Source organism: Primulina eburnea, chromosome 10 (genome assembly GCF_022965805.1).
Source record: "Primulina eburnea isolate SZY01 chromosome 10, ASM2296580v1, whole genome shotgun sequence".
NCBI lineage: Eukaryota > Viridiplantae > Streptophyta > Magnoliopsida > Lamiales > Gesneriaceae > Primulina > Primulina eburnea.
The window spans coordinates 4,656,998-4,717,945 of NC_133110.1; the positions used below are offsets into that span (position 1 = coordinate 4,656,998).

A 60,948-nucleotide genomic window follows, 5' to 3' on the forward strand; every position below is an offset into this window, starting at 1 on the left:
AGTATTATTTTTTATTGTGAATATGGGTAGGGTTGATCCGTCTCACGGATTAAGATCCGTGAGACGGTCTCACATGAGACCTACTCTTAAAAAAATTAGCTTACATTACAATTATATATATAATATAACTAATAATAATAACAAAAATGATTGCATTTCATATATAACTTAGTTTTATATTTAGTAGTATTTTTTTATATTTTACTAATATATGTATAGTCATTGTTTGAATAAATTAAATAAAAATAAAATAATAAATTTGTTTGTAATTTTTTAAAATAATATTTTTAATTTGTGTAAAAAAACAAACATATATATTTGAGACATTAATAATATTATACTTCATTAGATGTGCTTCGTTAAAGTCAATATCAAGGAAAATTAAGATTTTTATCTCGTAAGTTGATATGATTGTTATTTTAGTACAACAACTCGTTGTCAATGTTTGATTTCCATTCAATTACTTGAAATTTTTTTGTTATCTGAAATCACTAAATCCAACTACTATTATTGATTTTTTTTTTCCCCTTCAAACTCGAATATTATTTAATGGGGAATCCGAACCCGAAAATCCAAAAGAGACGGGTGTGAGATCTACTAGGGAATATGTGGTGTCTTAGAATACGATGAATTCTGCGTACTCGAATTTACAATTGTTTGAAACAAACAAAAAAAATTTCAATCTGATCACTCTCACGCGCTAGCTCTTGGGGGCGATTTGCAATTTCTTCATGCTTTGCTTACACATTAAGTTTGGAGCGAAGAAAAACTTATTTATAAAGCAGAGAATTCACATGTGGTTTTCAAGTCAAGTAAATACGTTGACATATCAAAGTCACGTGTCTATGTCAAGTTCATCATAGAAATTTTCAGTGCAATAGAAATTGAGTCGGTTTTCGCTTAATGGGCCAGATTGGATTCGACTCTGATTTAGTATTCAAAACTTGGTTGACAGATATTCTAAACTTTTCTTGCTTTTGGAATATTTTGATTAATTAAGAAATTATCTCTTACCGTAAATTAAAGAAAGATGGTAGCTTTTTAGTATTTTCGTTGCAGAAAATTAAACTAAAGGCAGATATTCATACCAAGAACCAACAACGAGAAAGGTGAAAAGATTCTTATTGCACAAGGCACCCATTTCGTGAAGAACTTTAATTTCTGGTCCAGCCGTTAGTTTTCATGTTATTTACAAATTAATTTTCACATTTTTTCAATGACACAAAATCGAAATATCCGATCCGAGTAAATCGCTAGGAAGGAGACCGGAAAGGGTCCTTTCCTGTCTCCCATTTTCTTGATTTTTTTTTTCCGAACAAGCCCATCTGCACATTCGCTCAGGTCCACATGATTGCGAAAGATTTCGCAATTTTCATTTATGTTACATTTCATGAATTCTTGGATCAGGATTTCAGCTGGTTTATATTGAATAGATGTATTCAAGATTAGATTTTGGTCTGAAACTGACCTTGTTTGGTTTTCTTGCTTTGGGCTGATTAAACTCATGTTTTGATCTAATGTATTATATTCTTGAATTACTTGCCTGTTCCTGAGTTATTCTGATTCGATTCAACTGTAAAATAGGAAAAATCACCTATTTTCTTGACAATTTTATTTTTGTGAGCCTCATGTTTCTTTTCCACGATTCCATAAATTTCCTGGATTTCTGACCTCAACCTCGTTTCTTATGATAAAAAAAGATTACTTTTTCTGGTTTATCGCATTGACTGACATTGATCTCTTCTTAATTCTTAATTTCATTGCGGTATATCTTCAGGGTTGTGTCTCCCCTTACATTAATTAAACAAGGCCTATAAAGGGCCTTGAAGATCAAAGAAAAAAGAAGAGCCAGATGGAGTTTGTGAACAGTAGTTTGACAAGAGATGGGGTGAATTACTACCCACATCTATTTGGTGGTATAATGCTTACTTGTGCATTGCTAAGTTTTTCGACAAGCTACTTCGGTGCGATTAGTGTTCCGACCGTGCCTTTCCTTATTCCTCAATTGAGGTTTTTTCATAAGAAAAAGAGCACCAAGAAACATGTTCGCGTCTATATGGATGGATGCTTCGATCTGATGCACTATGGCCATGCAAATGCTTTGAGACAAGCAAAGGAGTTGGGGGATGAATTGGTTGTGGGAGTTGTGAGTGATGAAGAGATCATTGCGAATAAAGGGCCTCCTGTTTTATCCATGCAAGAAAGGTATAAATGCGGTGCAAACGAATTGTGTATGTTTTGAAATGTCTCTTTTATTTTTTAACCGGAATGAGTGTTTCTCCAACAATATATAGCTGATTGGCTCGCTGAAGTTAGAAAAATGAGTGCTTGCTATTTAAGAGCATGGTAAGCTTCATTAATTGGAATAATTGTGTCATAGATTTTATGTGATCTTGGTGAATTGAATTTCATCGTTCTGTTCAATTTTGCGTAGTTCCAGAGCCTCAGTCAAGATTCATTCAGAGTCTATCCGGGATTTTGTCTTTCGTCGCTCTCTTCTTATCTTGCGAGATTTTCCTTCATTGGAATGAACAATGAACTGGTGACTGAAATAAAAAAAGATACTGGTGCATCAGCTATCGTGGGTGGTAAAATGTATCTCGGGTGCTTCTAATTTTTTCGCAATGCAGCATTTGGGATTTATGATTACTTCGTGTTTTCCGGGTTTTGTCATCCATATTATGATAACATTTTATGCAATGATAAATATTTTGAAAATCTTTCATCCTGAAAGCATGGCCGACATTGGAAAATATTTTTTTGTCCTTTTTGAAAACTTTTTAGATTGTTTACCACTCCTTTGCTTTATATTTGTATTTGTACTTATTTCAAATTCAGCATGCACACTCAATGCTGTAATGAGACAAATTCTTGGCTACTACCTGTTTCATTTCTTTGGACAGATCAATTTTACCCCCGAGTATGATTACAGATGATTTTTGTACTTGAGATCTAATTTGAAGTTTTTTTTTCAGGCTCGCCCTTGTTAGTGGGTTGAAGTGGGTGGGTGAAGTAATTGCTGATGCCCCATATGCAATTACTGAAGAGTTTATGAACCGCCTTTTCAACGAGCATAGGATTGACTATATCATACACGGTGATGATCCCTGCACTCTACCAGATGGAACTGATGCATATGCTCTGGCAAAGAAAGCTGGTCGGTACAAGCAAATTAAACGCACTGAAGGCGTCTCAAGCACCGATATAGTTGGTAGTAATCACAGCTGTTCTTTTTCATTGAAATCCGCTTTGAGAGATTTTAACTTTGAATGTTAGTTTCTTGTTGGATAAACTCCAATAGAGTAGTTTCTCCAACAAGGGTGCGCTCTGAGTCTTCTGACCATAAAAAATGTCTCAATATGAAGATCCTGGTTGTCACTCAAGTGTCTCCGTGGAATTGTTTGCAATCTCATTGTTTCAATTGTCATTATCATCATTTGTGCAGGTAGAATACTTTCTTATATGAAAGATGTTGATGCCAAGAAAGCAGGCTTGGAATCAGGTCACTCGGGTGAATTCGAAAACTTAAGTAGCCCGGGAAGTGAGGAGTCTCGGGTTAATGGAGGACACATCTCTCATTTCCTGCCAACGTCAAGACGAATAGTGCAATTTTCAAATGGCACGGTATATTAAAATTTTTTAAGCAATTTCATTGAGTCGTCGCACTGCAAACTGAGGAAATCCTTATGATGAAACCAGTCTTCTGCCCAAAAAGTGTAGATAACTTTTAATTTGCTATTCTGTAAGCAGTGATTTTGCAAAGTGTATGTGTTCGAGAAATAGCTGCATCATCTAACCAATTTGGCTGGAGAAGAATTACAAAGTAGTGACCTTTATATTCTCTCAATTTGTTTCTTAAAACAGGGAAAAATATAATGGCTTCTAATCAAGATTACAAGCTTCAAAACCATTGATTAATTTAATGTTAAATGTTTCAAAGTCATGCTTGGTTTGTATTTTCATGGGGTCTTCTACTATATTGTTCGTCTGTATGTAAATTTCATGCATTCTATTTAATCTTCACTGAGAACATCTTTATTCCTCGCTTTTTAGATTTATTTTGATGAAAGTTGTAAATTATCTTACAATTTTTAGGGACCTGGACCAAATTATCGTGTCGTGTACATTGATGGGGCATTTGATCTTTTTCATGCTGGGCATGTGGAGGTATCTTTCTGAACTTCATGAAGCTTTCAGTGGTTTGGTCAATATTTTTGTTAAATGTTTTCATCAAGAGAGCTGCTTTTATTTTAACTAGATATAGCTTCACTAAACCTTTTTTCTCTTTGATTAATAAATCAATATTCTCATTCAAGATATAGATATCTCGATTGCATCATGAATTTTTTCAATGATAATCATAATCAAAATCCAGCCTATGCAGTTACAAACCAGTCAAATTAGAGCTTTATAACGATGCTAAAAAGAAACTCGATTAATTAACCTAAATAAAAAGATTATCATCTCAAGCCTATTTAAATGAAATTTTAAATTGACCCTTATATTTGTTCCCAACAAATTTGCTCTTTATGATTTACAGATTCTAAAAAAAGCCAGACAGCTTGGAGATTTTCTTCTTGTTGGTATTTATACAGACCAAACTGTGAGGTATAATCTGATCTGTTGCTTCGTATTAAGCACTTGCTATTCCAGTATTCCTTTGTATGAATCAATAGTTGCAGTCTCATGGCTTTTGTATCAACAAATAACCTTCGTACAATATTAAAATTGAAGATGAAACGAAAGTATCAGCATCATCAACCACACCATTTTGACTATATTTTTTGTGTTACGGTGATTTTTGTTTTATAGTGAGCTCCGTGGAACTCATTTCCCGTTGATGAATCTACATGAGCGTAGTCTTAGCGTTTTGGCATGCCGCTACGTTGATGAGGTCATCATTGGCGCACCTTTGGAAGTTACTAAAGATATGGTGAGTTATCTTTTGAAGTAATGTTCTGCTTCTAAGGGTATTCGATTGATAGACGGATAAAGTAAATTAAAAACTCAGGTTAAGGGGGTTGTGTTGGTGAAAAAGGGTAAATAAATTTCGTTGTGCTGATTCCCTTATACCATCTTGCACCTTTGTGTCAAAAGCATCTTCAAAATTTGGACTTCAAAAATTTAAGCACTGACTTTAAATGTCAACCTCATCTATTTCCCACGAGATTGTGAATTATTTTCAAAATTTCTCCTAAATACTCATTGTTGCACTAACTTTCCCTGAGATATCCAAATTCGTGCTTTAAGTGAGTGTTATCAATAAGTAGAAAATTCCCACGTTAAAAACGTGAACGAGGTTTTGAATTGGGCATTCAAACTTATATTAACGTGTGAGTTATATATATTTTGACTTGCTGTGATTAACAAATTTATTGTTCTTGATTTGTTTTTTATGTTTGGCATGTAATAGATTACAACGTTCAACATATCTTTGGTTGTGCATGGGACGGTCACGGATGGTAACTGTTTCTCGAACGTAAGTGAATCTAACTTCTACATGGGATTTAACTATATTGTGGAAAGGGTGATATCTTAGAAAAAAATTGTTTTGCTTAATGCAGGGCAAATCGAATCCTTACGCCGTTCCCAAAAGCATGGAAATTTTCAAAATCCTCGAGAGCCCTAAAGATATTACAACCACCTCTATAGCCCAGAGAATCATTGCTAACCATGAAATTTATTTGGTATTTTTCTTGGTATCAACTTCAAGTTTATATCGATCTTTTGAATGTATAATCTATCAAATTTATCTGGAGTAATGTGGTTTACTTGTCCCATCCTGCTTGTCGGGACGGTATCAAAATCCTTAAGATAGTCGAGATTTAGTTTTGTCTTGCTTGTCCACTTCTTGCCATATGAATACAAGTATCCAAGTTATTGAATTGAACCTTTCCTACTTTGACAGAAACGAAATGCCAAGAAAGAAGCAAGCGAAAAGAAATATTACGAAGGGAAGAAATATGTTTCGGGAGACTAAGAAGCGTAGGAAACGACATCTCTGTTAGGAAATTTTTCTGATGCTTCTTTTCTTGATTTTTCCGACACGATTCAAGTGAAGATGGAGGGAGCCATGTAAATTTGTACTTGGAGAATATGTGAAGAAAAGAATCAAGGCGATGGATGCAGTTTTTGCTTCGGGGCCGATCTCTTGTATCGGAGCCAATTTTTGAATTTCTTTATTTAGGCAGTAAACCTGATTTAGCAATTTTACTTCATGTATACTATCAGCATAGAATGCGGATCTTAAATTTACATAGTTGACTTTGTAGGAGTATTATCGTTGCCTTTTAAATTTGTGACAAAAATTTTTAGTACTGCATATGTTATTTCATGTCGTAGTTGGTCGAGACCCGACTATTTCGTGTGTGAATTCGACTCGAATATATCTGATAACTTACTGAGATAATAGATGTGAATATGAGCTATTCGGAGTTTGTCTCTATAAAAAGTTCATTTGATATCGTTCGTTCAGCTTATCGAGCCGAGCTCATTCTTGATTTCGAGCTTTACAATTATATGGTACCAAATCAAGATCACACAATATTATATGCATTATTTAATCTATAACTGAAACCAATATTATAAATTCACAAAATATTTATAAAACTAAATAAATAAAATATTATGATTTTACTAATACAAGCATGACACTTTTAAATATGAGTGAGTCTCATGTGAGACCGTCTCACGGATCATAATTTGTGAGACGGGTCAACCCTACCCATATTCACACTAAAAAGTAATACTCTTAGCATAAAAAGTGATACTTTTTCATGGGTGACCCAAATAAGAGATCCGTCTCACAAATAATACTCGTGAGACCGTCTCACACAAGTTTTTGCCATTAAATATACTACATTATTATTGTCAAGAAATTATATTTTTAGAAAGATGATAAAACAAACCTAGTTATATAAACTGATGTAATTAAAAATTTAAATCTTTAAAATTTGTACTATGCTATCCATTTAGATTTTAATATTTCTTGATTTCTTCAATTATATAAAGTCTTAAAAATTCTTCATTTAAGATAATATGATGATAAATTATATTTGAAGATGCTTTATAATATAAAAATTTCCTTTTTAATTTTGAAGATTAGTTTTATAATTGTATCTAAAAATAATCGATTTCTCTTTTATTCATTTATTAATTTTTTGGAGAACTCTCTCACTATATATATATATATATATATATATATATATATATATATATATATATATATATATATTGCTGATAAACATTGAATATAATATTAAATTCCCAACAAATGTTAATAAATAAATCGTGTGTGAGGCCCAGCCTATTTTTTAATCTGAATTGGAATAATGACCCATCACATAATAAAGAATGAATAAGTCTCTTTGTGAGATGATCTCACGAATATTTATCAATAAGACAGGTCAATATTCACAATAAAAAATATACTATTAGCATAAAAAGTAATATTTTTTTATGGATAACCCAAATAAAAGATCCGTATTACAAAATACGATATTTGATACGGTCGTTTCACACAAATTTTTATCATAAAAAAACAAAGCTGGTATTTTGACATGCATCTCTTTATTCAGAATTCAAGTTTTTTTATAATAATAATAACAATTTACGCAAGTTACGAGTGGCATTAATTTCATGGACGGGGACTGGTCGGCAATAACGTTGTACGATGAATGTATCTGCCCCAGTCAAACGACCCAATCTTTCCGCTAGTAATTTTTTATATTAAATTTCTTTTTAATACTTTTTTGCTTTAGTTTATATGAATATAACCATTTATTATTTTAATTCGATAATAGATATGAGAACTAATTACCCTTAGAATAACTCATCCTTTATAATTTTCAAAAATTAGACTAAAACTTGTGTGAGACGGTCTCACAGGTCGTATTTTGTGAGACATATCTCTAATTTGAATCATCCATAAAAAAATATTACTTTTTATACTAAAAGTATTACTTTTTATTGTGATATCGGTAGGATTGACTCGTCTTACGAGATCATCTCACAAGATACTTACTCCAAAAATTATCAATTATACATCATAAATTTGGAAAAAATATTAATAAGATGAAAAGGTACTATAATTCACAATGAATGGTAAAAACATATAATTAATTTGTGGTAGAACTGATAGAAAAAATATATCACTCAATAAAATCAACACATTAATTATTCCATCATAATTCATATCTCTTTTTTTTAAAAAAAAAAACCAGACATTGAAAATGGGTTCAAATTTATATTTAAAAAAAAAGTGATGAATGTATATTTATTTACTTAATTGAATAATGATCCCAAAAAAAATGGTCATATTACATATCGAGATTTGGTATTTGAAAATTTACATATATGGACGGACTTCCATATCTCCCTCTCCTTGGTTTTCATGAAAGGACGTGTTGAAAGTACCAAACACGTCCTTTCGATTTCTGACTTTTCCCTGCAAAAGCCTCCTGCCTACCCCCACCCCATCCCCCACCCCACCCCCTCCACATGTGCTTCCAAATCTAATTTACCGTTTTTAGCAAGCCTTTGTTTGGTTCAAATCTACTACTAAACAATATTGACCGAGTCAAGTTAGATGTAAATTTAAAGTTAGAGAACAAAAAAAATAAAAGAGAAGTAATTTGATTTAATGATATTTTTGTAATTCAGAACGTAAAATGTAAGTTCGAGTGTAATCTAAAGTGTTTATTCGTATTTTTTCATTAATTTCACTCCTTGCGTACGGAAACATAGGAAGGAATTATGCCAAATTTAACATGTGGTATAGGGCTGCAAACGAACCGAACATGTTCGCGAGTTTTTCAAGCCGGCTCGATAAATATTCGATTCGTATTCGAACTTATCGAATTTGAGCCGAACTCGAACACGTTCGAACTTTTTTTCGAGCCGAACTCGAGCCCAAATTATTTTGTTCGATAGCTCGCGAATAGTTCGCGAGCCTTAATATTTTATTAATATAATATAATTATATATATATATATATATATATATATATATATATATATATATATATATACACACACATTTCGAATATTTCGAGCATTTCGAGCTTTCAAACCTTAATATCCGAGCAATAATTCGAATAGTTCACGAATATATTCGAATATTTCGAGCCGAACTCGAACTCGAACTTCATTTCGAGCCGAGCTCGAGCCCAAATATTTGAAATTATCGAACTTCGAATCGAGCTCGAACTCGAATATACCTATTTCGAGCCGAATTCGAGCCTGACTTTTTTACTATTATTCGGCTCGATTCGGTTCGTTTGCACCCCTAATGTGGTATAATATTAATCATGAATAATTCATCTACCTTATTTAAAACTAGAGTGAATCTTATGTGAGACCGTCTCACGAATCTTAATCTGTGAGACGGGTCAATCCTACTCATATTCACAATAAAAAGTAATACTCTTAGCATAAAAAATAATATTTTTTCTTGGATGATCCAAATAAGAGATCCGTCTCACAAATACGACCCGTGAAACCGTCTCACACAAGTTTTTGTCTTAAAACTGATAACCAAATAAGGCATGCGTGATTCATGCCTTGAATTTTGTTTGTTCAAATGTAATGTGCATGAAAATTGTTGTTCCAGACCTAACCTGACGTGTAATTCAATTTGTGCTGTTAAATAACGAAGCAAACAATATTAAAGGCGACAGTCACGCCTCTTCATGTTATATATATATATATATATACATATGTTTTAATATCATGGTTTTAAAATTGCTGGTGTTATAATATAACAAAAAATGTTGTTTTCCTGAACGACAAAGATATAAAGACGTGTTTAAAAAGGATATCATCAAAATATTATTTGATGGATATGTGACTATAATTTCTCATATATGATATGACATATATGCAAAGAAAAGTGTTTCTTTCATTCTCATCTTATGCTTACGAAGTATAGGACTTTTGTGAGACGGTCTCACGATTCTATTTTCCTGAGACGAATCAATCATGTTCATAATTAAAATGAAAATTAATACTTTTGGAATAATTCAATACATTTTCATTATCGAGTTGGACTTAAAATCCATCGCACAAAATTTTGTGAATCTATATTTAAAGGAATATTTTATTCATATTTAATATGTACTCTATCTAAAAAGAAATATAAGAATTTTGCATTTCTAGACTAGGTTTAAATTGGTTAGATGATAATATTTATTCCTAGATAAAGTTTATTCTTGGATTTATTCCACATGTTTTAATTTAGGAACTTATCTATAAGATATAACATCTTAGTTTATAATATGAGTGGATCTCATGTGAGACTGTCTCATCATAATCTGTGACACGGGTCAACCCTACCTATATTCACAATAAAAAGTAATACTCTTAGCATAAAAAATAATATTTTTTCATTGATGACCCAAATAAGATATTCGTCTCACAAATACGACCCGTGAGACCGTCTCACACAAGTTTTTGTCTTATAATATAGTTTTATTCCTAATAAACTCTTGTTTTTCCTTAATTGTAGGATTTGAGTATCTATGGAAATATATTGAGAAAAGAGGAAAAGATCTGTATAGAGGAAACTTTGAGAGAAAAGATAATTGACCAATTTTTCCAAGAAACAAATCGATGTTGCTATGAGGATTTTCCGAACTTGGAGAAGTTCAGTCCTGAAGATTTCCGTGTGAGGGCTTTGTGTGATTGATTCATATACTTTCCGTGTTGCTGATTGGTGTCGCAAACACTTGAAGAACAACACTGATGCAGAGTGTTGATCGAAGAGTGGTTTCAGTTGTTTTAAGCAATACATATTTGTTTTATGCATCTAGATTTGATTTGTGTTGGTGATGCATATGTTAATTATTGGAGTGTCAAGGAATTTAGTTTTGTTACTCCCACTAATATTGTTTTGGTGTAAACAATTTACATATTTTTCTAGTAACTTTTTGTTGCTATAAGACATTGTGCGTTGGTATTGACAACACCCGAACACAACACCAAATTCTAATATACTCCATATAATTATTTTTTGTACGTTTACGAGCAACAATCCTTTCATATATTAAAACAAAACCCTATGCCGTATGAAAAGTGTCTCGATCATTTGAGAATTCGTAATCACCAAGATTGAAGATCTTCAAAGAATAAAGTGAAATTAGTGGAATCCCCCGCTAGAATACCATCACATAGAGGGGTACCTTTTTTGTACGTACATTCCTTTTTCTGATCTGGCCAACATCACGCCAAAAAAGAATAGCATCAACCGCCCCATCGACCTGTTTAAAAAAAAAAAAAAAAACATAAATAACACTTATGTATTGATTGATCTAACATCATATTTATAGATCTTTCAAATCAACATAAAATTAATCATCTTATTATATAACTTTAACAATATTCGACTTATCGTAGTTGAGTTTCTACACATAAAGTAGATCATATCAATTTATTTAATATTTTAAAAACTCATAATTAATTAGATCATTTTATTGAGTTTTTTTTACTAGATGACTTGTTCATATACAATTAAGCAAATTACGTAAGCCCACAAAAATAGTTCAACAAATTACAACTTAAAATTACGAAACAATTACACAATTTGCAAGGGTTGTGTATCTTTCTCTCAAACTCATTCACTCATGTTAAGAGAAGTGGATTCCAATTTCCAACTCCACTTTCCATGTGTTTTTGTCCCGTTTAACTCGTACAATCCTCCCTCACCAAAAACAGACTGATTTTTGTTTACTTAAATTAAAAAAAAAAAAAACACTGATTTGCAGTAGTGGAAAAGGGGTTTCTTCCATTTCTATAAATGGTGAACCCCACCCTCGAGGGTCCCACATAGAGTCGCCTCAAGTCCCGGTATGAAGGGAGACAAATCATAATTATGTACCGGCAACAGGTACCCAGAGAAGAAGTTGGCTGAAGCAATTCACCATATAAAAGAGAAACCGAGACTCGAACCCTTGTCAACAGAGATTAACAATCCTTCACTCCAGGTCCTTACCATACAGCCTATGCCCCTACGGGCGGCGTTCCATTCCTATGCCTATACGACCATGTGCATGATGGAGAGAAAAAGGTGCAGCACAAAGTCTCACTATTTTTCATAAGTTCTGAAAAGAACCCAAAAAAAAAAGATGAGAAATAAAATGAGTATTCTCTTTCACTGCCTCGCTGTGCCATTCTAAAGGAATCCTCTTATATCATGTGCATGCCCATTTTCTTTTTAAGTAACATATCGAGGTGAGACAGTTTAGCGAGTAATTTTGTGATATAAATTTTCAATCTGGTCTGATAAGTATTACTTTCACTTTTATTTTGAATTTAGTTGATCAGTCTCAAAAAAATTTAGAGACATACTCTATTTTAAAACGATATTCAAATGGATCCAACAAGATAAAAGATAAATATGATCTACCTTTCATTAATTATTACATTGCTACCCGATTTTCCATTTTTAGCAATCCAACAAGTGAACGAGATGAAAGTAAAGATGATTTACCTTTTATATGTGAACGATTATTTTAATCGGAGAAAAAGTCTATATTGCTATTTACCGATCATTTACTCACTCGCACACACACAAAAATTTTTATTTTTATTTTAATTTTTTTATTATATATTTTTTGAATATAGTTGCTCCAATGAAATTTCTGCATTATATAATTAATTTACAAATTAAACAAAGCATTTTATTCAATTTATCATATAAATGCGAAACGTATTTCGACTAACTTATTAAAAAGAAAATGCGTTAATAATACTAATAATAAAGATAATTATTAAGAAGCCAAACAAAAGATATTCAAAATATAAAAAATTATCAATCAATCCAACAAAAATTCAGTCAATTGTTTTCTTAAAAAGAAAACAAAAATCAATCAATCGACATTCCCCTCGAATCAAAAATAAAAATAAAAGGGTCTAAATTCTCGAAAATGGATTTTTTTCATAAAAAATAATATCATCTCGTTGAGCAACCAGCAGACCTCCATTAAAACTAAAACTGTGGCGTCAAGGATGGTCAGAAAACCTAAAAACTAGCGAAGGGGTAATGGATTACATTGTTCGCTGCAAATCAAACCCTTGCAAAGGGGATAACTGGGTTCACTGATAAACCCTAGTTTTGTGCAGCAATGGCGTGAAGGAGGCATGGCCAGATTCCGACGCCGAAGATTCTTTACACGACGACTGCTCTAAACTATCCAAACCCATTTCGGAGACCATACTCGAGAACTCGTCCAGCCCCAGCCCACGAAATCTTTCCTCGTCTTCCTCGAGAAACACCAAGATCTTCGTGAAGAAACCTGGGTCGCATGGGAGAGCCAGGCCGCCGGTGGTCTGGAACCCGAACTCCTCCTCCGCCATCTGGAGAAGGGACACGAAAACCGGGAGGTTCAGGAACCGCGTCGGAATCACGAACCGGCGGCGCAGAGGCCCAACGTATACGGCGAGGGAGCCGGGCGGCGTGGGCCTCTTTGAGGAAGCAGAATCGTCGGAACGGCGCGTAAGGCTCTTGGTTTTCCAGCGTCTGACGACTTGCCTGAGGCGTACTATTTGGGTTATCATGTTGACTTTCTTGATCGCGGAGGCCATTGATCGAAGAAGAAATGTAGAAATTTGCAGAGGTATTTGAAGAGGTAGCAGAAGAAAGTGTTTCAGTGTGGGAAGAAAGACCGATGAAATTTAATTGTGTCGGAGGTTTTGTATGGCTACTAAAATCATCATCGACAGCTCATTTACTATAATAGCCCTAGGTCTTTTCTTCCTTTATTATTCTGGCAACACGAATTTAATTGTGTTTAATTATTTTAAAAAATTGAAAATAAATAAATTTATTTTTAGAGTAGGTCTCTTGTAAGACGGTCTCACGAATCTTTATCTGTGAGACGGATCAACCCTACCGACATTCGTAACAAAAAATAATATTTTTAACATAAAAAATAATATTTTTTCATGGATGACTCAAATAAGAGATCTGTCTCACAAAATATGATCCGTGAGACCGTCTCACACAAGTTTTTGCATTCATTTTAATTGCATGACATTAGATTAGGGTAAAAACTTGTGTGAGACGGTCTCACGGTCGAATTTGTGAGACGAATCTCTTATTTGGGTCATTCATGAAAAAGTATAATTTTTTATGCTTAGAGTATTACTTTTTATTGTGAATATGGGTAGGGTTGATCCGTCTCACATATTAGTATCCGTGAGACGGTCTCACATGAAACTAACTCTTAGATTAGAGGCATTTTAAATATAACACATAAATTTACTAAGATATATATATAACTATAGAGTAGGTCTCATGTGAGACCGTCTCACGGATCTCAATCTGTGAGACGGGTCAACCCTACCCATATTCACCATAAAAAGTAGTACTCTTAGCATAAAAAGCAATACTATTTCATGGATTACCCAAATAAAGATCCGTCTCACAAAATTTGACCCGTGAGACCGTCTCACACAAGTTTTTGCCATAACTATAATAAGATTATCATGTTGATTCAAACCGTCCATTTAAATATAAATTATTTATGAAATCATAGGTAATTGTCTTTTATTTATTATACAAAATTTAAAAACCTAATATTTGAAATTTAATCTATGTAAATTTATTTATATTAAAGTCAATAATAATTTTTCGTTTGTAATATATAATAGCTGAATATTATTGTTAAAATTATTTGGAAAAATCAATATAATTTCGTTTGGCATTGATTAATAATATATTAGCAATCCTATGTTTAATTTATTTTTTAATGATAGATTATAATATTGTACAAATAAGGAGGCAGGTTCGACGTATGGCGTGGTTCAAAGGATAAAAGGGAATTGACAATTGACAAAATTTCAATCTGTTTGGAAATAATATTATTTGAATTGAGGTCTTTAAGAGTAGTTTGGATTTATAAATAATTTTTTTTCAAAAAAGTTATTTCTTAATCAAGTATTATTTTTAAAACATTTTAACATTTCAATAGAATAAAATATAATAGAATATTGGTAAATAAATTTGTTAATTTTTTTGAAAGAAAAGCAGAACAAAAGTTACATTCTTTTAGCTTTTTGCTTTTTTTTTTTTTTTTTTTTTACCTTTAAAATTGTAACTTTTATTGTTATCACTTAATGTCTTTCATTATAAGATTAGTAAGTCAAGAAGAAAAATTCTAAGTTACCCAATAAAATAGATCAGGAGAATAATGCACAAATTTGGCTAAAAAATAAGCAACTCGATTGGTCGTCCGATAAAGTGGTTATTGCTAAATTTGATACCAAGTCTTGAATATTTGAAACGCATGAACCAACGTAGCTTAGATCGGTTAAGTCGATGCTATCTAATGGAGCAGTGCCTCCACATGATTTAGATAGACAAGATTCACACACATATGTGATTTTAAAAAAATTAGTGGACCCCGTGTATGTGTGACTAAATTTGGACCCTTGATTCTATCATGTGAGTAGCGTCCCTACATGTAGGATGAAATCAACCGCTTAGATCACCCTTTAACTTCGTGATTGCTTGTATTGCGATGTTTTCTACGTGGGTTCATTTGTTGTAGATAAAAATACCCTTTTTAAATTAAAAAAAACATTTTAAAAGCACACACCACTCTGCATAATGCTTCTCTACATCACATAATAGTCGTAAACAAAGCCAAGAACATGTAGTCTATTAGTCATCAAGTTTGAAACGAGAACTCGTATAAATTCAATTACGACAAACATATCAAGCAGTTAAAAAAAACAATCGTGACAAAGAAAAATATAACTCTATTTCAAAAGTTGTTGCGAAAAAAGCAGATCTCCGTACATAAAGGTCGCGACATAATTTTAGCAAAATTTTCAAACCAAGAAAACTTTCATGCAATAATTATTACTACACGAACATGAAAAACAAATCATTCGAGGAAACAAATAATTAATGTACCGCACCTTTCAGCAGGATAGAGACCTCAATCGTGATTGTTAAGGCCTTTTAGATTGGGCTTCAAGTCATAATATTCTTACGCCCTTCCCAAATAAAGCCCAATAAAAATATAACATCGTAAATTAAGCCATGCACTATTGTACAGTACTCAAAACGAGCTAGCCACCAAATTGTTTGGGGCAGATATCCGTTACTTTTCACTCTAGATATTGATCGGATCGATAAATATATGAGCGAACTTTCCCCAAAACCATACTCAAACGAGCTTTTCTATTTTTACTTGCTTTCAACCTAAGTAAACAAGAAAGGTTGGGTCAAACCGACAAACCACACCTAAATTGATGTCTCTCTACGAGCCTATCAATTTGTCTCCAAGGTAATAAAACTGTGACCAAAATTGTCAGACACCGAAAACAAAATCATGTTTCAAAGCCAGTTGCCACACGGGGGAGAGACTTTACCACGATGTAATATAAAACCAAATGTGCATGTGACACCAAAATTTTAAGAGACTTTATTTACTCCTTTTAAACTCTTATCTTCAGTCCTATATGTATATATTAAATTCATTTATCATCCCTGTGTATAATGTGTATGCACAAAATATTATTTACCTATCAAATTTTTTAAGGTTTTATTTGCATGGATGAATCCGAAGCTATGAACTCCAAACTCATAGTAATAAATCAATTGGTTTGTTTGGCAAAATCTATTAATTGTCGATAAGTTTCAAATATCAATTAGTTTTTTTTTGAGTAATTTGGTATATTTCAAATTCAATATAAAGTCATTTTAAATTTTTCATTCAAATACGCATCAAATCGAAAGCATTCTATGCAAACTTAACCTAATTGAATGTAGATTTTCAGTTGCAACTTTGGTATATATGTTTATTCTCCTTTTTTACTTTGTTTTTAAATTCTAGGTGTGTGTTCTTCTCGTAATGAACAGAAATTGTGGCATCGGCGCCTTGGGATGATTAGAGCTCAGACGTAAATGCACAAAGTGATAAAACAAGATGGATATAGGGTGGCGCGTTGCTTAGAGAGAGATGCTCTCCCTTCTCACTACAATGACAAGGAGTGACACGCTTTTGCTACTGTGCTTGCGATAGTTTCTTGGCCTTTGCTACTGATTCTATTACTACTGCTGGTTCAGTCTAAGTTACTGATATCATCATCTTAATTTAGCTGCTACATTTCTCCACGCTGTCTCTCGTTTTGCGTTCCCTGGCTTATGGTTCGTTGTGTGAACGATATTCTTACTTGCTGAATTTCTGAGCTATTTGTGGTGTTATTTCTGTGGGCTTTGCACCTTACTCAATTCTTTTACTGGGTTCTGTGATTACTGAAGTCTTCAAATCGACTATTGTATTGGTTTAACAAATCTCACTCATCTCTGCCGGCCAAGTGTTTGACATATTGCCACAATGAGTACTTCAAGCACCAACACAGATGGTAGAGATGTGCTGCATAACACCAATGCAATGCCTACTGGTAAAGATAATGAACAGATGATGAATGAACAGTCTAAGCCTGGACAGAATGATGATAGCATTGACAATATGGATCAACAAACAGCAAATAATGGGAATCAACCACTCCCTAATCCGCAAAGAGGTAATGCTGGTATGGATACCAGAAAAACGCGTGCTTCCTATGCTAGCTTATTCAGGAATAATAGGATGGCAAATGTTAATTATAAGTTGGATTTTATGGCAACAGATGACTCCACGCTCACATTTGAAATGGATGATATTGACTCTATTGAAAAAACTTATGGCATTTGCTTATTGGGCTTTGTTCTTAGTGGAAAACCTCCAACTGCTGCATTATTTGATTTGGTTAGGAGGTGGGGCAAAGATATACATTTCCAAACACATGATAGTGGATGGATTGTATTTACTTTCCCTAATGTGGAAGCTAAAGATCGAGTTTTGAATGGTGGTTCCTACATGGTTTTCGGGTATCACCTTTTCCTGAAAGAAATGCCGAGATGCTTCAGGTTTAGGGAGGATGATATGAATTCGTTTCCTGCGTGGGTTCAAATACATGGGCTGCCACCGGACTGTTGGAATTATAAAATTTTGAGCAAGTTGGCTTCTAAGATTGGTAATCCAATTCATATGGATATGCTTACGCATGATAGAAAGCGAGTTAAATATGCTAGAGTGTTGGTTGAGATTGATACATCAAAGCCAAAAATAGCAGAGTTAAATGTCCGGTTGCCAATTGGAATAATTGCTATCAAGCTTGAATATGAACATGATATCCCAATTTGTGACAACTGCCATCGTGCTGGTCATGCTACTAGCAACTGCAGTACGATTGTGCACTCAAAAGTCCAGAATGAAACAGTTATTGAGGAAAACAGTGGTAAGAACAACAAACGTAGTAGATCAGCTAGCACAACAGGGAGGTCGACCACTTCTAGGGGGCGTTCTCATATGGGCCGTAATCATAATCATGCTCCCCTACGTTATGCATCTAAAAATCAGAAATCTGTAGAGAATCAGAAGGTGCCTTTGGATATTAATGAGGGCCAACAGAGTGGTCAGGAAGGAATTAAAGTTGATGGTTCTTCTCGTAGTGCAGAACCTAAAGCCCATCAATCTCCACTTAAGGATGCATCTACGGCAGCAGACAAGGGCAAATCACCTATGCTAGAAACTATTGATACGGCTCATGGTAAGTACTCAGAGCCACCAGTCATCGACGAGGGATATAAAGTAGTGACGAATAAAAAGAAGAACAAAAAGACCAATAAGAAAGAGAGTCAAACCAGTGCAGCACAACAAGCAGCGATGCAGCAAAGAGCAGCGTTCTTCAATGACATGGAAGATACAGGTACTTGTGATACAGAGTATGTTGACAATGAGAATAAAAATATGAGATATTTTGGGAACCAAGAGAAGGGGCGGCAACCCAAAATTGCCTCTAATTCTCAATGAAGCTAGCATTTTGGAATATTAGAGGTTTGCACAAACCTCTAAAACAAAGGAGTGTCCAATCTCAGCCCGGGAAGGGAAGATCAGCCCGGGAAGGGAAGAGCAGCCCGGGAATAGTATTTGGTTGACACGCCTGCCGGGCAGGTGTCAAGTGCATGGTAATTGTTGGACACGTTCATGCATGTAAGGTGAGGTGTCTTTGTGCATGCTGCCTAGCGACAGATGTCCGGATGCATGGGATTTGGTTGACACGTTCATGCATGTAAGGTGAGGTGTCTTTGTGCATGCTGCCTAGCGACAGATGTCCGGATGCATGGGATTTGGTTGACACGTTCATGCAGACTGAGGTCTATAAATAGGCCATGGGATTTCTCATTGTGGAGGGGGTACTGTGTGTTTAAATGCAAGTTTTAGCTCTCTAGAGCAGCCCAGAAAGGGAAGAGCAGCCCGGGAAGGGAAGATCAGCCCGGGAAGGGAAGAGCAGCCAGAAAGGGAAGAGCAGCCCGGGAAGGGAAGATCAGCCCGGGAAGGGAAGAGCAGCCCGGGACAGAGCAGCCGGGCATAGCCGACGGTCCGAGAAGGTAAGTCAGGGAGCTCAATATTGTCAGGGCTGACGACGGACTAGACCCGATTGATAGGATTTCCTGTGGACTAGGATTGCTTTACTAGAGGTACGAAAGTACTATCCGAGATATACTGGTCGAGTATACATTCTTATATGTGTTGCATGATTATTTGCTGCATTGATGTCATATGATGCATACTATTATGTCACGCTTATTGCTGCATGTTACATTTCATCTTGAGCCGTATCTCCTTCGAGATAGCCTTTATTGTTGAGCTGTATCTCTTTCGAGATAAGCTATATCTTGTGGGGCCGCTCAGCCCTGTCTTGTGGACGCATGGACACCGAGAGTACACAGTGGCTGACGGGTCCGGAGGGCTTCGGTGATCCGGGACATTTTAGGTCCACGTCTGATCTTGTAGTGGATGCAGTGACCCAGAGGAGTACCGCGCGGCACTATCCACTTGACGCCTCTAGACTGAGCATATTGAGATCTTTTGTGACTCCCGTTTCTTGACTACCCTGGTATCATATCATAGCATGTGCATTTCATATAGGCTTGTATACTCATGCTTTTGTACTGGGCGTTCTTATCGCTCACGTCCTCGGTTTTGTTTATCTTGGACACCCCATTCCCACGGGGCAGGCCTCAGGTTGGATGGCTCAGGAGGAGGATGATGAGGACGTTGAGTAGCCGGTTGGTTTAGTTCTTCAGTACTGTTTGTTTCGATATTGTTGTACCGCATATTTTTATTCTGAGTTATTCTGGACTTCATTTGGGTTGTATATCTATCGTTTGTTGACCATTTCCGCAATTATCTCTGATTGTTATTAATTTAGTTAATTGCATGCTTAATTCTTGATTAGTAGGTGATTCTGGAACGGGTCACTACAACTCATAAAGTAGATATTTTTGGGATTTTGGAGTCTAAGTTTCATGACAAGGACTTACTGAATTTCGTTCGCATTCGATGTACAGGTACGCAATTTGTTCATAACTTTGATCTTAATAGCAAGGGTAGAATCTTTGTTTTGTGGAATCTTTTGAAGATAAAAGTTGATATTTTGCGAATTACTGAGCAATCCATCCATGCTAAAGTTGAATGCTTGGTGACTAAGAGAAATTTCTGTACATCTTTTGTGTATGGATTTAATACGATTGTGCAAAGGAGAGACCTTTGGGATGATCTTAAATCATTTGGAACATTGTTTAATATACCATGGATTGTGATGGGCGATTTTAATAATGTTTTATCCCAACATGAAAAGAAAGGAGGTTTGCAAGTTAAGAATTATGAAACTAAAGATTTTGTGGATTGTGTAGCATCTTTAGACTTGCTTGACCTTCAACATACGGGCTGCTATTTTACATGGTCCAGCCCATCTGTTTGTAGTAAGTTGGATCGTGTTCTAGTGAATCAAGCATGGCATTCTTCGAATTTTCATGGGTTAGTTGAGTTTGTTGCTCCGGGTTGTATATCAGATCATGCACTTGCTCTTGTTTCGGTGTGTGAACAGAGAAAACAACAGTCCAAGCCATTTAAGTTCTTCAACATGTGGACACTACATGATGATTTTCAGAAATTGATCAGGGACAGATGGACATTTTTTGGGTATGGAACCGCGCAATATGTCCTCAAACAGAAATTTGTTGCTCTCAAGAAGCCTCTGCAATCGATGAACAAATATTCTTTTAGTAGTATTTCAGCTAGAGCTACGGCCATGAAAAACAAACTGGAAAATCTGCAACTTCGATTACTGAAAGATGGGATCAGAACAGATGAATATGCCGAAGTCAAAAGACGCACCGAAATCTTGCTAGAGGCGGAGAGAATGTTCATAGCGCAAAAAGCAAAGATAAATTATTTGAAGCAAGGTGACCGATGCACTAAGTTCTTCCATGATGTGATCAAGAGAAATCAAAAACGGAATGCTATCTTGACAGTTATGCGAAGTGATGGCAGCTCATGTACTGTACAAGAGGTTATCGCAGATTGTTTTGTTCAACATTACAAGGGTCTATTGGGTACCAAAATAGACAGATCATATTTCGATCATGATATTCTCAATGAGGGTCAGTTTGTTATGGAACAAGATTGGGATGGTCTCACCAAAAAAGTAACAGTAGAAGAAATCGAAGCGGCCTTGTATGATATTGATGATGATAAAGCACCGGGCTCGGATGGGTTTGGGGCTAAGTTCTTCAAGAGTTCATGGAATATTATCAAAGATGATGTTTGTTCAGCGGTTCTAGAATTCTTCTCCTCCCGGAAATTACTAAAACAATGGAATCATGCAATCATTGCTCTAGTGCCGAATAAAGTTGATCCAAACTATGTCAATGACTATCGACCGATCTCTTGTTGCACGGTCTTTTACAAGCTTATATCTAAAATTCTTGTCAACAGGCTGTGCGTGTGTATGGATGCTATTGTAGATGATGCACAAGCGGCTTTCATTCAGGGAAGATCTATTGTTGATAATATTCACTTAGCTCAAGAGTTAATGCGCAAATATGCTCGTAAGCGTGGATCGCCAGATGCATTTTCAAAGTTGACATGGAGAAAGCTTATGATACAGTTGACTGGGAGTTTTTGCATGAGGTTCTTTTGGCACTGAAATTCCCTTGCTTGTTTGTAGACTGGATTATGGAGTGTGTCACAACAACATCTTATTCTATTGCCATTAATGGACATTATCACGGTTTTTTTAAAGGGACGCGTGGTCTCAGGCAAGGTGACCCTCTCTCACCCTTATTGTTTACTTTATGTATTGAGGTGTTGTCTCGTATGTTGAAGCGAATGTCTATATCTCAAAATTTCAGATTTCACCCTAGATGTTTGAATCTTAGAATTACGCATTTGGCATATGCTGATGATTTGTTGCTTCTCTCTTATGGTGATCGAATTAGTGTCTCAATGATTATGCAATGCCTTCACAACTTTGGTAATACAGCGGGTCTTCGTGTCAATGCTTTGAAATCTAATGTCTTCTTGGCTAGCGTTGATGATAATATCAAGCAGGATATATTGGACTCCACAGGGTTCACGGTTGGGACACTACCATTCAGATATTTGGGTATACCAATTGCAGCAAAGAGGCTTTGTGCGGCAGACTACGGAGATCTCTTGGACAGTGTGACACGAAAGGTTAGTGCTTGGCCTCGTAACTCCCTATCTTATGCAGGGAAAATCGAGTTGATTAGATCGGTCATTCAAGGTATTGATTGTTTCTGGCTGTCTATTTTACCCATTCCGAATTGTGTTATTAGCTCGATTCAGTCAATATGCCGCAAATTCGTTTGGCCTACAAAACACCCACCGATTGCTTGGTCGTTCTTATGTAAACCACTTGCGGATGGAGGGCTTGGTTTGAAAGATTTAAAAGCTTGGAATCGTGCCCTATTAGCAAAAACTTTATGGAATATACATTCTAAGAAAGATAGCTTGTGGATTAAATGGGTTAACCACATTTACAGTTGCTTTGGTGGGGTATGGAATTGGAGTTTGAAAAAAGATGACTCACCGTTGGTCAAGAATATACTTCTCATCCGTGATGGAATCATTAGTGCTGAGGGTACTGTGGAAGCTGCTACTGCTCGGCTTCATAGTTGGTTCGGTAATAATGGGGGAATTGGGAGAGCATATGATTACTTTGTACATGCTAAAGGGAGGTGGCCGTGGAAACCTCTCTTGGCCAAGGCTTGCATTCTTCCAAAACACCGCTTTATCTTTTGGTTACTTTCCCATTCCAAACTCTTGACTCGTGATAGATTGGGCTACCCTGAAGATCGTAAATGTGTTCTATGTCACACCGAGGATGAGACAGCCCCGTACTTATTTTTCCAGTGCAAGATTTCCAAGCTCATTTGGGACAGTGTGCGCGCATGGTTGCATATGGATAGAGCAATGACTTCTCCCACTTCGATACTTCGTGCTTTCAGAGGAATTTACAGTGGGAACTCCGTGCTCTCAAAGATGAGAATTACGGCATTATCAGCAACTATTTATCATGTTTGGAATCTTCGTAACAGAGTTATGTTTGAGAATGAGAAGATCGATATTGATGCTATCGGCCTTAAGATCAAGATTCACACATACAGATGTGTTCCAGGGGCGACAACTTTTTGGGTGTAACTTCGATTTCTCTATGTAAACAGTTTTATATGACTAGGTGTATTTGTATTTGTTGATCTATGATCTTATCTATCTCCTGGGGATGCCCAGAGTATTTGTACTTCTAACTCTTTTTACCACTTAATTTGAATGCATTTCATTCAAAAAAAAAAAAAAAAACAAGATGTTTATAAAGTTTGACTCGTTTCGTGTTCACTTTCTCTTCTTTTTTTAGGAAAATTATGTAAGTAGCTATTGGATGATTAAGAAAAAAATCAAAATCTCACAAATAAATATTCATGAGATCATTTTACAAATAAAATACTGGGATATAAGTTTTTTTTAAAAAAATATTCTTCAGGCGGAAATCAGATGAATTTTATATATAAATACTGAAAAATTTATATTTTCTTTGTTTCTTTTATACGAAAAAATAAATACTTAGCAAAAACTTGTGTGAGAGGTCTCACAGATCGTATTTTGTGAGACAGATTTCTTATTTGGGTCATCCATAAAAAAGTAATATTTTTTATGCTAAAAGTAATATTTTTTATTGTTAATATCGGTTTAAAAAAATTTCGAAATCGAACAATTTTTTTATATCGGCATTTGAAGAAAAAATACACAGAAACCGCGTTTTTAATACATAGTAGAATCAAGAACTTTCAATTTTTAAGCATTTAAAGCCAATTTAAAATAATAAACGATGTCTTTATATTAATAATAATAATAATAAACAATTATGTCCAAATACATTAGTGAGTGAGTCACCAAAATAGTAAAACCATTTTTTTTTAAAAAAATATATCAATTTATATTATTATTTAAAGTTAAATCTCTTATACTAATCAATTTTTATATATCATGAAACTTTTTTATAATTCAAAAAATATCATTCAACCATTCAATTTCATTTGTTAAATAAAAAAAATTTCCATCTTATCTTGTATCCTCTATATTTCATTCTTCTATTTTTTATTTTTTACGGATCACACACATCACGTGTATCGCGACCCGCTAGTCATAACGAAGCGTCGGAAACGACCTTATATCTCTAGCTAGGTGGCTCTGGCCGATATTAAAAATGATGGGAAAATCCCTCTGGGTGAGAAATGTGAAGCAACACAACAAAGAACTTGTCACGGGCCGTAAAAGACAACTACATACGTACAATCCCATCTGTCACTCCAATTCCCTCTTTCTTTAAGCCTCACATTTTCTGCATTTCCACTCTATAAAATAATGAATCACTGGTACTGCTTCATTTCAAGTAAAAACCAAGCTTCCATATATTTCTCCAATGGTTGCTTGTAATAATACAACTCCCTTTTTGTTCCTCGGATTTCTTGTTATTTTCTTGGGATTTTGTGTTGGTCCTGATCACGCCCTTAATGTCGGCCTTCGTGCAGATGTAGGCCTCAAAGTGGTAAGTTTATCATGTATTAATATTTTACTGTCTTTTTTTTTATAATATTTTCATGTCCGACTTCGAAATTATTCTTAATTATTGGAGTATACGACACCGAATTGGTTTTTTTTTTTTTAAATTTTTTTTTGTAGAGTAAAGAATGCAGTAGAACATGTGAATCAAAGTTCTGCGAAGGTAATAACCTCTAGCTTTGTGGTTTATCCTATATATCCAAATCATTAATTTCAATTATATAGTTTTATATCGTGAAAAAATAGTATTTTTTGAAATGGGAATCGTTAAATTTTGGTCACAGTTCCGCCATTCTTGAGATACGGGAAATATTGCGGAATTCTGTACAGTGGATGCCCCGGAGAGCAGCCTTGCGATCGGTTGGACGCTTGTTGTATGAGGCATGATCAATGCATACAACTTCAAGGCAGTAAGTTCTTACATTTATATTTCTTATATAAATATATTTAAGAATCAATTAAGTGTACATACACACACACATTTATATATATATTATATATATAAAAGTTGAGACAATTAGTAGTTTGACTTTGACACCAATTAGTTTTTATGAAAGAGTAGGTCTCTTGTGAGACGGTCTCAGGAGTATTTATCTGTGAGGCGGTCAGCTCTATCGATATTCACAATAAAAAGTAATACTCTTAGCATAAAAAGTAATATTTTTTTATGGATGACCCAAATAAGAGATCTGTCTCACAAAATACGATCCGTGAGACCGTCTCACACAAGTTTTTGCCATGAAAAGAGTAGGTTTTTTGTGAGACGGTCTCACGAATTTTTATCTATGAGACGGAGCAACCCTACCGATATTCATAATAAAAATAGTACACTTAGCATAAAATGTAATATTTTTTCATGGATGACCAAAATAAAATATCCATCTCACAAATACGACTCGTGAGACCGTCTCACACAAATTTTATCTTATGAAAATACTTTGTTCTTGTAGATAAGTAATTTTTTTTTATATGATTTACTTATAAGTACGATATCTAACTCATTTAAAAATTCACACATCATCTCTACAAATCACATATTTAATATAATTAAAATATCATTATCCAAATAATAATTAAAAACTATAAAAAAAAATATTTACAAATCAATTCAATCTATTAATAATTATATCATGATTTATATACATGATATTTTATTTCACATTTATGGTATGCCGTGTGAGTTGTTTACTTGGTAGGGTATAATTGTGGGGTGTAACTTTCGACCGGGACCTTTCAACTCCAGTCCTTTGTCTATTTGTTATTTAAAAATTTATATCCCCTTTCGGATCAGATTTTGTTATGATCTATGCCAAAAATCAGTTCACACCTTCTAGTCCATCAAAACACCTCAACCCACTATTGTAATAAGGAAAAAAAGTTACATTTTTAGGTAATGGTTTGTCTATTTTGAGTTCTGATCATTTAAATATTCAAAATTTTGTATTGATCCTATAATATATATTTTTATTTTTAGTTATATTTCACCGGAGTGTTGACGTGACAATGAAAAATTCTGATATGATATTGGAAAGTGATGAAATGTCTTCCTCGGACGAGATAAGGCCAAAAAAAAAAAAAAACAAACTTACGGGAGCAATATCCTATTTTCACTGCTTTGAGGATGAAAACAGAGAACATGTTGATATCTAGGATTATTTTAACCATTTTCTTGATTGACACGTGACTTACAAAATATATATGATTTAAAATATGACAAAAACTTGTGTGAAACGGTATCACGAGTCGTATTTTGTGAGAAAGATCTTTATTTGGGTCATTCATGAAAAAATATTTTTTTATGCTAAGAGTATTACTTTTATTGTGAAATTGGTAGGGTTGACTCGTCTCACATATTAGGATCTGTGAGACGATCTCACATGAGACTCACTCTTAAAATATGTAGAGAATAGAGACTTCAAATATCGATTCTATATAATAGTTAAGTAGCATAAGTAATATAATGTGCGTGTTATAAGTCGTTTCAATCTAAATCGTTGTTGATTATTTAATCAAATTAATCAGAAAATAAGACTACTTTGGTAGATTTAACTGAAGACACATCAAAGACACAAAAAGAAAAAAAAAGAAAAAGGAAAGAATCGAACATATAATTGTAGTATACACGGTACACGTGTGCTACATATTATTATCAAGAAGTCTTCTGTGAAACGGATTCATATATTTTTATTCATGAGACGGATCAATACGCTCATATTTACAATAAAAGTTATATTTTTGACATAAAATAATATATTTTAATAGGAGACCCAAATAGAATATATATATATATATATATATATATATATATATATATATATATATATATATATATATATATCACAAAATTGATCTGTGAGACCGTCTCACGATAATTTTTATAATAAATTATTTTGTTTGAATTTTTGTTGTTTCTTGTCAAATGGTCGGTGGGAAATTTTTTAATTAAAAATCAAATTATTTTAGGTTTGTCACGTCATAGGCCTAGGTCCACGCAAGCACGACTACACATAAGACTAATGTGACAAATATTTCGTATCTGTCTTTGTTTTATGAAGATAGTTAACCCAAATTACTATAAGTCGATTGCATCTCATTACAAAACCAAAATGTTTATTCACGTGGGACAGGATAACACAAGGTTTGACAGAATTCAATAGATGAACACAAAAAGACGAGACACATCTTCGTGACACACTAAGAAAACCAATCCCTTCTCCATATGTGGTATATATTCGTGTTAAAATCGTATGTCAAAACTGAGAACAACGTGAGGATAACGAGTAGTTTTTTTTTTCGACAGCTCTTCATTCTGTTGTATTTGGCATATATATATATATATATATATATATATATCTTTGTGCGTATCTATCTATATCACTATATGTATGTATGTATGTATGTGTATCTATATGTATTGGCGCAATTTTATTTCAATATTATTAATAGCGGTCAGAGAACACTGTAAATAATAATTTCCACAGCACGCTTTTAGTTCGTTGTTAAAAAAATTATTTACAGCGTGCAACAATTGCATGCTATTGTTTGAGCTAATATTAACAGCGCGCATATGTGTGCACGCTGTCGTTTATATAATTTATTAACGGCACACATAAATGCGTGCTGCGGATATTACTATCGGCAGCGTGCTTTTAATGCACGCCGTTATTTCTGTCAGTTGTCCAATATTAACAGCGCACATATGGGTGCACGTCGCTAAAAGTACTATTCGCAGCGTGCTTTTAATGCACGCTGTTGATGACGTGCTGCGGAAAATCATTTTTCTTGTAGTGGTATGCATGAAAATGTTGAAATTATCAATTAATTGTGGTGGGATATTGAAGCAGATGATTACTTGAGCCAACAGTGCAATAGAGAATTCTTGAGTTGTGTGGAGAAGTTCAAAAGAACGGGCGCACCCACTTTCAAAGGCAACACTTGCAAAGCGAGCGAGGTCGTGGATGTCATAAAAAATGTCATGAATGCTGCCATTCTTGCTGGTAAAGTCTTCGGAAAACCATGAATATATATATAGTTTTAATATGTTGGTAATCCATTGTGTTAACTTCCGTGTGAATCACTTCACCCATCTAATAGATGTGATGAATCATATTTAAACTGTATATCTAATAGATGAGTGACATCTCATTGATGAGACGGAAATTGGTACGGTGAGTGGACACCATATCAAAACTTTATGTATACACTTATGTTTATTGTAATTTTCTTTTTTTTTTTATGGAACAAACAAATTATGATCTGTTTTGAATTTTTTCTTATCTATTTTTAATGTACGTTGTGTATAATTAGCTACCTTTTATTTAATAATATATGACCAAATGACCTATTTATTAATTTAGGTTATAAATACATCTATTAGAACTTAATAAATGTTTTTCCATTTTATTCATGTAACCCAACAACACAAATATTTTTTTCTCGACTTATTTTGTATCATTAATAATTTTTAAATGTATTTAATTTTTTTTCCCACGTAATACATATGATTGTTATACTACACAATAATATATTCAAGACTTATTTCTAATTAATTAGCTTAATTTTTTAAAAAAATTTTGAATATTAAAAATATTAAATGATGTTAGAATTTATTAATTAGCCAACTAATTTTTTACAAAATTTTGAAATGTGAAATTTCAGTCCCATATTTTCTCCTTTCCGTCATATATTCTTGGATTTCAAAACTATTTTTAAGTTTTAATCTAGAATAGTCTCTAATAATAAAAAAAATCGTCTTAAAAAAAATTTATTTTTGTACAATACGTACATTCAAAAAATTGAAATGTAAAAAAAAATATTTTCAACCATTGTAAATTAATTAGCAAAAACTTGTGTAAAACGGTGTCACGGGTCGTATTTTGTGAGACATATCTCTTATTTGGGTCATCCGTGAAAAAATATTACTTTTTATGCTAAAAATATTACTTTTTATTGTGAATATCGGTAAGGTTGACCCGTCTCATAGATAAAGATTCGTAAGACTGTCTCACAAGAGACATACTCTTGCAAATTTGGTCTTTTGTTTTGTCGGGAACGATTGCAATTTTTTGTTTCAACAATTGGGAATTTGCGATTTTCCCGAAATAATATGATTTTCAACAATTGCAATTGAGATAAAATATATAAATGATTTATTAATTGAAAATAATATAGATAATGATTATTTTGATAAGCTTTTATTAATGGAAAAGACTTATATATTATTCGAGAGGTTCTGCCAGTGTTATAAAAAAGGATTTGGATCCTCTGCCGTTGGCTGAAAATACAGTAAGTAGTGATGTATACTTTTTACATGAGATGATCAGTTGATCATCTCATTTCCTCTGACAATTTTTTCATTTTATCTGACATTGTATGACAATTTTTCAATTTTATGTGACATAGTGTGTGAGGTTCATCAGATGATCAACTGATCATCTCATGTAAAAATGTACATCATCAAATGATGTGTTTTAAACCACACCAGAACATCCACGGATGGGGTAGAAGTAAAGAAGTAAATAGAAAAGAGAATAACAGTATATATATATATATATATATATATATATATATATATATATATATATATATATATATATATATGTGCTAGTAAGCATCACATACAACAATGGAGGAGAGGAGACCATCTGTGGCTCCATTAATAGTTGCACCCAGCTTGCTTTTAACATGAAATAAATATTTCAATGCCGTTTCAGTTACAACTTCGCCGGGGATCAGAACCGGAATCCCTGGTGGGTAAGGGCAGATAAGCTCCCCGCATATTTCACCAACACTGTCTTCGATCCTCCCTTTTTTTTTTACGCGCAAAAAACGCTTCTCTAGGACTCAAGATCATGTTAATCTCGTCGAAGGGTGCGGGGATTATTACCTCAGTCGCGACCCTTTCAATGTTATCCGAGTGCAAGAAAGTTGCTGAAAGATACCTCAATCCCGAAACAAGCCTCAAGATATGCTCTCTTGTGGTTCCAAGGTTAAATATTAACGTAAGAGATGATGTCCCGACGAGTTCAAGAAATAGCTTGAAATCTGTGCACAAGATTTTGTTAGCTTCACAACCAGAAAGACCAAGATTCCACATACCAATCGTGACACGTAAAGGGTCAATAGCAGGAAACTTTGGGAAGTTTGTTAGGTCCAGGATTGAGATTCCTGGAATTTCATTTATCATTCTTTTTGCTGCAAAAGCTAAGTCGATTGCTTCGTTGAAAGCCGTTCCACGGTTGTCGCTTAGGTGAGCTCTGGCAGCGTCAAGTGAGGCTAACAACAAAGCGCTTGGGCTACTGCTTTGAAGTATTTGAAGGCACTTGCAAACTCTATTCCGGTCTATAAGATTACCGCAGGCATGAAGCATTGATGACTGTGTAAGAGAGCATAGAACCTTATGAGTCGATTGCACCACTAGGTCGGCTCCTTGAGAAAGAGCGGGGCTAGGAAGCTGATGATTCAAGGCGAAATGAGCTCCATGAGCCTCATCGACGATTATAGGGATGTTACGAGAGTGACAAAGATTTGTAATGGCGCCAACGTCGCTGCAAATACCATGATAACTTGGTGAAACAACTAAAACAGCCGCTGGTTTCCGGTTCTCCATCTCCAGTTCCTTGATTGCGTTCTCTACCTATCGTCAAATCCACCGTTAAGCGCCATCGACTAAATGTATTTTATGCATTAAAATTGCAACATGAAAATTGTTAGGACTAATTAAACATAAAAAATGATAAATTATAGGACACAAAATATAATTTTCTCCAAAAATTATCAATGCATATGAACGTGGAGTTGCCTGTAAAGGAATGATGCCACCAGGAATATCCCATTCAGGATCGTACTCAGGAATAATGTACTTAGGCACCGCACCGGATAATACCATGCCAGATACAGCAGAGAAATGGGCATTTCGAGGAAGAATGAGGGTGTCTCCCGGCATACAAGTAGCCATAATCGCAGCCTGAACTCCACATGTGGTGCCCCCAACAAGAAACCACGTCTCCGATGCTCCGAAAAGCTCAGCAGCCTTTTCTTGTGCTTCTAAAAGTGGCCCTTCTGGAACATAAAGATTGTCCAGCTCTTGTAAGTCATGTACAAACGGCAACTTACCGATTAGCTGGGTCAATGATGATGGCGCCGCTCGCCCTCTGTTGTGTCCCGGGAACTCGAAGCTGGCATCGTTTTCTTCTGCCAAAGCTTTCAATGCACGGACAAGAGGAGGGAGTGTTGAGTCGTCTCCGACTCCTAGATTTTCGTTCGACGCGTTGCATTTAAGATTCATCCTCAATCCATTCCCACTCTGCTGCAGAATCATTGACATCCAAGAAAAATTATTACCAACTTAACACCTGATGTATTAATTTATTTTAAGATTAAAAAAGAAGAGAACTTTTATGATCACTCCGCCCAGCTACCTGGGAAACACAAGCTCTTGGTGCTTTTGCTGGTGGTTTTGTACTCCATTTACTGCCATAATTCGGGCTCCAGCTTAAACTCTGCCCCAAAAAATGTAAGAAACACGTAGAATTAACGTAAACGTGATCAAATTAAATGAATGATACGGAATGTGTGTGTGTGTGTGTGATATCACTTACCATAGGTGTATCTCTTTACGATTCCTTCACCAATGGTCTGTCTTATATACTAGCGTCTGTCTGCACGAGCCAATTATTTTTCTTCAATAAAAATATCATAAAACCTATTTTAATAAATTTACATCTTAATAAAATATTTATTTATATCTTAATAAAATATTTCTATGCTGCAAGATAGATATATATATATATATATATATATATATATATATATATATATATATATATATATATCAAATCTTAATAAAAGATTTCTTTATCTTTGTTTATACTTTGAATTTTTAAATTAAATAATCATATCAGTCATACCATAAAAAAATATTATAAAAACGTTTTTAAAGTTTTAAATTTTAATGTAATATCTCGAATTAAAGAAAATGTACACAAATTGTTTTTTTAATATGGTTGTGAAAAGACACTAGTACTAATAATATATTTTAAATTATATTTTATTATTCGCTTTGAGGAAAAGATATCTATGGCATATCTTCGTTATATACCTATTAGAAATTGACCTTCTTACGGAGTAAACAAGGCAAATAAACATATATGAGAATTAACTCCAAAAAAATGGAATAAAATAATAATAAGAACATAAAAATTGTTTAAGGAAAAAAGAAGAAGAAAAATAGCCTGATAAGTTTTCGTGCTTCACTATATATTGGTTACGTTCATGAAACTACTACAAATCTTGTTTATTGTGAGAGAAAATTTTACAGTGATTACTAACATAGTAACATACAATCTTTTATGATCGGATTCCGAGTATAATCGAGAAACTCTTTCTTTTTTCTCTCTTAATTTCGGAATGGATTACAATTGAATGAAGCCATGCCATATTCATAGGAGCAAAAATCATCGATGAAATCGGCATCCTACCGTTGGGCAGCCAAAGAAAATTGCTGCATGTGATAAAATGTTCACTTACCACGCCTCACCGAACAAACATCAAATTAATGGTTAGTAAACAACATAATAATTAGTTATTAGTAATATATACACACGCATTGCATATATTATTATTATTTTCAATTTGATCAAATAATACTAAATAATTAACACGAAATTATTTTCAATTTAAAAAAGTTATTCGATCTAAAAGAGAAGATTTATTTAGATTTTTTTCTCTGTAAAATATCTAGTGACTTGACGAAGTTTTTAGTAGGATAAAAAAAGTAATAATAGAATTAAATATTTGGTGTTCTTAGTTATTCGAAGGGGCTCACACTTAATAATATAGTATAGAAGTATAGATTAGTGGAAGTGACAAATGTTAGTCTTGGCGGTGGAAGTTACGAACATAATTATTATAAAAATTATTTACAAGTGTTTTATAAGTGAAAAAATAAATAAATATATATTTGGATAAAAAATTTATAAAATGTTTTTGAAAAATGTTTGTTAAAAAGTGTATAAGTATATATATTTTTTTTTTATAGAGAAGTGTTTTTTTTTTAGAATAAAAAGCAAATTCTATGAGAATTAAAAGGTTTTTATATAATAGTTATCCAAAATCTTCTTAATTATTTTTAACTATAAAATCGTTTTTAACATATTTCATTTTTAAAAATATTTTATAAATAATTGTCCAAATATATATTTTATTCTTAAAATAAATTTTAAAACATGATAAAAAAATTATAAAAATCTATTTTATAAAAACATTTTAAAAGTAAAAAAAGTTTCTATATTTTACTTTTTAATGGATATCTTTTGGTTACGTCACATTTTCAATATGAAATGGGAACAACTATAATTTTAGTCCTTTATATTTGTTTTATATATTGTTTTTTGCAATGATGTAATACCCTAAATTCGAAGATTGTCCCCATGGTCTTTCCGGCGTACATATGTGTTCTGGTTCACATGCACCCTAAAACTTCTCAAGGGGTTGGTTACCTATCTCATAATTTCTCCAATTCAAACACACTCAACTTTAAAGTTTTTACGTTATGAGCTCTCGAAAAAAGATATACCTTGTTGATATGAGTAATATCAATCGAATCTTTTATGCATCTCATTCTAGTGTGAGATCGGTTCATTCATGTTCTACGTTGCTAATACATTGGTGAGGTTTTTATCTTTCAGGTATTAACCACCAATATTGTAGACCATGTACCACCCTGGTAATTTCGGCTCCGGGTATCACATGTCCACCGACTTCCGCTTGGTTTGTATATAAACCACATTGTACTAAGAGTAGTCAGGTTCTGATACAAATTATAACGTCTCAGATTCGATAATTGTATTTACTATACCAACATGTATTTCCAGCGTGCATTGTATATTCTTCCCCAGTGCTATGTGGTAACTCTCCTGCAAATATGCAGGAAACGGAATATAAAAATAATCAAAGAAAACAACAACAAACTATAAAATGAATTCATCCAAGACTAGGGATCTGCATGGATTTGTGACAAAATGAGGGTACTTGTTTCAACTAGTGTTTACTCGAGCCTCCAAGGGTCCTTTCTGTGCTACCAAGGAGAAAGGGTAGAGTAAGACAGATTTCCATCATTTGCTTATATAAAAGACAGGAAAACGCATACTTGAGAATTTGAATCACTCGTCGAAACACTAGAAACAATTGCATATACATATGTTTTGATGGGGTTGATTCACCCTTTAAGTTACTTAGAGCAGCACTAGCCAGCTAATATTACAAGAAAATTCCTCAAAAGAAGAAAAAACAAAGACTTTGATTGCTGCATGCTGGCAATCATCCCAGCCAACAATTATCAGTAATCCAAACAACAGCATAACATGAGTAAATTGTGTATGGACCTCTTGCGTCATGGGAGGATAAAAACATATTTATATTTTCTTTGTAATGTTCCAAATTACACTACAGTCCTCACGGTACCAAGACGGGTCTTTCTAACATGTTTATGTCTTCACTCACACGTATCTTAGGAAACTTATCAAAGGTCACTCATCCCAAAATTGTCTAAAATCAAGCACGTTTGGAATTATTATGTGAAGAGCTAGCGAAAAGAGCCCAGATTCGAGGATAAAAACATATTTATATTTTCTTTGTAATGTTAATGTTCCAAATTCGACAACTGTCCTCACGATACCAAAACGGGTTTTCTAGCGTGCTTATATCTTCATTCACACGTACCTGGGTCAACCATCTTAAAATTGTCTAAAACAAAGCATGCTTAATCTTGGAGTTATTATGTGATGAGCTAGTGAAAAGAGCCCAGATTCGATGACTCTCCCACTATACCAAGACAGGTCTTTCCAGTGTGCTTAACTTGAGATAATTCTGAAATATGTTACCTCTTGAAAAGTTTTTTAAGATACGTATTAGTGAAGACATATACACCAACCCTCTACTCAATACTTTTGTACGAGTCTATAATCATTACACGAAATAATCCTTGATTTGGTGAATTCAAGTTGGCTTTTAAGTGTAACAGGACTCCCAATTACTGCAAGAGCCTTGGAGCAGCCACCTAGGATGCCTCCCCTGGAGTGTCTCAATCTTTTATTTTTTAATCTTTTTATTATTTTTTTACGGTTTCTTCATTTAAAATTTTAGGTGGATCTCTCAGTTATTTTGTTGAAAATTTGAAGCTATAGTCCATTTTTGTATTTTCGCTCCTCCTTTTGCATAAAAAAAATCTCTTTCTTCTTAAAAGAGCTCTAATTATTCTCTTTCTTTTTAATAAATACAAAAAAAAAATTATGAGATTGTCTCACAAGTAAATTTTGTGAGACATATCTCATATATGACCAGATCAATTAAAAATATTATTTTTTATATTTAAAATATTTTTTTCACTTTGGAATGTATATAGTCTACTCATATCACATGTATTGATATGTGATACTATCTCAAATAAAAACTACTTTTAAATATAAATGTTTTTTACTCATATTTTTTCAATATAGTTTACATTCTAGAAAATTGAAAAAAAAAATTGAATTAAAATTTTATAAATTCATATTATACTTATTATTGTACGGAAAATACTAGGAAAGGGAATAAAAAAACACACGATATATTACATTTTTTAAAAAAATCACACGGTAATTTAGCAACTACTTTTTGTTAAATCGCATTCATTGCTTCAGCCCTGATATTTCTCTATTTGAAAGAAAAAGTATAACTTTGACTCTTTGAGATCAAAAGCAAATAAAGGCTAACTAGAAAAATAATTTAAACACACAAACTCAATGACACTTGAATTTTCTTTTTTGTCTACAATTTTGGTGTTGCCGCTCTTTGAAGAACCATCGCAATACCGTTATACAACTGACAAGGTAGTACCATCACACATTATATACTTTCAATACAATGTCGGGACAGCATACAACGTTCAGAAAGAATCAATGTAAATGCTGCTGCAAATGAATCAACTTCGTCTCGACTGAAAAAGTGACTATCATATTGATCTTGATGGAATCTCCGCTCTGATTTGATACCAAATTAACAAAAAAATGGAATGAAAAAAAGGATGAGCGCTAATTTAATTACATACATTGAAGAGGAAACAGATTATGGCCGGTATTTCAGGACAATTTATGGAACTGGTGATCGCTGAACGTCTTCATTTGTCTCCATATTTTGTGAACTGGGACTGCTCTTTTCATTTGCGTCTAAGATGGTACTTGCAGTTCGCTCAATACTATGCAGGACACCATTTTCAACCACAGGTACATTTCCGTTTTCTGTTGCATTTTTGGTCTCTGGATTGCGAATAGGTTTTGGTAGTTCTCTTGAAGAAGTTGCTAACAGACGACCAATTCCTTCAAACAAGTTCTTGGCATCTGCGATCAGAGCAGCCCCACCAGGGTAACACCGATTGAAGCATGTAACACAATGGGGGAAAGCCACCTAGATCAAGAGGAAGGGAATATACAAATTGCATAAATGATAGACGGTCAAATTGCAGCTAAAGACAAGAAGTTAATATGAAGCATCACCTCAATGAATGCTTGGCAAAGTTTAAAAAAAAGGGCAGACTCATTGCTTCTGAGCATCCTAGTTGTATTGTATCTCAATAGAGAATCAGAAACAGCTTGCAAACCCTTCACTAGTTCTTGTGCAAGCACATGTTTTAAACTGAGTGGGGCACAAGGACGTAGCTCATTCATTGCTGCAGATACACCTGCCACCACCAGAGAGGAATCCTGATCGTCAACAATTTATATAAACTATCTTATCTAACCGCAAAAGTTTACGAAGAGGCATTTAAGACTTCCAATTCACCATTGATAAACACAGCAAGAGGTGGATGCTCCATGAGATTTGATGGAGGAGTAACACCATCCAAACTTTCTTCACTGAAACCACTGGTGGGGAAGCCAACGGCTGGTAATGGAACCCAACGATGAGAATCCAAGACTAACTGTAGTGAGAAAAAATTCAATATTGCTCAAACCAGATGACGTAATGTTTGATATAGAAAAAACCAAAATACAAATTATGTGTGTAACAGAAAGTCAAAAGGCAATTGTGAACATGTAAGGAATGACACCATCAGTTATAGGGTACACAGTTATAGGACACTCACTGTACCTGAAAATTTTCAACAGCTGTACTCATGTTCTTCGAAAATAAATTAAGCACTGCTCTGTAAAGAAAAGAATATGTCTACAACAAGAGCAAATTGAATTTCCAAAATACATAAATAAACAACTAGTTGAATATGTTTTTACTCTTCAAATAAAGGGGGAAGTAGTCCTCGGAAATCCAATCCAACCCATCCGAGGCCCATAGCACAATACTGCAAAACACAACAGAGAACACAAGTATAACATGAAAACTGAAATTAATTTAGACATGAAATCAAACATCACGTGACACGGCAATAATTGCATTGATACGCAGCAACCAAAGCGGATTATGTAGAGGCATCTTTGCACTACAAAACTATACAGATTATCTAGGAAAATATGAAAAATAACGCCAAAAAAATATGGAAGAACGATTGAGGGGGATGATTGATCTTTATTGGCTTTTTTTAAGGATAAAGACCTTTTTTTCTTTGAATCAGATTCTTCTGCTGACGCGATTTGAAAACAGTTGCGTGACAACTAACATAAAGTTCTTGATCAACTATCACCAATACAGCGGCCACAGTTTGCCAGCAAGAAAATAAGTATCAAGCAACAGAGATTGATCCTCATTCACATCCACCTAATACTTCCCCGAAATAATGACAAGAAACAATGCACCAGCTTTATTTATTTATAAATGTTTTTTTAGTCTCTATTATTTTGTTCAGGTGGTAGGGATAGGGATACCAAAGAAGTAGCACAGAACTATGATGGAGGAGAAACTAATAAATGATTCCCACCATGCACTGATCCAGAATATTGGACAAAGATCCGCCTTCACTTATCTGAGGAAGCATCACTTTCAGAGTCTTCAGGTGCAAAGTAATCTGATGCATGGCCCAGTCAAAGAGAAGGCCACCATCATAATTTTCTTCACTCCCTGATGTGTCATCCGCAAATATAGCTCGGTATTGGTTAACAACATCAAAAAGATTCACTCTGTGACAATCTACCATCCCTTTTAAATATTCGTAAGGATTTCTCTGGTCTAAATCATCAAGCTTCCCCATAAGCCATGCTTCTCGGCATCTTAAAAACTGGACACCAGAGATAGATCCTTGATAAGAAAATCATAAGACTTGCAGATCAGGGATATTAGATCTAAAGAAAATCAGATGCATGTTTCACCATTATTAATAAATACTAGATTAAAAAATTTAATCTTTTATTTATTTTACAACGATGCACAAAGATAATCCTGACATAGAGTTGACACAATCTAAATATGAGTACCTGTAGTCGCATCTCGTACTCACTAAATACTCCAATGCGGCGTAAGTATCCAATGATCCGGAGGCATTCTGGCAGCTGCAGGAAAATCATAATTGAGGTTTAACGACAGCCAGGTCTATTGTCCTAGTAAAATTTGTTGCTGCGGATATCACAGGATAGATCAAAATGATTACTTGAATGTTTGATCTAAGTTTCTGCAGAAGCTGAGAAAGAAGAGACTGCGTGGTCTGCCGGACTTCAGCTGCCAGGGCCTGAATGACAGGAATTCTTTTTTGAAAGAGAAAAGGAGGAAAAGAACAGAAAATGATGCCTCAATAAATGCTTTGATAAGGTTGGACAGTAATATTGATTTTGTTCCATAGAGAATTGCAGAAGCAACTTACTTTGGGTGCATTGTTGTAAGTTTTGCAACGAATGCCTCTAAGTCAAGAGCCTCATCATAGTTTCCATTTCTCACACAACTACATCAAGATGAGGTTAAATCATCATTGGAGAACATGGAAGGCTATGACAAGTAGGTATCATCAATATATCTATAAAAGTAGCAAACGAATGTGCTCGGCGATATACGTGTCCATGAGCTGAGGAGTTTCAAGCAAATCAAGCAAAGTACTATGATTAGCAAGCAGTGTCTGATTCATCCTCCTTTTCTCCAAAATTTGTTCTGCTGAATCAACAAACTCAGAGCAGCCAGATGTAAGCTTTGGAATTTGAGCTATCTGTAAAGCGAACAAGCATTTACGAGTCTCAATGAGATTATTATTTTGTCACGCTCTCTCAACAAGAAAAACTGACGAAGAAGCAGAGAAACATAAACTTCTCCCAGGTTTTAGATATGTAGCACTATCTTCAACCATGAGATAGCCAAACTACCAGTCTCCATGTTAATGAATCAAACAATTTTATAAATATTCAGCCATTTTCTAGATATATTACTCTTTCAATAAATTGCATCTACTTAATCTTTAACAATCGAATGCCTTCAAATTAAATCACCCCAATTAAATGTTGACAATTGTGAATTTTTTTCAAGTTTTTATTAACTCATAAAGATTTATATCCAAGCTGGGGCCTTCATTTTAAACCTTAACTGGCAGCACTAAAATATTATAACATGGAAAAAATAACCCCATCTTCCCAATGTATGGTCCAAAACTATCAATTGTTCATGAATATCCTATGCCCAAAGCCTTGTCACGAAATACATCCGATTGGAAACTACTGCAAATTCTAATGCTTGTGTTCAATTTGCTTGACAGAGTTATACCAACATCAAAATCATAAAATCTGTTCCAAACCTAAACATCCAAAATCAAAATACCAGTAATTACTAGTTGCTACAACGACAATGCCAAATGAATATCAAATCAAACGAGGTCAAATTCAGCTAAAAAAGCAATGATCAAACAAAGAGCAAAATTACCAAAGACTCGAGATGCCTATCGACAGCAGAAACCTCCTCTCGGATCTCGAGCAGCGCATCTGCCGCGGCGATGAATGCTCGGTAATTCCCCACAGCCACCTCCTGCATCTGCCGCCGGATTCTCTCCGCATCCACTCTCAACAATTCCGGTTCCTAAAACAATCAAACAAATTCAATACCTCAAAATTCAAAATCCAAAAATAAATTCAAGACATTTTCAAATTCAATACCTCAAAATTCAAAATCCAAAAATAAATTTAAGACATTTTCGTACCTTGTGGAGGCGATCGAGAGTGAAAGAGAGAAGTTCGGATACGTAAGGCTGCTGCTCGGCGGTGGAAAGCGGGAGAAAATTCGACATATCCGGCGATACGTCGTGGTTAGGCGGAACTTCAAGCATCGCCATTAGAGCTCAAAATTTGATATTCAACCACCGATAGATCTGTACAGCGTGGGTTTTACAATACAAATGAATAAGATTTGGATATACTCCTAATCTAAACACTCAATTTGGCCCCTCAGGTTTGTAATATTGCATTTTGATAGACTTTTTATAATTGCACCATTTTATTTTATTGCACACAAATATATACTAATTAATATGCATTAATGGTGTGAACGAAGAAGAGTCGTTACTTAAATCACTCGTCTTTATTATATTTAGTTTAATGTTTGGCTCAAATTAATAAAAAGATCGAAGTTCTTTAGTATAATAAATCTATCTAATATGGATTTTAAAATACTAAAACAAAGTTTTGTACCTATGATAATAATAATTTATTTATTTATTTCTCAAATAAAATATACTTGAATTGAGTGTTGAAGTATCAAGTTTGAAATTCTTCCTTGAAACATCGTTCTATTTCGAGTATGCCTCTTGTGAGACGGTCTTACGAATCTTTATCTGAGAGATAAGTTAACCCTACCGATATTCACCATAAAAATAATATTTTTAGCATAAAAATAATATTTTTTTCATTGATGACCCAAATAAAAAATTCATCTCACAAAATACGACCCGTGAAAGCGTCTCACACAAATTTTTTTTTAATGTAAATTTCGTACTTAACAATGAATTCAGATTGTTTTTGTTTCTTGGCAGCATCATACATGTGAGAACCCGAATTTTCAGCAGCTAGCAACTTCAGTAACAAATGAAAATTCCAGCAGAAGCTAGCAATTCCAGCATCAAGCTAATATTTCAGAAGTTTATATTTTCCAGCAGACATGTAGTTTCCAGCAGACAGAATCCAGCAGCAGAGGAGCGAGAAAGCAGCAGCAGCAGAAGAGCGAGAAAGCAGCAGACAGTTACCAATACAGCCATGACTTGTAACTGAAGCATTTAAACGGAATAAAGATTGTTAATGGCAGATTATGGCCATTAATAGGGAGCCTAACAGTCAGATTGTGGCTTATAAATATCACCCTCAAACACCTGAATTGGTTTACCAAAATCTTGAGTTGTCACTTGAAATATTTGAGCTAAGAGAGTGCTGATTTTCGAGCAGCAGAAACCAGTAGCAAGAACAAGCAGACTTCATATTTCAACCGAAATACTTTTAGCAAATTACGGTAAGTGGGCTTATGTATAAATATCTTGAAATCCGTTTGATAATTCTGTTTTAAAGTTCAGTTTCTGTATGATTTCTGATATATGATTTTGAAGCACTGAAACTCCCTAGTGAACTAATGGTAGGAATATATATTCTGAACATTTCTGAATTCTGATTCTGATTCTGGCCTCACCCCTTATAGGAGAGAACATATAGGGGACTGATATCAGTTTAGCCATGAAATTCACTAACATGTTCAGTGCTTACTAATTCTGAATTCTGTTCTGAAACCTGCAAATTCTGAATTCTGATTTCTGTTATGAAATACGAGTTTTCAGTATATTATTGTATTTCTGTTTCTGTTGAAAACGATTTCGAAAACTGGGAGTTATTCCCGCCCCTGCTTACTGAGTGACAATCATATCATTCACCCACCAAACCCATCTCAGATAAGAACGAGGAAGAGTCGATAGGAGAAGAGGAGCAACGTCAGTTTTGGGGCTGGTGATGAAGATCATTGTTCTTAGTTCTGATTTATGTTTTATATTCCGTCAGACATTGTAATTTTATGGTTTTACATTTCCGCTGTAAAACATTTATCCTTGAGTTGTAACAGACAACGATTATTATGAATAAAAGACTGGTTTTCTGAAATTCTGTACTTCTGAGACTTGTTGTTTTCGAATGAATATTTGAGAGCAACGCCGGTGTCAACTAACCCCCGTCTCGGGGCGTGACAATACATGGCCAAAATCTGTTTTTCTGTGTGTTCAACATTTATATTTAACTACGCTTAACTTATATTATTTTGTTATTCCTAATTGATGTGAAAATCTAAGAGTATTAATTTTTATTGTGAATATCGACATAGTTGACCCGTTTCACATGTAAAGATTCGTGAGACCGTCTCACAAGATACCTACTCTGATTGTTTTATGTCACGATTTTGATTCTTGCAGATACTTCTGATTCTCCAATAGTTGTGTTTTGGAATGGTTCTACTGCTATTAATTTATGTTTGATATGTTTCCTTTCCAGTTATTTTGTGCTTGATCAGTTCTACGATGCTATCTATCGATATAAATTTGTTTACTATTCAAACAGTGCAATAAATTTTTCATATTTTGTTTCATAATTTTTAAATTTCTTCAAATGAGTTTGGTGATATTTGCAAATGATTATGAGCTTTTTCTTTAACAAATTTTCAAAATTTTATGAATAAGTCTATAATTATTATTTTTTTTAAATGATTTGCAAACACTACTTTAAATGATGGGGGCTAAAATGTCAGTGTCAGGTTATGTTTTACCATAATTTAGGTTGGCTTTCATGGAATATGAACATATTTCTCTTGTAAATTTCAAAAGATCGAAAAATGGAACCACTAAATATACACGATATTGTTTATTTCATATTGATTTTCTATTCTCTAGATCACGTGACAAAAATAAAGCTTATATATATAATAAATATTAAAATTTATATAAATATAAACAAAAGAAAACGACAAATTTTTTTCTTCTCTTTTTGAAGTATTTGAGGTCATTTTGCTTTATTTTTTATTTTATTTTTTATCATATGAATCTTAATACAAGTAATATAAGTTTTATTCTCACAACATGTATCACATACAAAACAGTCAATGACAAATAAATTATATTCGATAGATTTAATGGTTTCAGGTAAAAAAAAAAAGACCAAACTTATAAAGTTATTATATGAAAATCAAAATTTGATAAATTACAAAACTAAAATACAAAACATACTACTTACATAACTAAAATTGTAATTTTTGTATCTTGTAATTTATCTCATTTATACTTCTGATTGTAATTTCTCTCTGGGTTATGTAAGACGAGGCTGGTAGAATGACAAAACGTAATGATAATAAAGTGATCGGCAATGTATTTAATTTGGTGATCATTAATTGATTGTTGGGAAATTGTTTTTAGTAATATATATTTCTTCTGCGATTTTATATTTTACGTCTTCAAATTTTAATCTTAATCAAATATATTGTTTTTTGTAATTTTATTTTATTTTTCAATGTAACGCTGATGTAACCACAATATAACGTTGACGTGTATAGTGTTGCATTAATATTTCTACTGAAAAAGGATTAAAAATTACTAAAAATCAAAAAATATAAGAATAAAACTGAAAATTAATAATATAAAAAGTCAAAATCAAAATACAAAATTATAGGACTAAAAATAATTTTCCATCAATTTTTCGATGGCATGCATACCAAGTCTAAAAAGAGACAAAAGATGTACCAAAAGTCAAATTTCATCTTTAACTTATTCTTTGTGTTCATAAAACTATACTGATATATGTCAACATCATCTTGAAACTATATAAATGTTGCATGTGTGTCATATCAATTTCACATTGAAAAAAATTAAAATTGCAAAAAAAAAAAAACAAATACAATGGACCAAGACAAAACTGTGACATACAGACTAATATCGCAGGATGCAGTTTCCTTAAATTTAATTTAATTACCCAAAACCTTAGAAAATATCCGTGAAAATTGTAGTGACTTGTGATCAAATTCAAGGTGGCACGTCTTGAATGAAGCCTAATCACCAATAAAATCCAACAGCAAACGCTATTATATATATGCCATATTAATCCCATGTCTTATTAAGATTATTTAGCTTACATACAACAAGTGTTGGATATCGTTTTCTCGCGTTTCCAAGACGCATCATAAATTTTAAAATTTTGTTTCGACATTCTAAACTGTCATTGGACGTCATATGCATGAAAACTCAAACCACAAATTGATTTTGTGGACATCTGCTCTAACAACAAGGTCACTCGTAATCAATGACTATATGATTTTATCCAAAATAACCAAAATAATAGAATCAAGATCTGTGAACCATCTATTGTCATCCTTCAAATATTTGAATGACTCCTGCGTCTTCAGCAACGCTTCATTGCAGGATCTAACTTCACCCATCGGCATCGCACTGGACGTCAACACCTTGACGGCTCCAAATTTACCAGATTTCAATCCTTCAACAGCTCCTTGCACGAATCTGATGGCGCTTGCATATTTTTCGCTGCAAAGTTGGTACTAATTAACTTTGAGTTCGGATTTGTTTCGCTTCTTGGCTTCGTCTTGGAGGGCTTGAATCTTTTTCTTTGTTGAGTGAGCCTGAATCTGTAAGAGATTGAACTCTCTTAATGGCACTTGAAAGTTGAAACATAGGCTTGAGTTCGATGTTTTGGAGCAGATTTGTTTGATGAAGACTTTTCCTATAGGATTTTGGGACGCAAGGTTTGCATTTTGAAGTAAAAAAGTTGGGATGAATAAAGTCATGAACAAGTGAAATGAGGTCGTGATTTAATATTTTACTACAAAGTTGGTACTTGAGGTTATTATATATTTGCGTGCGGTTTGTGTGGGAACATTAATATTGTTGTTTCTTTTTCCTGTTTTCATTTGAGTAAAGAATATTGATATCTAGATAATCTACTTCTCTCATTAAAAATAATATTTTTTTAATATAAAAATTAATAATTTTTCATGACTTAGGTCAAATCAGATATCTGTATCACAAAATTAACCAGTTAAACGAGCTAACTTTTGTGGTATTATAAATATTAAGAATAATTGTAATTTTAAGTACGAAAATTCAAGAATTTGCATATTTAAACTATCATTATTACATTATAGATATTTTATTATCTCATCTCATGAATCAGTCATGTTTTATTAAGCTAAACTAATTGAAAACTTATAAAAACAAATATATATTCTCATTAGTTTTATTAAGACATTTATGACTGAAGCTAATTTGATTTAGCAGGGATCACTGGTTTTGATCAGGGTGACGTAAATTTTCGGCTGCTACACGACAAATACACTGTATAAATATATATGTATGTATTTCTTTATCAAATTTTTTTATATACATTTATATTTATATAAATGTATATATAATAATTAGAAAAATAAAAGAGAGTCCGTTAAACCTGCCAGGTTTTCTGCTGCTAAAACCAACATGCATTCTTCCCCACTCGTGATGTATACTTTTTTTAAGTTTTTTTTTTATCAACGAAACCCCCAAAAACTACTTAATATTATATTAATATTTTTCGTACAAATATCTTATAATATGTACAACATAATTTAACAAAGTTATATATACATATATAATAAATTAAATTAAAAAATTCGAACCATAATTCAAAATCATTGTTTAATTCTGAACTCAAGTGTTTTAATAGATTCAAGCTTCAAGTAAATATATATAGGAATGTAAATAATTTGTTTAAATAATTGATATACCGACAGGAGCTAATTTGTGAGTCTGCTCTAAAACTCAATTAGGTAGCTAAGATTATTTTTAAAAAAATGTGGATTGCTCGCAAGCTAATTAATTTGTGCGTCGTATATATAATTCTCTTTTTCAATTGGTGGCTCCAACCCGTATATAAAATTTAAGATGTTGCAATTATAATAATATCTCATTGAGATTAATCCGGCGAAACCTCGTTATGTCATGTTAACAAAAGTAAAATATTATATCTCATGGAGGATAGTAGGGGGAGTTTGTGAACAAAGACTTTGGATTACATTTTTACGTGAATTAAACAAAGCATATAGAGTGTATGGGATATAATAGATGCAATTATCGGACGGTGATCCCTCTGAGAAGTTTATCAAAGAGTGTATGGGTGAGCACATAAACATGCTGGAAGACCCGTGTTAATATAGTGGGACGTTACATCATGGTATTAGAGACGACATCTCTTAGTACGGTGTGGTTCGGGGACGAACCAAGCATATGTTGGTGGACATGTGATGTCCGGGACTGAAAAGAGGATGTGAAGTGATAATCGGTGCCAAGAGATTGCACATACAATGAGCGGCTCCAAACAGACTTTTAGGCAAAAGGAAACATGAATGAACTGATCCCACGCTGAAGTGAGAATGAGATTGTGCAAGGTCACGATGCGTTTTGAAGGATGAGTGATTGTGATACTTCGTACTAGAATGAAGGCTTAAAATGATTTGATAACTATTTCTTATATCATCAATGTACATTTTTTTCATGAGCTCATCTCTTAAAATTTCAAAAGTTAAGTGTGTTTGACTTGAGGTAATTTTGACATGAGTTACCTCTGAGAAATTTTGTCAGAGAGCATATGAGTGAGAATATAAAAAAGTAGGAAAACCTGTGTTGATACACTGAAGATAATCCTCGAATTTGTGACATAACATTTCAAAGACGACATCTCTTAATACGGTGCGGTTCGAGGACGAACCAAGCAGAAGTCGTTGAACATGTGACGCTCTAGCCTGAGAAGTGATCGCTGGTACCAAGAGATTGCACAGACAATGAGCAACTCCTAGTTGGCTTATATACGAAGAGAAACATGAATGAACTGATCTCACATGAGAATGAGAGTGAGATTGTGGTCACGAGGACGTCGCATTCTAAATGTGGAGGATTGTGATACCCCGTACCAGAATGAAGGGTTTAAAAAGATTTGTTTAGGTACAACTCATATAAATGAAGGGTATCATTTTTCGAGAGTTTATCACATAAAAATTCTAAAGTTATTTTTTTTGGTGTTCATGATTTAAAAAAAAACTTCAAAATTAAGAATTTTTTTACTTTGAGTGAAAACATATAAAGGAGAACATAAACATTTCGCAAAGAACCTTATTAACACAATGAAATTAATAGTAAAATCAGATACATTACATTAATATCGTGTCATTTTAAATCATTTTTTCTCAAATATATATCATCGAATTCGATTCATCCAACATAAATATAGCTTTAAAACGGAAAATGAACAAGGCCAAGAAAGTGATGGACTGATCGACAGCATACGTGTGCATGCAATACGACAAAACGGACGTAACTACCGACTACGGTCTGTTTAATTGAGAAAAAGTGAAATACTTAATATATTTGATTTAATTATAAAATGAAGAAAAGAAAATGTGAGCAGAAAGAGAGTTCAAAGAAAGTGAAAGCCTCGGAAGGAGAGAGAGAGAGAGATAGTAAAAAAGTGGCGAAGAAGGGCGCTTTCTGCGAAAGGTTCTTCAAAAAGAAAGCTACGATCGTAGAGAAGCAAACCAGTAACACACAGATACACTTATATATATTAATTAAGGCACTGTGTGTGTGTGTTGTTGCAGCATTTGGTCTCTGCTATACTCAACATCCTTGCGTTTTCCAAAGCTGCTTTTGTCTCCCCTGAGTAAAGAAGATCACGCCCACGCCCTTCCTGACTAGCCGGAATATACTTTTCCGGCGACTGAAATCCGTTTTTAGAGACAGAAGAATTTTAGTTTCTTTTTTCTATGCTGGAAAGATGAACCACTTTCCACTGTAATATTCTCAAGGTTAAAGGTGCGAACTTTTTTTATGAAGTTCTGAAATTTAAAAAGGGTTGATTCCATTTAGTTTTTTTGACTTGTGTTTTGAGGGCACTGTTGTTCTTTGCCTGGTTATTTCAGGCGAGATGAAACTCCGGTGAGGTTGTTGACTCCGGCCAGTAACAAGATTTCTCGGAAGTAGGCAGAATTAAACAAGATAGATGAAGTCCTCGTCTTCCACCGGCACTATACCTCAGCCGGCGAACGACAGTCCATCCGCCGCCGAAGGTTAGTCTTTCTTCCCTCCATTTCTCTCTCCACACACACACAAAATTGTAGTTGGCCATCGTTAACTTTTTTTCTTTTTGGTCCTTTTAATCGCGTGGGATCTCTTAATCTTGGCGGAAAGATTGGATCTTCATTTTGTTAAAAAAGATTCGTGAATAAATACATACTTGGGGATTGTGGCAGGTGAGAAGAAGAGCATAAATGGAGAGCTATGGCAAGCGTGCGCTGGTCCTCTGGTAAATCTGCCGGCCGCTGGGACCCACGTCGTCTACTTCCCTCAAGGCCACAGTGAACATGTTTGCTTTCTTACTTTTCTTTTTCTGTTTATTTACTATTACTACTATTATCTGTCTTCTGAAAATCCATTCCTGCACCAGTTGCTAAGGTGCGCCGTTACGGTGTCATCTTCTTGCCACTGACATTTATACCCCCGCCCTTGTGTCAGCGTCTGACTTGATAACATAACTCACTCACATGCAAAGATTCCATGCTTGTCGAGAAACAATATTTTTTCTATTTAATAATTGGATTTGTGTTCATGGATTTGGTGATTCAATCCTTGCTATCGTGAGCTGGTTTTTAGAATAATAAATGGGAGTATGATAGATTAGTGGGGTAGGTTAGCAAAACTGGGTTGAGGCCCAAAAATATTGAAAAGGGGAGGGACCTTGAAGAAACGAGTAAAATGCACGGGCCTTGGTGGACCATGCTACTAGTAAGGTGGGGTTGGTTGGTCGGTCGGGATTCTCCCCTTTTCAATTTCCACTAACATAACAGCAATAGTAACTCCAATACAAAAAGACTTATTTCACAATATTTGTAAAAGTGCAATCTTTGTGTCCCCTCCACAACGTTTTAAACTAATTTATGTGACGTGAAGTTTATAATATGATTGAAGTTGGATGGATTCGGTCCAACCCAGAAAATGAAATGCTAAATTTATATTTTGGTTTTGTAATCTTAATCATGTGCTTATTACATAAGGGGTCATATATATATATATATTGAGAAATCAAACAGCTATGCTGCTACATTGGTTGAAGACAGGCCGTTGCTATGTGGGATGTGTTTTATTGAAGAATTGATCATTTATCAAATCAGGATATTGCTTCTTGAGCTAATGGTTGATGACTTTTATCGGAAATGATGTACACAGTGTTGTGGTTGAAATTTTGCACCCAACGAATACCATTATCGGACGAGATGGAAATTTAATATTTCTATTTTATTGCTCATGAAATGAATATTTCAGTGGTTTTAGTTCTATTAATGCATGCATGTGTGGAGGAAGACTGTATAACGTCATTGTGAGTTCACAGCCTCGAGTTTTTCTTTTTCTGTAGGCCATTTTCTTATGCAAATACTTGCAAATCACTTTCTTCAGGTTTCTGCATCTATGAGAAAGGATGTCGATTCGCAAGTCCCGAACTACCCGAATCTTCCTTCCAAATTACTGTGCCTCCTTCATAACGTCAATTTGCATGTACGTTAATAAATTGTATCCATTTCTTCTTTAGAAGGCAATTTTTCTGCTTATGTTTCCATGTCTAAACAGCGCATGATTATGTTTGGCATCTGTTAGGCTGATCCTGAAACGGATGAAGTTTATGTCCAAATGACGCTCCAACCAGTGCCTTCGGTTTGTCTTTCAATTAATTGAATGAATAATGCTTATTGCTTACAGAACCATCTTTTCCTTTTTTTAGATGCTAATCTGCAAACTAATAGACACTTCTGCATAATTTAATCATTTGCAGTTTGACAAGGATTCTTTGTTGAGATCAGATCTGTCGACGAGAGCAAATAAACCCCAAACAGAGTTTTTCTGTAAAACGTTGACCGCAAGTGATACTAGCACTCATGGGGGGTTTTCTGTACCTCGTCGTGCTGCAGAAAAGATTTTTCCACTCCTGGTTAGTGAGATTGTTTGATTACTTTTCCATAAAGTTAGAGCTTAAGGAAAGTTAGTGTAAGTTGGAGATTGACAATAATTTTGGGAATCGATATTCAAGATATACACGTCCAAGTTACTTGACAGAAGACAATAAAGGAATAGGAATAAATAAGCAGTCAAGACCAACTAATTAAGTTTTATGGTTTTGTCTCACACTCCAACCTGAGACACTACATCGGCAACATAATCAAAAGTCATGATTAAAAATTTTCAAAAATGTTGAAGCCTCGAAGGAATAAAATTATCAAAACCGGTCTATTTTATTACGAAATCCAAATAAGGTATTATGATAGCAGTGGAACATAAAACTATGGCATAGAAATAAGCTAAATAAATAGTAATAAAAATCCTCAAGTAGCCATGACATGCTATCGAGTCATCTTGGTAGAATTCCACTTTGTTTGTTGTTTTCCTCAATTTCATTCTTGCTCTTTATTGGAAGGGGTTGAGTGACATTGGGATCACTCCGCAAGTGGTTGAATAACAAAATATTTTATTTATGAACAATAATCAATAAACAGTAAATTTATATCAAACATCAAGTGCACTTAACTATATTATCTTCCTTGTGACTTAAAGTATCCTATACAGGAACCAGAAGTAGTTAGAATATGTATTTGTGTCATTTAGTTCATAATTTCGTTTAGTGCCAAAATCAGGAATCAAAGATTCACAAGACTTTCAGAAATTTCACATGACTTAAAATAATACGAAAATTTCAAATTTTCTTATATCATAAAATTTCAGAATTTTCAGAAACTAAAATAAAAAATACTTTCAAAAGCAAGATATATAATAAATGAAATTAATACTAAAGAACGCTAACAACAATTGTGAATGAATCCTTTGTGAGGCTTCCGTCGGTGCCATGAGGTTGCACGGACAATGAGTGTCTCCCGGCAGGCTTATAGACGAAGGGAACATGAATGAACTGATATCAAATCGAAAGGAAAGAGATTCAAAACTGTTCATATATGAGATTATGAAGTTGAGGAGTACTTAAAAAGATTTGATATGTACTACTCATGTCAAGAAGGTGTATCTTCTTTTCGGAAGCTCGTCACATAAGAACTTCAAAGTTAAGCGTGCTTGACTTGAGACAATTTTGGGTCCTATGGTACATGTGAGTGAGGACGTAAGCACGCTGGAAAGATTCGTATTGATATAGTAGAGGGACAGTCGTCGAATCCGGGACGTTATATCATATTATCATTTGTGTGTGTTGATGAACCTGCCTGCAAGAGCACCCTCAGACACTAATATTTTTATTGAAATTCATGCAGAAATCTTTGAGGCAATCCCGTGCTATTTATACTCTCAAGAATGCACTTGAGAAGGCAAAATTAATTTATGCAACTATGTATTTGGTTTTTATCCTCTTCTTTGATATATTTATATAACACTTCTCAAAAGCTTGATCTCAAAGGATGAACCCAATAGTTTTATATGTTTAACATAGGATAATTTCCCATCTTCCATTTCTTAATTCTTGATCTTATAACATGATGAAAAATGCTCTTTTCCTTGTAGGATTTCACAATGCAACCACCGGTTCAAGAGCTTGTTGCCCGAGATTTGCATGAAATTGTCTGGACATTTCGCCATATATTTCGAGGTAAACTTCTGCATCTTAGGTGTCCATTTTTTGGTGTGTGGTCTACAAAATGAGTTCTATAAATTTATTTCAAACCTTCAAAAAATATGTGGGATGGGGTATTAATAGAGTTAACATGGTTTTATGATTACAATTAGGAAAACCAAAACGCCACTTGCTTACGAGTGGATGGAGCCTTTTTGTCAGTGGAAAGCGGTTGTCAGCAGGAGACTCGGTCCTGTTCATTAGGTAACACTGCCAATTTCTTAAATAGTAACGACTCTTTTGCTCAAAACTTTCAAGTGTTCTTGAACGTTTTGAGCAAAAACAAAAAAAATGTTCTTGCAAATTTCTTATGCTTTACTTCAAAGAAAACTGCTGTGGTAACAATAATGATTAGAGTTACGGGTAATTTTCCAAAGGGATGAAAAGCAACAGCTTCTCCTGGGCATAAGACGGGCTAATCGACAACCAACCAACTTATCATCATCCGTTTTGTCGAGTGACAGCATGCATATCGGGATTCTAGCTGCAGCAGCCCATGCTGCTGCAAACAATAGCCCTTTCACCGTGTTTTACAATCCTAGGTCAATGACTAATCTTGACATATTTCTGTAAATCTTTTTTTGATGGAGTGCTTTGAGTTGTTTACTTGATATATCACATTTTCACTTTCGAGCAGGGCTAGTCCATCAGAATTCGTCATCCCTTTGGCCAAGTACTACAGATCAGTTTGCAGTAATCAAATATCTCTTGGTATGCGCTTCCGCATGATGTTTGAAACTGGAGAATCGGGGACAAGAAGGTGGTGGCTAATGTCTTTTATGTTGAAAGTTATTCTGTTTGTCCTGAAATTTATATAATTTTTTTTAACAGCAATCATATCTGTCCGCAGATATATGGGTACTATAACTGGAATCACTGACCTGGATCCTGTCAGATGGAAGAACTCCCAATGGCGCAACTTACAGGTGAAATTCCGAAATAATCAAACATCACTAGAAGCAAAAAACGACTCGTGTTTTACTTGATGGGTTCGAAACTAATTCATATATATGGACATATCTTCGCAGTTATCTCACATTTTTTCTTTCTCGACTCTCATACCCCAATTTTAAAACGATAGAGATAATTGACACCTCTTTGTATATCTCATGAGTAGGTAGGTTGGGATGAGTCCACTATCGGGGAACGGCGAAATCGTGTCTCCATTTGGGAGATTGAACCAGTAACTGCTCCATTTTTCATCTGTCCTAGCCCACCGCTCATTCGTTCCAAGCGCCCAAGGCAACCAGGAGTGCCAGGTAGAAAACTTCTTTGTTCCTACTCTTTAAGCATGTGTGGTTGAACTCCTACTGGCCTGCTCAATCGAGCTTAAAGGTTTTTGAGTTTGAGCTTTTTGACAAGCTTGAGATCTAGCTCAATTTTAAATGTTCATGAGCTCGCAAGTTGACTCATTACTATATTATATTTTGGTAACAATCATTAAAAATTAATATTTTTGACATACTATATATTATACAAGAATATAATAATTGATTTTAATTATTACGGTGTTAATGAGTTCAAGCTAGCGACCCGAACTTGTAATTTGAGATGGTTAGTGTACATGTTCATTAAAAATATTTATGTGCCACAACTTCACTTTCGATTACCACCAACATATGTTGGTTTAGATGGTGTTGCCTCATGATGTTAAATTGTTGTTGTGGAGCTCTTTCCACTGACTTCGAAACAGTTGTCCTGACAAAAGTGCAAAAATATGTAATTAGAGAAAAGTATGATAAGTGACACGGGACATGCTTTACCTGCTTGATGTTCCTTTCTATATTCTCTTTTCTCGGTCAACATTTGACCTGCAACGGTATAATTCTTCTGGTCCTTCATTGGTGCATCTATCTAATGATTTTGAGTGAATGCCTTGCAGATGATGACATTTCTGATCTAGACAGCATATTCAGGAGGGCCACGCCCTGGCTCAGCGATGACGTTGGACTTATTAAAGATCATCCTCACGGGCTCCCTAATTTTAGCTTAGTTCAGTGGATGAACGTGCAGCAAAATTCATCTCTTCCTAACTCAATGCAACCAAATTATGGCAGCCCTTTATCCAGTTCAGTTCATCCCAATTTCAATGGCAGTGATATTTCACATCGAATATTGGGGTCTCGACTTTCCAACAACATACAGTTTAATGCTACTCAGAGGCTGACTCCACCAGAACAACTAGATCAGCTCCAGATGCTGCCACTATTGCCACAACAGCAGTTTACCGAAGTTACTCAAATACCGAGGCAAAATTTACTTGGTCAAGCTATACCCATAAACCAAGTCCAGTCTCAGAATGTTCCGCATCAGCAACATTCTCTTCTTAACCATCATTTTCAAAGAAATCTTGCTCAAAATCTAGGTCAGCATCAGGTTACGAGTAACACTCTGCAGCAGAATCTAATGCCATCCCAGCAACCTGATCATATGTCAGATAACCAAATTCAGCTTCAGCTCTTACAGAAGCTCCTCTGTCAGCAACAGCAGTCACTTTTAGCCCAGCAATCGGTTGTTCAACAGCCTCCCCAACCAACACAACTCCAAGATCAGCAGAAGCATCTTTTAGACCTTCCTCCAAACTTCTCGAGGCCCATGCCAGTGACCGAAATTCTTGATTCATCTAAATCACATGTTATTGCACAGCAGCAGACAACGAGAAGTGACAGTCAAACGAATCTTAAGTTCGCCCTCGCCCAATCGTCCCAGCAAACAAAAATTGAGCAGTCTCAAGTTGTTCAAGAGTTACCTGGACAGATGGGGAATGCCTTGAATGTAATGAACAACCAGATTTTGGCAGACGGCAGTGGTTGTATGATGCCTGGAGCTACTGGTGGTGGAGGACATTCTGTAGTTACAGATGATGTCCCATCCTGTTCAACCTCACCATCAATGAACAACTGTCCAAATACGGTTCAGTATGCAATCAATTCAAGTGGTCTTGAGACGATGCCATCTAAGGGAAACTTGATAAACGATTTACAGCAAAAATCTAATGTTAAGGCCTCTTTGAACGTACCCAAAAGCCCTGAACTTGGATTTTTCACATCACAATCCTACCTTAATGGGGCCCAGTTAGATTATTTGGATAGTTTATCTTCAGCAACATCGGTTATATCTCAGAATGATGCACAGGTGCTACAAAACAACCCGGTTTCTTTCAATCCTCAATCAATATTGTTAAGAGATGCAAGCCGGGATGTGGAAGTTCATGGTGACACGAGGAACAACGTTGTTTCTTTTGGTGCTAGCATTGAGAATCAGTTGGGTATGCCCATGATGCAAGAATCATTTATCACAAAAGACATGGAGGGATCCAGTAAAGATTTCACGAGCAATCTCTCATCGGAAGGCGGCATACTTTCCAGCTACGAGAACCCCAAAGTAGCACAACCTGAACTCTCTTCGTCGATGGTTTCACAGTCATTTGGAATTCCAGATATGACATTTAATTCCATCGATTCCACAATGAATGATGGTAACTTCGTGAATAGAGGTGCCTGGGCTCAACCTCAAATGCCTAGGATGCGCACTTTTACAAAGGTTGGTTGTTTGTGATCAATGTTGTCAGTAATCTTGGGGATGTGGCTGATTCAATGGAAATGGGGGTGAAATTTGAATATTTTGAAAATTAAATAAAAGTTTTAATTGTTTCGCTTGATTACTATATTAGATCTGCATTGGAATAGTGCCGAGGAATTATTTTAGTTATGTCTTGTTTATGTTCTTGCAGTCTATTATGATAACTTGGTGAGCTTTTTCTTGAAGGTTTATAAGCGTGGTGCTGTTGGAAGATCGATAGATATTGCACGATACTCGGGCTATGATGAACTTAAACAAGATTTGGCTCGTAGATTTGGTATAGAAGGACAACTAGAGGACCGCCAGAGAATAGGTTGGAAACTTGTTTATGTGGATCACGAAAATGATGTCTTGCTTGTTGGCGATGATCCTTGGGAGTAAGTTTTTCAGACACCCTTCATGTCATCGTCTGTCAAAAATTATTCTTACAATTTCAAAATTTGCTGTTTTTCGCATGCAGGGAATTCGTGAACTGTGTCCATTGCATCAAGATTCTGTCTCCTCAAGAAGTCCAACAAATGAGCTTGGATGGGGATTTTGACAACCGTGTGCTTCCGAATCAAGCTTGTAGCACCTCTGATAATGGCATAAATTAACCAAATAAAGGCCGGTTATCAAATTCCTTTCGAATTCGAATCCCCATACCTCCACAGTGATAAAATTTAGCCATTAACTATGTTTTGTTTTCTAAATGCACATACTGTGAGTGAAAATACCACATTTTTGTTTCTGTATCGCCATGTCCGTGCATCATAGGTTTTTACACAAGTATCGAAAATCAGGGCATTGTGGAAAGTAGTGAAATCTTGTCTCAGGATCTGCATTAAAATTGCAGGCAAGGAAACAAGTCCAGAACGGGTTCAAGATTTGAGGGAATGCCTTTCATTAGCGGATACTTCTGTTTTCTCTGTGACCATATATATTTCACTTGTAAAAATTTTCCTTGATGTGATATAGAAAATAACATTAAAAAGGTATATCCATGTATATATAGGTTTTTGGGATGAGAATTGGATGTCATTTTTCACTGAAAAAGGTCATGTTATGTTGAAATCAGCTCATCCTTCCAAACTAGGCATTTAAAATCGTTACACAACCTCGCATAACTTGAGGCAATCTATTACTCCTAAAACTAATCGTACAAATTTTGACAAGAGAACGAGAAGATCTTCATACACCATCAAAGGCCAGAAGTAAGTAACCCGTAACCACCGAGGTTGCCGCTGTCGAATACTTTAAAATGAGTCGATTTGATATATATATATAAAATAAAATTTAAAAATTTATAGAATCAAAATTGGCAAAGAAAGAAACTTCATTACAAGCTGTAAGAAATGTGACATCTCCTATAAGCTAATCAATTAATTCAACTCCAACTAGCTGCATGTTAAAATGTGGCATGAATGATATCATCGGACAACCCTCTTGAGGATTTCGTGTCAGCTTCACTTGTGTACGAGGAATAGAAATCATCATCACCTTCCTTCTCCTTGATTTCCTCGATCTTCAGCTCTACTTCTTTAATGTCAGGTCTCTTCTCAACTTCTGCATCACAGCAGTTCAATCCAATTTTCAACAGCTTCATCATCTCTCCTTCACATTGTTTGTTCGTCACCATTTCCTTATCAAACACGTCCACGCTGCTGCATGTCGTCTCGTAAAACGGATTCCACCCACGTAGCCAAGTCCGTGTCGCTCCCTTTGCCTTGCTGCAAGAAATTGGATGGGAATCTTCCGGTCAAGATTTCCAGGATTAGGATTCCGAGACTCCATATGTCAGTTTTCTTCGTGACACGGCCACTTCGCTTGTACTCAGGTGACTTGTAGGAGATCATGTGTTCTTGCGCGTGTTCTTGAGTGATCAGCGGGACGAGCCCATAGTCGTTGAGGATCGGATTGAAAGACTTGTCGAGAACTACGTTCGAGGATTTTAAGTGACCATGTGGTGCTGTTAAACTCGGGAGCTGGTCGTAGAGGTATGACAGACCTCTGACTATTCCTTTAACGATATTCAATCGGGTTGGCCAGTCGGGAGATGGATGGCCACGAGATCGGTTGCCTGAAACAAAGTAGTATATGTCAATCGTCAAGTGGAACGGATTAAAAATAGCAGGGGAGAAATGAATTTCAGCTGTAATATTTTCTACAAGTAATACTAATGGGAAAATTGCAAAAATCATGGGATTTACACTGTTTTGGTTTAAACATGTTTTTGATCCTGTTTGTAGTCAAATTTTGGTGTCCAACAAGTTGTTTCTCTCTTTTTCTACTTTTATGAAGAGTGAGGGATTTCGTGAAATACCGTGTAGATGAACAGAAAGGCTGACATTGTCCATGAACTCGGATACCAAGAGCTTCTCCTCTTTCCTGTAATAGAATGCGACGATCGGAAGTAAGTTCGGATGATTCAATCGACCCAATCTTCTCATGTGCTCATTGAACTCCTCTCTGTTCAAATTATTCATATGCCTGAATCTTTTGACAACCACAACTTTCCCATCATTCAGAGCGGCTTTGTAAGTCGACCCAAAGATCCCACTGCCTAGGATCTCGGCCGAGGCCTTGAGTAAATCTGTCATGTCAAATCTGTCATTGGATTCTTTCAAGAAGGTTAGCCTTACGCTCTGATCAGATTTCTTGGATTGATCAGGCGGTGATGATCCTACAACAGCAACAGTAGATTGACCTTCTTCCATTCTGTTTAAACTGGTGATAGATGGTGTCTGATCGGATTCTTGTGGCGTTCTGTTGTGACGCAGAATAATGACCACTACTACAAGTGCTGCTAATGCTGCAGCCACAAGTATTGAGAGGATGATTATTGTGCCGACGGACAGATTACCTTTTGCACGGCAGGGTTTCAGTGGCTGCCCACATAGATTTTCATTACCTGCGTTTCGTGAGAGAGAAGATGTGAAAAGGCAATGCAATTCATGGTGTGATAACTCCTTTTATATCTACTAAGAGAAATGTGTTAGCTTTGTAAAATTATACATCACATTTTTTAATATTTTGGATTAATCATTTTCTTGAGGCAAAAAATTTTGGTTGCAGCCTTGCCGGCCCGAAACTTGACAGAATCTAAATAGTATTAGAACCAAGTCACCAAGTGAAACATTGGAATCTGATGGCCATGTAGCACGAAGTGCTGGAAAAAAAACTGACCAGAAAATGCAGAAGGGTTCATGTGACTGAGGGTACGAGGAATCTCCCCAACCAATTGATTGTTTGATACATCGAACACTTTCAACCTGTCAATTTGCGGAAAATGAGGTATTGTTCCCTCAAATTCATTGTTTTCGAGCATCAACTCCATCAACCTCGGCAATGTAGTCAATGATTCAGGAATTGAACCAGAAAACTTATTGTTAGCCAAATGTATTTTCTTCAATGACAGCATCCCATTAAAAGTATTTGATGGAATCTCCCCGTAGAACTTGTTATTGGACAAGAAAATGCTTTTAAGGGAACCAAGTTTAGTAAAATTTGGTAAATTTCCATTAAAGTTATTGTTCATTAGGCTTAAAGTCCTCAAATTTCTCAACTCTACGAGGACATCCACATCAATGACGCCGCCTAATCCCATATTCTCAAGCTGAAGCCCCCAAACAAATCCATTCTCACACAACACTCCCTGCCATTCTTCATGGTCTCCGTTGCAGGGCGATTTGGAACCGTCCCAGTTGGCCAACGCATCAGCATTCTTGAGGGATTCCTTGAACTTGCGCAAGATTTCGACATCTGACTCACACGAAGATGAGACAAATTGCAACAAGATGGCTAGGAAAAGCGCCATGCCACCCGAGGGAAAGCATCCTTTTCGAGCCATTGTATCGTCGTGGAACGATGACAAGAAGCGGTGGTGCGCGCACTTGTGTGTGCGCGCCCGAGGGAGGGATGGAATCCTACAAATGAGAGAATGGCTTGTTTGAGGGCAGAGAATAGAGGAGGATGAAATGAAAATCTTGTGGGTGTGGAAGGAGAGAGAAGAGTGGGTGTTGGCTATGGATGAATCCAAGGACAAGTGGTGAAAATTTTAAGGTAAATTGAGTGACAGTGTCCGCTATTTCATTGCATGGGATGTGGAAAGTTTTTTGCATGAGAAGTATGCGCTAGGCCTTCATTATTTTGGCTGAAAACACATGGAGATTTGGACCTTCAAAGTATGAATTTATTCAACTTAGAGAGGTATGTGGGGGTGGGAACCACGTCTGATTTTACGGAAATTCTTCGAAAAACGAGATTTATATTAATTTCGAAAATATTTTAAAATCTTGTTTTACTTTGTATTAAATAGTTTTCGAATTTAACTTTTGATTAGTAACCTAATATTTAGAGACGTAAATTGGGTGGATATGAGATGGATTTGACTAAACCCAAGACCCTCCTCTTCATTACAAAAAACTTTGACTCATTACCCGCTCCACCTCGGTCAATTCGGACCCATCCTACCTCGAATACGAAACGGGGCCGGTAGACCCGTGAGACCCAAATTTTTTTAAAATTAAAAAATAATCTTTCTTCTCACATGAATGAATTATGAAACAGACAAGCCTTTTAAATATAACATTGTGGGAAATTAATTCATGTCTTCAACCACACTTAATAATAACAATAAAGTATTTTTACGATATAAAAATTACATAAAAAAAATAGTTACTAGCTCTATAAAAAATCTTGACATCCTCAAAAATAAGTTATAACATAATTTAAACAGCTCAATATAAAATCAGCGAGTAGGCAATATTTTAGACACATTCTTCGGGATCATTTTTCTCCTCATCGAGAATGGTGGACAAGTTGGTAAACTACTTGAATAATTAACTACAAAATTAAATAGATAAAGTACATTGGAAAAATAAAACTGTAATTTCAAATTGTAAAAAAAATGTAATTTAAAGAGAGAAAGTACAGTAAAAAAATAAAATGAAAATACAATAACAAAATAAAACTGTGATTTATTTACCTTTCACCTCACCCCACAACCATCTTCGCGAGCACATCAATGCCTCCGAAGTCGTTAGATTAAGTCTACTAAGATGAGGACCAACTATTCTTCCACTATTGCTAAAAGCAGATTCAAATGCAACAACTGACATATGAATAGCTAATATCGTTACGGTTGAGGTGAGCTACTAAAAAATGAAAATGAATAAAACTAAAACCCAATATTTATATCCACATATATGGGGAGAATATGAGGCGGGTATTATAGGACTCATAACACGTCCCATATCCGGACGGGTCTGAAAAATTGGACCCAAAACCGGCCCATGACCT

General features: G+C 34.8%; 8 protein-coding genes and 1 pseudogene across 10 annotated transcripts; 4 read left to right on the forward strand and 5 right to left on the reverse strand.

Moving 5' to 3' along the window:
- Positions 1-853: 853 nt before the first annotated feature.
- LOC140842683 (ethanolamine-phosphate cytidylyltransferase-like) lies at positions 854-6,369 on the forward strand. 2 transcript variants are annotated; one of them, XM_073210757.1, is made up of 10 exons: positions 854-1,109; positions 1,778-2,205; positions 2,976-3,211; positions 3,446-3,624; positions 4,096-4,167; positions 4,541-4,608; positions 4,813-4,933; positions 5,414-5,479; positions 5,565-5,687; positions 5,909-6,369. In XM_073210757.1, exons 2-10 carry the CDS (start codon positions 1,853-1,855, stop codon positions 5,978-5,980), a joined length of 1,290 nt encoding a protein of 429 aa, XP_073066858.1. In that variant the 5' UTR covers positions 854-1,109; positions 1,778-1,852; the 3' UTR covers positions 5,981-6,369. The 2 variants fall into 2 exon arrangements, with proteins under 2 accessions (XP_073066858.1, XP_073066857.1); XM_073210756.1 differs by lacking the exon at positions 854-1,109 and having other exon boundaries at positions 1,348-2,205.
- A 6,719-nt stretch (positions 6,370-13,088) lies between these two features.
- LOC140803709 (protein SMALL AUXIN UP-REGULATED RNA 51-like) lies at positions 13,089-13,577 on the reverse strand. Its single transcript, XM_073159602.1, has one exon. It carries the CDS (start codon positions 13,575-13,577, stop codon positions 13,089-13,091), a length of 489 nt encoding a protein of 162 aa, XP_073015703.1.
- A 3,764-nt stretch (positions 13,578-17,341) lies between these two features.
- LOC140803711 (uncharacterized) lies at positions 17,342-23,560 on the forward strand. The gene is made up of 3 exons (XM_073159604.1): positions 17,342-18,758; positions 20,404-22,027; positions 22,249-23,560. The coding sequence occupies exons 1-3, from the start codon at positions 17,342-17,344 to the stop codon at positions 23,558-23,560; spliced, it is 4,353 nt and encodes a 1,450-aa protein (XP_073015705.1).
- Positions 23,561-24,692: 1,132 nt separating this feature from the next.
- Positions 24,693-28,739, forward strand: LOC140842684 (phospholipase A2-alpha-like). The gene is made up of 4 exons (XM_073210758.1): positions 24,693-24,965; positions 25,100-25,142; positions 25,264-25,389; positions 28,324-28,739. The coding sequence occupies exons 1-4, from the start codon at positions 24,840-24,842 to the stop codon at positions 28,497-28,499; spliced, it is 471 nt and encodes a 156-aa protein (XP_073066859.1). The 5' UTR covers positions 24,693-24,839; the 3' UTR covers positions 28,500-28,739.
- A 1,329-nt stretch (positions 28,740-30,068) lies between these two features.
- Positions 30,069-31,115, reverse strand: LOC140803713 (uncharacterized; annotated as a pseudogene).
- On the reverse strand, positions 31,111-32,142 carry LOC140803606 (uncharacterized). The gene is made up of 3 exons (XM_073159509.1): positions 32,080-32,142; positions 31,900-31,980; positions 31,111-31,787 (listed from the first exon to the last, which is right to left on the reverse strand). The coding sequence occupies exons 1-3, from the start codon at positions 32,080-32,082 to the stop codon at positions 31,134-31,136; spliced, it is 738 nt and encodes a 245-aa protein (XP_073015610.1). The 5' UTR covers positions 32,083-32,142; the 3' UTR covers positions 31,111-31,133.
- A 4,207-nt stretch (positions 32,143-36,349) lies between these two features.
- Positions 36,350-40,799, reverse strand: LOC140842685 (conserved oligomeric Golgi complex subunit 8-like). Its single transcript, XM_073210760.1, has 12 exons — positions 40,578-40,799; positions 40,304-40,456; positions 39,451-39,599; positions 39,264-39,341; positions 39,054-39,147; positions 38,881-38,955; positions 38,388-38,684; positions 37,747-37,814; positions 37,607-37,661; positions 37,298-37,436; positions 37,012-37,196; positions 36,350-36,922 (listed from the first exon to the last, which is right to left on the reverse strand). The coding sequence occupies exons 1-12, from the start codon at positions 40,707-40,709 to the stop codon at positions 36,608-36,610; spliced, it is 1,740 nt and encodes a 579-aa protein (XP_073066861.1). The 5' UTR covers positions 40,710-40,799; the 3' UTR covers positions 36,350-36,607.
- Positions 40,800-47,836: 7,037 nt separating this feature from the next.
- LOC140842686 (auxin response factor 19-like) lies at positions 47,837-56,567 on the forward strand. Of its 2 annotated transcripts, XM_073210761.1 has the most exons (15): positions 47,837-48,239; positions 48,347-48,493; positions 48,677-48,789; positions 49,878-49,976; positions 50,076-50,132; positions 50,251-50,406; positions 51,978-52,062; positions 52,200-52,290; positions 52,464-52,628; positions 52,724-52,846; positions 52,937-53,012; positions 53,204-53,345; positions 53,969-55,629; positions 55,855-56,045; positions 56,129-56,567. In XM_073210761.1, the coding sequence occupies exons 2-15, from the start codon at positions 48,427-48,429 to the stop codon at positions 56,262-56,264; spliced, it is 3,162 nt and encodes a 1,053-aa protein (XP_073066862.1). In that variant the 5' UTR covers positions 47,837-48,239; positions 48,347-48,426; the 3' UTR covers positions 56,265-56,567. The 2 variants fall into 2 exon arrangements, with proteins under 2 accessions (XP_073066862.1, XP_073066863.1); XM_073210762.1 differs by lacking the exons at positions 47,837-48,239; positions 48,347-48,493; positions 48,677-48,789 and adding an exon at positions 49,161-49,800.
- A 367-nt stretch (positions 56,568-56,934) lies between these two features.
- On the reverse strand, positions 56,935-59,795 carry LOC140842687 (pollen receptor-like kinase 4). The gene is given in 4 exon segments (XM_073210763.1): positions 56,935-57,313; positions 57,315-57,727; positions 57,971-58,558; positions 58,834-59,795. Coding segments are annotated over 4 exon segments (1,923 nt in total). The 5' UTR covers positions 59,498-59,795; the 3' UTR covers positions 56,935-57,055.
- Positions 59,796-60,948: the final 1,153 nt, after the last annotated feature.

What these genes read in the sequence shown, in the direction of transcription:
- LOC140803711 (XM_073159604.1), top strand. Translation starts at nt 17,342, where the DNA reads ATGAGTACTTCAAGCACCAACACAGATGGTAGAGATGTGCTGCATAAC. An exon ending in CAATGACATGGAAGATACAG is followed by an intron (nt 18,759 to 20,403) that starts GTACTTGTGATA and finishes TTCGATGTACAG; the next exon opens with GTACGCAATTTGTTCATAAC. An exon ending in ACTGGGAGTTTTTGCATGAG is followed by an intron (nt 22,028 to 22,248) that starts GTTCTTTTGGCA and finishes TCAAAATTTCAG; the next exon opens with ATTTCACCCTAGATGTTTGA.
- LOC140842685 (XM_073210760.1), bottom strand. Translation starts at nt 40,709, where the DNA reads ATGGCGATGCTTGAAGTTCCGCCTAACCACGACGTATCGCCGGATATG. An exon ending in CTCTCGATCGCCTCCACAAG is followed by an intron (nt 40,457 to 40,577) that starts GTACGAAAATGT and finishes TGATTGTTTTAG; the next exon opens with GAACCGGAATTGTTGAGAGT. An exon ending in TTTGCCAAGCATTCATTGAG is followed by an intron (nt 36,923 to 37,011) that starts GTGATGCTTCAT and finishes CTCTTGATCTAG; the next exon opens with GTGGCTTTCCCCCATTGTGT.
- LOC140842686 (XM_073210761.1), top strand. Translation starts at nt 48,427, where the DNA reads ATGAAGTCCTCGTCTTCCACCGGCACTATACCTCAGCCGGCGAACGAC. An exon ending in CTCAAGGCCACAGTGAACAT is followed by an intron (nt 48,790 to 49,877) that starts GTTTGCTTTCTT and finishes CACTTTCTTCAG; the next exon opens with GTTTCTGCATCTATGAGAAA. An exon ending in GACTCGGTCCTGTTCATTAG is followed by an intron (nt 52,291 to 52,463) that starts GTAACACTGCCA and finishes AATTTTCCAAAG; the next exon opens with GGATGAAAAGCAACAGCTTC.
- LOC140803606 (XM_073159509.1), bottom strand. An exon ending in CAAGAGCTTGTGTTTCCCAG is followed by an intron (nt 31,788 to 31,899) that starts GTAGCTGGGCGG and finishes ATGATTCTGCAG; the next exon opens with CAGAGTGGGAATGGATTGAG.
- LOC140842683 (XM_073210757.1), top strand. Translation starts at nt 1,853, where the DNA reads ATGGAGTTTGTGAACAGTAGTTTGACAAGAGATGGGGTGAATTACTAC. An exon ending in GTTTTATCCATGCAAGAAAG is followed by an intron (nt 2,206 to 2,975) that starts GTATAAATGCGG and finishes TTTTTTTTTCAG; the next exon opens with GCTCGCCCTTGTTAGTGGGT. An exon ending in TTCATGCTGGGCATGTGGAG is followed by an intron (nt 4,168 to 4,540) that starts GTATCTTTCTGA and finishes TATGATTTACAG; the next exon opens with ATTCTAAAAAAAGCCAGACA.
- LOC140842684 (XM_073210758.1), top strand. Translation starts at nt 24,840, where the DNA reads ATGGTTGCTTGTAATAATACAACTCCCTTTTTGTTCCTCGGATTTCTT. An exon ending in CAGATGTAGGCCTCAAAGTG is followed by an intron (nt 24,966 to 25,099) that starts GTAAGTTTATCA and finishes TTTTTTTTGTAG; the next exon opens with AGTAAAGAATGCAGTAGAAC. An exon ending in TGAATCAAAGTTCTGCGAAG is followed by an intron (nt 25,143 to 25,263) that starts GTAATAACCTCT and finishes TTTTGGTCACAG; the next exon opens with TTCCGCCATTCTTGAGATAC.
- LOC140803709 (XM_073159602.1), bottom strand. Translation starts at nt 13,577, where the DNA reads ATGGCCTCCGCGATCAAGAAAGTCAACATGATAACCCAAATAGTACGC.